General features: G+C 47.0%; 1 protein-coding gene across 1 annotated transcript; it reads right to left on the reverse strand.

Moving 5' to 3' along the window:
* Positions 1-6,106: 6,106 nt before the first annotated feature.
* Positions 6,107-38,943, reverse strand: ENDOD1 (endonuclease domain containing 1). The gene is made up of 2 exons (XM_043898001.1): positions 38,497-38,943; positions 6,107-10,279 (listed from the first exon to the last, which is right to left on the reverse strand). Exons 1-2 carry the CDS (start codon positions 38,794-38,796, stop codon positions 9,077-9,079), a joined length of 1,503 nt encoding a protein of 500 aa, XP_043753936.1. The 5' UTR covers positions 38,797-38,943; the 3' UTR covers positions 6,107-9,076.
* Positions 38,944-60,948: the final 22,005 nt, after the last annotated feature.

Here is a 60,948-nt window from a genome sequence, read left to right on the forward strand (position 1 = left end):
GGAAGAGAGTCAAGGGGAGAGATTTCTGGCAATACTGCAGGCTGCTGGGGGGAGGGAGGTGTTATTTGGGAACAATGAGTGTTATATTTCTTTTTTTTAATTAATTTATTTATTTTAATTGGAGGCTAATTTCTTAAGTGCTCTTGGGTTGCTTGCCACCTAATGGTTCTCCTGCTCGTCAATTTTGCAAGTCTGGGAAGAACTGATGACAAGAATAACAATTGTGACGGTGATAACAGTGACAATGTTAATGATGTTTTGCCATCGTTCCCATAATGTCCCAGGAGATTTCCCTGACTTTGGGGGAAGCCTCAAGGAGTAGAGAGAAATGGCTAGAGCTTAATCTCTGTGAGGCACTGATGTGAAAGTGCTTCTTGAAGAGCAATTTGACAAGATCCTAAAGACAGTCCTGTGATAGCATCCAGAAAAGGTGCAGTGACTCACAGGAAGCGAACTTGGGTCTCCTGGGGACCACATGCATCCTCTCCTTTGAGCAGCCTGCTCATTCCTCACTCCTGGAACTTTCACCTCCCTGGAAGCTTCCTTCTGGATGTCGAGAACAGGATACACCTGGATATGCCTCGTCCACAAATAGGTTGGGGAATCCGAGACTGGAGACAACCTTCGGAATCATAAACCCAGGAGTGGCCGTCTGCTGTTGTCCGGGACAGTGACTCAGGGGCAGACCCAGACTGACCTCCCGTTGGCAGGCTGCCAGGGGAGGTCTGGGTGCTTATATCATTCCTCAGAGGCTCCCCTGGGACTTTTCACTCTATGACACCCATTTCTTGTTCAGCTCTTACTGTTTATGACTCATATGCATTTTCTTTTTATTACTTTAGGGACTCGGCTGATTCATACCAGGAGGAAAGCAAACTGGCTTGAGGTGAGTTCAGAGTCAGAATGAAGATGCGCTGCATTGAGTTTAAGGACGCAGGACTTGGGACTTCCCTGGTGGCCCAGTGGCTAAGACTTCAGCTTCCAATGCAAGGGGCGTGAGTTTGATCCCTGGTGGGGGAGCAAAGAGCCCACATAATCTGTGGCCAAAAAACAGAAGTAATGTTAGACTTTTAAAATGGTCCACATCAAACAACAACAAAAAAAGTGTCGGACTTCACTGGAATTGACATGCGTACAACACTAGGCATAAAATAGGTGACCAGTCAGAACCTACTGTGGAGCACTGGGAACTGTAGTCAGTGCTCTGTGGCGAGCTAAATGGGAAGGAAATCTGAGAAAGAGGGGATATATGTAAACATAGAGTTGATTCACTTTGCTGTACAGTAGAATGACACAACATTTTAAAGCAACTACATGCCAACAAAAAGTAATTAAAAAAATAAAAAGGACGTCTGTATCTTGGAAAAAAAGAAAGAACACAGGACTTAAGGACAGACAAGAGGCAGAATTCTGAGGCCCTGAAGTTAAGAGCCTTTTCAGGGCATGGTGTTCAACACTTACTGTCAAACTCAAGCTTTGGCTAAGCCATTTACACTTTCTGGATAACTGCTTTAATTTTCATTAATATCTATTCACCTTTAAAAAAAAAAAACTATGTACTGATTTTTAAGATAAAAGAACCAACTCTGGAGACTTCTATAATAATACATCTTTCTATTTCTATAATACTTAATAGTTTACAAAGCATATTATCTCACTTGATCTTTTTTTTGTGGGGTTGGGGGTGGGGGTTCTTGCTACGCAACTTGTGTTTATCTTAGTTCCCAGGGATTTAACCCAGGCCCTCGGCAGTGAAATTGCAGAGTCCTAACCGCCAGGCCACCAGAGAATTCCCCTCATTTGATTCTTACATAAACTGTTTGAGGTTTGTATTTTTATTTTCCACCTTTCACAGATAAGGAATTAAAGTTCACAGAGATTTGGAGACTTTCCCTAAAGTGTCGTAGGTAGACTAAAAATCGAACCCAGGTATGCAGAATCCAGAGTGCAGGTTTACAAACAAATAAAACAAAACCCTCACGCGCTATACCATAACTCTCGGAAGAAGCACTGTAGTGTTTCAGGGAAATTTGACCTTGAACTCCTTTTTGCTCTTTCAAAGATGATTGAAATCCTGAAGGCTCTTGTAAGGACAAGCCCTTTCCTGTAACACAGAGTCTTCAGGATGGTTCTAAATAGTGATGTTCCAAATCAGAGTAGCATTGATCCATACAGTCCTGGATGGAACTTCTCTTTGCCCCCACAAAGTTAAAAACAAAAACAAAAACCTCCACTTTTTAAAACTGCTTATTGGTCCACCTTAGCAAGTGCGCCCTTCTCTATTTGAAACATAAAGAAATACTCCCCAAGGGACTCAACTCCTGCTGTCAAAGGCTAAATGACTGTGGATATACCTGTCAATACTCTGGTGAGTGCAGTGTTCAGGAAGATCAGATGAATTGCTCCAGATGAAAGTACTCTGCAAACTCTAGGGTTCTATGTGGGTGAGTTTCCCACCTTCAGATGAAAAGAAAGCCAATAAACTTGTTCAGATGGGCAAGGAGTGTCCAAACTTATACTTGTATTTAGGAAGAACTTATAGACATATATGAGAATCTTAACGAGAACTGGCTTGAAATACCTCTAGGTATCACCTTGCCTACAAATTATACCCCCATCACAAATTATTTTCTTTATTCTCAATAATGCTTTTTATTAAGCACCAGGGCTTCCCTGGTGGCTCAGCTGGTAAAGAATCTGCCTGCAGTGTGGGAGACCTGGGTTCAATCCCTGGGTTGGGACAATCCCCTGGAGAAGGGGAAAGGCTACCCACTCCAGTATTCTGGCCTGGAGAATTCCATGGACTGTATAGTCTATGAGGTTGCCAAAGAATTGGACACAACTGAGTGAATTAAGCATGAATTATATTTTCTATACTTTTTATTTCTCATAGCTATGCTTTATTCTGTACACATTTCCACTGTACATCACACATTCTCCTCTTGCTTTCACGGTAAACAAATGTACAGCAGTCCTCTGGCTCTGGTTTTACAGGTCTTCCCTGGAGAAGGGTGTCAGGCCAGTTAGACACATATAACTCTGGGCCAGGCTGGTCCCACTGCCCAGGAGCCTTCAGGTCATGTGTAAGTGCCCAGGAGGCTTGACCCCTGCAGATGCAGCAGCCTGAGCAAATGTCCAGAGGAAGGGGCTCTGGCTGGAAAAGTGATCTCTCTGGGGAGGTAACTAGATCAAGATAAAAAGAGGCAGAACTTGTCCTGAAAGGTCAAATCTTAGAAACCAGGAAGGTACCTAATCAGTGCTTCAGTTACAGTGGTAGGCAGAGGGATGAACAGATGCTGGACAAAGTGGTCAAGAAGTGGGACTTGCCAATGAAAAGGGTTGTTTAAGAGCTAAGTCCACGAGCTCTGGGCATCCACCAGCATGACTAATTTTAATGTTTGAATCAGAGTGATCCACTAAGAGGGTCAAGTTAGGACACGGAAGATACGTAGACCTCTTACAATTTCTTAGTTATTCATCAAAATTATCCCTTGGTTCGTCTGATTAGTATGGATTCTTCTTTATAAAAATAATCTCTTATTTTTAAAAGGTGTGTGATCTTCAGTGATAGCAGGCGGTTGTATAGCCTACTCAAGCCTCCAAAGTCCAAATGTGTTGTCAAGCATCCACTTTGGATGGGATGCGATCACCCGAGTATGGCACTTCAGCTGACAGGCCAGGCCTCTTGGAGGTTGTTCCTGGTTCGTGTGAGTTGGTGGGGAGGATGGGCTGCTCATTCTAGGGTAAGATCTAAGGATTAACTGAGGGTATCCAGTGATCCTACCTAATCAATACTCCAGAATCAATTAATCTTTGGGGACAAATGCATAATGCTTTAACTCACAAGAGGCTGACTATAAATAAGGTTGACTATTTACAGGGAAGGTCATCATCCTTTTCAGCCTTAATGTGTACACACTCTGGTTAACTCTCTTCGAAGTAACAGGGTTCCTGAGAAACTGAATCTGTTATAAAACTATGGACTTAGGAAGGAAGGGTCTGGAGGGGATATACTTCTCTAGTCCAGAGACCAGAGATGCTCACGCCTCCCTTCCTGAGCACACGCACTGTCATGTCCGACTCTCCGACCCCAGGGACTTCAGCCTGCCAGGCTCCTCTGTCCGTGGGATTCTCCAGGCAACAACACTGGAGTGGGTTGCTGTGCCTGCCTCCAGGGGGATCTTCCTGACCGAGGGATCGAACCCTCATCTCTTCTGTCTCCTGCATTGTCAAGCAGATTCCTTACTACTGAGCAACCTGAGGATCGCTTTCTTAATAGGTGCTAAAAACAAGTGAGTTCTTGTTCTCAGAATCCCCTTTCTAGACTCTAGACCTCGCCAGTCTCTGCAGATACACTGACACCACCAATGAGGCTCTGGATTCCTTCCTTCTCATTCCCGACCTCAACTCCCAGGCTGTACTTTAACCCTCCGCTTCCCAGCTCTGATCCAGAAACGTCCTGATGTCTAAAGCAACTTCGTCATTTCACTCAAGATGTAGAGATATTGTGACCAACAATAGCATTAACATTTACTGGGCACTCACCATGCGACAGACATGGGGATGATGCTTCATCGTCATTAACTCATTGAATTCTCATAACAATTCTCTGAGGTAGGTAGTGATAACTAGCCCCATTGTATAGACAAGGAAGCTGAGGCTTTGGGGAACTTCCCCAGGATCCCGTGGTTGTTAAGCAGTGAAGCCTGGACCGGAGCCTCAGTCATTCTGACTCCAGGGTCTGGGCTTACATTAGGCAACACGCCCTCCAGGAGTGACCTTGATCCTCTGCCGAGAGCCTCTGATTATGAACACCGACTGGATGGCACACATTCAATGAAGACAAGTGGTCTCAGTGCTTTCTGGTTTGAAATTTAGGCTTAAAAATAATATTTTATTTAAAATGGATTACCAATAAGGACGCACTGTGTAGCACAGGGAACTCTGCTCAATGTTATGTGACAGCCCGCGTGGGAGGGGAGTTTAGGGGAGAATGGGTACGTGTGTATATATGGCTGAGTCCCTTTGCTGTCCTTCTGGAACTATCACAATATTGTTATATATACATAACTTATTTACTCATTTATTTTCAGCTGTGCTGGGTCCTCTTTGCTGTGAGGGCTCTTCTCTAGCTGTGGCAGCAGGAGCTCCCCACTAGTGGTGGTGTGCGGGCTTCTCATCACGGGGGTTCAGTAGGGCGAGCGCTTCAGTAGCTGAGCTCATGGGCTCAGCAGTTGCGGTTCCCGGGCTCTAGAGCGCAGGCTCGGGAGTTGTGGTGGAAAGGATTTGTCGCTCCGTGGCAGGTGGGAGTTTCCCAGATCAGGGGTCAAACTCACATCTCCTGCATTGGCAGGCGGACTCTTTACCACTGAGCCACCAGGCAAGCCCCCTATCACAACACTGTTAATGAGCTATACTCCAAATTAAAAAAAAAAATAGGTTTGAAATGTAATTACTAGAAATCAAGCCATGATCTGGGAGAATATACTTAGAGAGAGAAACAATGAGAATCCTGAGAACCCATTTATGAAGGCCAAGGAGTCCACACTATGTGGCTCCTAGTGTAACATTTTGAAAACTCGGTGTGTGACAAGTTTAGGTGAAATGCTGAAAAAGACACCAAATCACACATAAGACCCTGCCCACACTGAGAAGGCAGTCAAGAGCTACTGCCATCCCCACCCTAGCACTGGGTGCCCACTGAAGGCCACAGAAGACCACCTCCCTCCAAAGACTGTGTTGTTTCTCACACTGGGGGGCAGGGGGGTCCTAGTGAATAAAAAATTTAGAGTGTTCCTGTAACTTCCTATGTGATTCAGAATCAGTGAAGCAGGAGGTTGCTGGGTGCTTCAAATATTTCATGTCCCAAATAGCTTTTCAGAGACATAACATGGAAAAGAAGTTCCAGGGCCTATTTCACTGACCTAACCTCTCTGTTTTCTCATGTATGATTAAAAAATTTAAAAAAAAAAATCCAGATGGGAGTGGAAATGGTTTGAGTTAATGTCAATCAAGAAGAAAATGGAAAAAAAATAAAAATCAAAGACAACCCCCCAAACCTCATTCCAGGATTCTCCCCCTCTATATATTTTCCAGAAGAGCTGACGAGTTGTCAACAATTATTTTATTGAGCATTGCAAGGTGCACAGCATTGTACATAGCTTGAAAATGTCAAATTGAGTCATCACACCCTTTATCAAGGCTTCCCCAACGTCCATGTTTTGTGGGTTTTCCTGCTGTGCTCCAGGGATGCTAGTACCATTGCAGGCTTACCACGATGTGGTCCATGGATCAGCTGCACCACGTCCTCCCCACTAGATATCTGAACTCCTCAAAGATGGGATGCACGTATTGTCAATCTCTGCAACTTTGATGTTCAAATACACACTGGATGGATGAATGACCAGCGTTTCACACTAGTTCCTTCTCCAGATCCCTTCATCTGCATTCAGGGGCAAGTCCTGATGCTGAGTGAGAAGCGAACACCCAAAAGGCACAGTGGAACAGAGGAGTGTCCGAAGGCCTGGCTGATCCAGACTAGAAAATCAGCTCCACAATGATGAAGAGCTGGCTGACCTCTCCAAGGGCCCAAGAACATAGCAGAGCCACAGAAAAATCTTCAAGCCAGAGATGGAGCTCATCAACTCAAAATCCCACCCCAAAGGCCAAAGGGGCTCACTGGGACGGACCAGCGGTCTGGCCACCTGCCGGAGCCGGTGAACCAGAAGCACAAAGGCCAGCAGTCCAGAGTGGAGGCTCTCAGCCACCTACTAACCTTGGGGATTAGCTTTCCCTTTATCATCCCTTTCCAGATTTCAAAAAAGGCCACACCATAATAAATAAATAAGACACTAAACAACTAGAACTGAAAAGGAAGACATTTTCGAATGGTTCTCGAGAAAAGTTCAGATGCCCTGCTCCTTGCATGGTGCCAAGAGGCTCAAGCTGCCATAGATGGCCCCCATGGGCCTTTCGGGATGCAGATAGGTACTCTGAGGGGACATAGTTCCTCGGGAGGCAGAAAGCATACTGGTGAGCATGGACAGCTAGTTGCTTCATCACATGGGCCAAACCCATTTAATTCATCAGAGTCCAGTTTGTTCAATGGATGATGGAGAAAACCCGGCCCTAGACCAGGGAGGCACAGATCTGACATCTGAGGTGTGAAGGGACCCGAGCAGAAGACCTTGGCTCCTGGTAGACCTAGGGTCAACCATCATTAGCATCAGGTGTCAGCTTCCTCATCAGAGGCGGCTTTGGTCAGGCCGAGCTTATCTCCGGTCAGACCATCTCTCTGGTCCCCTCTGAAATTCCTTTTCTTTCATCTGGCAGGATTCTACCTGACCCATCAGTACCAAAGCAAACCCTTCTCCTCCATGGCTCCTCACACTACTGAAATGAAGGAAAGCCTGACTGCAGATTTTTACGGTCACCAACAGAAGTGTTGGTAAAATACTGCTTTAGAGTCTTAGATAATCTAGTGCACTGCTTGCTATGACAGTTTCATGGTCTGGTGTCCTACTACCCTGCCTCACGTAACAAACTGATCAGGATGGCAGCTTGCTGGCTGCCCTGCTACTTTGGGTCCAACTCCATTATTTTTCTGCAAAAAGTAACTCTCATCACAATCACATTTCTTGGGCATCAACTTGATGCCAACAGTTCACCCATCCTTCTCTCCTTGCTGCCTTTCTGGACCCCAGGTCTCTGCACTGAACTTTCAGATGCACGGTGGCCTGCACCCCCAAATCAGTAGCTTACACTGGGTCCTATTCTACCTCACACGAACTCTTTAGAACACTCAGAAAAATCCAGGTGACTCCCTCTGAGCTCTGGAAGGCAGAGCAAAGTTTGAGAACTTCAGCTTCCTCCTGTTATCATTTTTCAGTGCAAGGATTAACATGACAAGTGCTTGATCAAAAAATTGGAGATTAGCTCCCATAAATTACTTGCTTTAATGGGATAGTTATGTTTTTTAGCATCAAACACACTATAAAAATAATTTCCTGAGATAATGATTCTTAATCAAGATTATATACATATAAACTTAGATATATATGTCTATGGATTTTGTTTTCCAAGATGGCCAGAAAAGTTATAATTTTCTGACTATTTTTTATACCTTTATACCAAAACCACCATTTAAGGACAGAAGTCAGAGCATTTTACTGTATTGGGTACTTGCTGGAAGTATAAGAAAGACTGATCTAGTATTTTGCAGAATATGAACTTCTGTATTAGCTTAACATGTAGGTCTTTGAGCTCCATCTTCTCAGCCAGAGATTTAATATATGTCAAGTTAATCCAAGCTTAGCTAAGGATATCCTCAGACCTATGGCACCTATTCAGAGCAGAGGTCTGATCTTTGCACTCCCTTTTTTATACCTGGGTAGCATTCAAGGGGCAAACAATCTTAGTCCTTGCATTCAGAATTTGTTATGCCATATTTGCATATAATGTTTACCATTAACTCAAAGGAAAAATGCAGCAAAATTCAACTTTGGAGAAACAAAACAACCTTATAGATCCTCAGGAGTCATGGAAAGCTAAGGGATATAACAGATTCTATATCCTAAGAGAGCTATTTCAACAAGGAAATGGTCTGCACCTCACCAAGTCAAGCTGAGTTGGGCAGAAAGAGAAGCAAAATGATAACAAATTGGCCAGGAATACTTATATCAGTTTTGTCTTGAGTCTCAGAGAGTAATAGCAGGAATAAATTCCTTTCTACTTTTCTCAGAAACAGTTGGGTTTAAAGTGGTCCTCCTCCAGATTCTCCTTCTGTTATTTTTACTGATCACAAATGAACACCAGCATCTCTCACATGGTCTCCTGTATCAGAGTGACTGACTGAAGTGGACGGCTTGGAAGTTCACCCACATCTGAGCAGGCAACCTACACATAATCCCACCCTGAACATGTCTCTTGGGTCAAGTTGAAACAGGCAGACACCCCCACCAAAGGCCAAAATATAACTGACGTGAACAGAAACCCATAGTATAGACAAAATATTCCAGCTTTCTCTATTAAAAAAAAATCAAATTCACTGGGACCGGGCACTCATTATTTTTTTTTCCTATAACTCCCCAGGATTGTCAAAAGTAATCTTATAGCCAACCCGCTTGCAGACAGTAAAAATGACCTGAAATAGACCACCCATGGTGCCAAAAGCCGTGTCAAAGAGCAGAGAGAGGATGCCACCAAGGCCCATGGCAATGTCCCTGCAGACGATTGGAACTGCGCCTATGGTGTACACGGGGAACGTGGCCACGTCCACAAGCACCCGGACAGGGACCCCCACGACGCGGCAGACCACCTTCAGCAGGCAGCAGAGGATCCGGAGCACAGCCCTGGTGATCCTGACCGTGACTTTGAGGACCTTCCAGGGAATGCTGCCCAGCTCCTCCCCGATGGTCAAGAAGTAGGTGATGGTGGCTGACCCCAGGCGATAAAGGCAACTTTCTAGACCGTTAATCACCTGCTTCGTGACATACCACAGGACATACACAGTGTACTTCAGGATCCCGAAGGCAAGGTAATAAATTAACTGGCAGAGCTTGATGAGTGGGGTAGCGACAAAGCCCAGGAGTCTTCCCAGAAGGCTACTCCCTTCCCCAGATGTCTCGGGAGGTGGCAGGGCGGACCTGGCGCCCCTCATGCCAGAGAGGGTCCCCGAGCCCCTCTCAGAGTCCAGCCTCCGCTCCTCATCCTGGACTTGGTTAACCACCTCCAGGATTTTTTTCATCTTCTCCGTGTCTTGGTCGGTCTCCCCACAGTTGTTCTGGAACAGCTGAAGGGGGAACGGAAGCAGCTTCTCCAGGTCCCTCAGCATCACATCCTCGATGACCTCCCGGTCACCGGTGTGCTTGACAAAGCCCATGGCCCAGCCTCCCGCAGGGACTGCGCAGCAGGCCGCCAGCCAGACGAACTCCGGGATGCTCACTCTGTCTTTGACCTTGAGGTCCGAGGGCACGGCGCCCGTGATGATGTAGAGATCATCCCCGCTGCCACACTGCGGGGTCAGAGCTCGCTCCATCAGGCTGTTGAGGTTCACGTACCACCTTTCCTGGAAGGACGGGGTCATCGGAGCCGCGTTTGTGAGTGTGAAGGTGGCCGAGTGGGGGTCACTGCTGAGGGAGAAGGGGTAGAGCTGCCCGGTTCGGTAATCAGAACCCAGGAAATCTGCATTCAAGGCTTGGTTGCTCCCCAGTTTGTTCACAGACCTGACGGCCTCGGCCTCATCCGTCACCTCCTCCAGGCTGCTGTTGGGGTCATCAATCTGAAAGGAGAGAGGGAGGTTGAAATGCGTCCCTGTTCACAGCAGACCAGGGACCCTCGGACCGTTCTGCCCAGACTCTAGTGAAGTCCCGACTAGACACACAGTTCCAACACTTTGGTTTGGAAGCACATTCTCACTTCGTCCTAATACCCCACGACCCTAGTGTCTGAAAGCATCTTTCAAGCCAGCTATATCCTCTTCCACTCTCTGTATATTCCACTCCTGTCCTATAGTAATGACCTATCACACACTCACACAAATTAAGAACACCACTTTTCAATCTGCTGTGGGTTTATAAATGTCATACCCTTTTCCAGGAATGTTTTCCCATGAGATTCAAACTGACTGTAAAAACGAAAGCAAGGGGAAAAGCAAATCTCAGCAGGCCCGTAAAAATCAGAACTGGAATTCAGATAATCAGCCACCAAAGTGAGCTGCAATTTAAAGAACGTAGTCTTAAGTGGATTTTGCATATTTTGGGATATACAAAGAGCAATCAACTCTAATCAGAGAATTTAAATCAAATAGAGGGACATGTATAGATTATTGTCAGTTATATTAGATACTTCCCAGGCCAAGATAAAATTAGACCAGCTGCTCTTCAAACTTCATCTCCTCATAATATTTGCAATTATTAACAATGCATTTTCTGTGTAGGCCAATTGTTGAATATCAATAATGACATATATATCTATATCTATCCCTCTTAGTTCTGCTCTTATTCATTTTAAATTCAGCAGTATAATATATATTTCACTTTGCCAATCTAAATAGGTGAAAACAAAGAGCTCAGGATTGGCCCAAAACTGTTTTTAGCTCCCAAATTACACTATAAATTCCTTGACACCATGGACCCTGTACATAGGACCCAGTCAAGGACTGACACATACTAGAATCTCAACTTATTGTTTTTTAGTCACTAAGCCATGTACAACTCTTTGTGACCCATGGACTATAGTCTGCCTGGCTCTGTCCATGGGATTTTCCAGGCAAGAATATTGGAATAAGTTTTCACTTCCTTTTCCAGGGGATCTTCCCAACCCAGGAATCAAACCCATGAGTCCTGCACTGGCAGGCGGATTCTTTACTACTTGAGACTCTCTGAGATCAGTATTAACTGATCACTGCAGTATTTATAATAGCAGGAAGTTGAGCCAACCTACATTTTCAAAAACTGGGAACAGTTAAATAAATGGTGTTATATCCATCAAGGAAATATCTCAAAGCCATTAAAAAGCACTTGTAATGATAGGGAAATATGTGCTATAATTTTGAAAGGAAAAGGCAGATTGTAAAATTAAATGATAATAATTTTTTAAGCCTAAAAATGAGCAAGAAAAAAGTTTGAAACACATGAAAATGTCCACTATGGCTGATCGACTCCCAAGGATACAAGTGATACATTTTTTTCCCTTGTTTTCTTGTTTCTCTTGGTGCAACTGTTACCTACATCAACCCACAAATTATTTATATGTTACTTTCAAAAGGACAAAAAGCAATGAATTAAAATAAGTAAATCTTACTAATTGATTCCCTCGAGTTGGTGCCACTTGCTAAACCCAAGAGGGTCAAGGCCATGTGGACTGCTGTACCTCACGTGGGGAGGGCAACCCACTCTGCATTTCTCCAGCTCTGCAACAGCAAATGCAGGCATGCTCATGCACGCATGTGTAGCATTAGTGAGGGCAACGGATGAGCAAGGTGGTGAAAGCAGGAGTAGTCATGAAAGCTAATGGAGTATTCCACAGCCTCACCTTTTAAGGTCGTGCCGTCCCTGCCCCCAGACTTCAAATTAGAAATGATCCTGGATGGTCCCCACTCCCACCACACCCCTACAGGACAGAGATAAAAAGCTCATCCATTTTGCAAAGCTGCCCTTGCTCTCCTATAGCCAGAAGATACAACCCATGGAAATATCTGCCTCATTTCTGAATCATGAGATCAAGATACCACAGAGCCAAGATTGTAGGGTCTTGGGTGGAAGGCCAGGAATTTTAGGGTGCCTGCTTATTCTCCCTGCTTACTAGGGTACTGTTTCTGCATTTAGCCTGGTGTAGCTTCTTTATCCCATCTAGAGGAAGCCTGGAGCTGGGTTTTTTTTTTACTGGTGGCCATGTGACAGAGCATAGGGCAACACACTGGTTCATCTTCTGTCCAAGAGCCACCCAGGGATGAAATAATGCCTCCAAGGACAGAGGGCAGGCTGGAACACAGAGAAGAGAGATTCTTAGATAAAGAAGGGGAAGGAACCAAAAAGGGCCAGGCAGGAAAAGAAAAGGGGAGGGACCCAGAGGGATCGGGTAGAGAGGGAGGTGGGAGGGGGGATCGGGATGGGGAATACATGTAAATCCATGGCTGATTCATGTCAATGTATGACAAAACCCACTACAATAAAAAAATAAATAAATAAAATAAAATAAATTTAAAAAAAAAGAAAAGGGGAGGGATAAAAGAGAGGGGGAAGTAAAGAAGAGAGTGAGATTGGGGCGGTGTGGGGGGAGGGGGCGGTGGGCAGTGTGAGCAGACGTGGAAGAGACAACCTACAACATCGTGCTCTTAGACAGAAATCAGGATTGTGGGTTGATTTACTCCCAAACTTCAGATCATGGTCTCCCGTGGCTAAGGTCAGAGGACACTAAGCTGGTTGCTTCCTCGTCCTCTCAGGCCACTTGAGTTCAGTGGGCTCCAGATATCTGCAATAATGGAGTCTCTTCTGCCCACAGCTTGCAGGTCCATGGGAGTGGGCCAGGATGAACTGAGGCGACTGCCGAGCACGTCTTCCTTTCCCTGGCCTTCTTCAGAACCCCACATCCATGGTCACTGTATTGTTATGAACCCCAAATTGGCCCCATGGTTTGATGACAAGGTAGAATATAGTGTTTGAAATCAAGGTGGAATGTCTGCATCTGGTACCTATATAGTAATACACAGGAGGTCAAGGACGAATTTTTCTTAACTACCAATTAAATGATTTCAATATAATGTTACAGAAGGTCTTTTTTTTCTACCTGATTTTACAGGTGGGGAAACTAAAACACAGAAAGGTGAATTTTTCCAAAGTCATCCAATAATTAGCAGGACAGAATCTGAACTGAGGTCAGTCATTTTATTCCTAAGGCACACATTCCTTATGATTAAGCCATGCTTCCCCATTTAACGGACACTGCTCTACCAGTGTTCTATACTAGAGAATAGAAAACCTAACAAAAAGAGAAATCACAGTCCCCTTTTCTCTCTGTGACGTGGAATAAATGAAATTCCTAAATCCACAGGGAGAAAAGCCGATGTCTGAGCGCCCTGGCGCTGCAGTCCCCAGAAAGAAGGGAGAGCGGAAAGGAGAGGGTGAACGGGCACGCGTGCAGACCGGCCCTCATGCTTCCTTTCTGCTTTGCCCAGAGCACATGGAGGCAGAACCTCCAGCCTCACAAGCCAAGGAAGGTGGCCGCTCAGGCAGCAGCAACTGGCCAGAGGAGTTTCCAGCTTGCACCCTTGCGCTTAGTCGCTCAGTCGTGTCTGACTCTTGTGACTCCATATACTGTAGCCTGCCAGGCTCCTCTGTCCGTGGGATTCTCCAGGCAGGAATACTGGAGGGGGTTGCCATTTCCTTCTCCAGGGGATCTTCCTGACCCAGGGATCAAACCCACAACTCTTGCATTGCAGTCAGACTCTTTACCGACTGAGCTATGAGGGAAGCATACTACTACCCTTAGAAACTGGGCAGCTGGCTGGTCTCCCAGAGACGCTGGTTCTATTAGCACCTTACTTGGCTACTTGCTTTTTTTCTCTACACCAGCAGCTGTAACAGAGAACAGTGAGCACAGTAAAACTCCACTGAGAAAAACTGCCAGGCATTCTAGGATTGTCTTGCCTGGTCACAGTTCAGTACAGTGTTGTATATAATGTACATAAATCAGTGTGGATGCTACCAGTCAAAATTAAAACAGAAAATAAATAACAGATTTCTCAAGGCTTATCTAACCTAGTCTTATGAGGGAAGTTGCTAAGTTGTACCTGACTCTTTGCAATCCCATGGACTATAGCCTACCAGGCTCCTCCATCCATGGAATTTTCCAAGCAAGAGTACTGGAGTGGGTTGCCATTCCCTCCTCCAGAGGATCTTCCCGATCCAGGGATCGAAGCCAGGTCTCCCACATTGCAGGCAGATGCTTTACGTCTGAGCCACCGGGCAACACAGCGTTAAATCTCTGACCAAAATACCAAAGAATGTTATATGAGAGCATATACTGATCTTCAATGAACTCTCTGTTCTCTCCTCTGAGGATCCAATCACATCAAAGCCTCTCTTTCTATCCTCTCTATCTTTTTTGTGACTTATGTTCTTTTTCATAGTGTTGTGCATTAGTCATTCTGTCATGTCCAACTCTCTGAGACCCCATGTACTGTAGCCCTCCTCCATCTATGGACGCCTCCAGGCAAAAATACTGGAGTGGGTAGCCATTCCCTTCTCCAGAGGATCTTCCCAACCAGGGATTGAAGCCAGGTCTCTTGCATTGCAGCCGGATTCTTTACCATCTGAGCCATTTATATCTTATTAACTCTCTATATTGCATTCCAGGTGAGTCCCTAGATCTGTCTTCCAAATCACTAAGTCTCTCCTTAGCTATGTTTAGTTTACTACCTACTTTGTTGAGGTTTTTTTCTTTTTTCTTTTTGTTTCTCATTTCAGTGACTCTTCTTTCTTTCCCAGCCTTTCTATTTGGTTCTATTGAAAATTCTGTTGTTTTTCCTACTCTTGAGAAATTCTTTTTTTAAAATCTTCCCGTAGTTTAGAAATTCTTAAATTCCCTTTAAGATCTGTTGTCTATTTTATTCTGCTTTTCAGTTTACTTTGTTGCTCCTATTGGTTGACTTTGGGGTGGTATGTATACTTAAGTGCTCTGCAATTTTTGCCCATGAGTTTGTCTTCATAAAAGGTCCATGATGGTCTGTTGAAAAAAAAAAGACAAAAATGGAAACAAAAACAACTCTAATAGGACTGCATTTGCAGTTGCCTCTGCTGGAGCTCTAAAGAGTTCATTGATTCTGGACTAGCTTCTGAGTTATTTTCACAGGCTAGGGTTTCCACGTGGAGAAAGCAGTGCAAATTTGGACCCATACAAAGGAAAAATGACAGCTTCAAGCTTACTTCTGGAGGTTGACTGTTTCCACTAATGACATGGTGTAGGCAGCTACTTCCTATAATAACTTGCAGGTGGCTTTCCTGCCTGGTTCACCGAAGCTGCGACAGTTTGCTAGCCCCGAGCTTTACCTGGAGAGCTTAGCTCCAGACCCACGTCATGAATAGGTTATGCAACCGTGACTTCTGTCCACAGGCAGTTTAGAGCCCTAGCCCCTAGCTTCCATGTGTCCTCCCACACACAGCTGTGGCTATTGATTTCTTATATATTTCTGGCACCTGAAAATTCCTTCTTACTTTTTTGCTGAAATATGAATTTAATTTAAATATATAGATAATATTTTTAAAATTCAATATTTCTATGTGATTGCAGTGGAAGGAGAGGAGCCGCACAGCTGCCCAGGAACTTTGTCTAAGGTTATAAAGTTTCTGCTAAAGCATGCCTTGTTTACTTTTATAACTCACTATAGATTTATCATCTCCAAATGTACTTATTTTGCTTAAATCTCCTTTTTTTCTATTTAGGCCACCTCCTGTTTGGTGTAAGTAGAACAGTACCTTCCAAGACCTTTCTCTGATGTGTCAAGAACTCACTTTACAGGCTGAAGTCTCTCACTAAGAATAAGACACAAGGACTCCCAGCCCTTTGCCAAAACACACCAGCCAGCTTACAACCTGTTTGGTTTTTATTTATTTTTTTACTAATTCTTTTGCTTTATCTATTAGCTATAATTCTCTCATCTCTTCGTGTAGATATTTCTCTTATTCAAATTCATTTCCATTGATTTTGTATTTGCAATTTTTGGTTTTTATTTATTTTTTTACTAATTCTTTTGCTTTATCTATTAGCTATAATTCTCACATCTCTTCGTGTAGGTATTTCTGTCTTATTCAAATTCATTTCCATTGATTTTGTATTTGCAATTTGGAGTCATTAAAAATGGATATTCCATTATGAAATCACTCTACCATCTCATCATAAAACGTATTAAATCCCAGGGCCTTATAACAGTCTGCTAACTGACCTCCACTGGGAGAAACGTCCATCACGATTTCTACTTCCTGTCTTAAAACCTCTTTTTAAACTTATGACAAAACTTTGTTTTGATCTCAAGATGATACAGTTCTAACGTCATTTGTTAAAGAATCATCTGAAAGTTTAAATAGAACCAGTTAAAATAGCTCCCCCCATCATCAAGCTTACTAAACTCTACAGAACAACCATTATGTCTTAGTAGGCTCTCCCTTTCTGAAGAAACAGCCAAGTGTGTGTGTAACTAAAATATCTGACTCGTGTATGGAAAACTGTACTGAAAACAATAAGAATATTTAAAAGTCGAATGCATTGAGACACTGTCACATAAAGGGCAGGTGTTTTTTGTTTTTTTCCAGGCTCTCTGCAGACATAGTTTAATGAGCTGGTTACTGCAATTACACTAAATTACCAACAACACTGCTCCCTAAAGACAAAAATACAGCTATGATGTAAGAGGTAATTTCAGATTACAGTTTTTGGGTTGCCCTTGCCCTTTTGCAAGCACCACTAATCTTTCTCTTTGGTTTCTCAGCAGACTCTCTGGGTGAAGGGACAGGTACAAAGCTTTCTGTGTAATCTCCCTCCCTGTTGACGGGTCCTCCTGGGCTGCCAGTGTAACTTGATACAGTTCCTGGGTTTAATGGAAAATCTTTTTTTTTTCCTAATTGCAACTTGTTAGGTAAGTTTTAGAAGAATGAGCACTCCCCATCCACCAGCATCTTGCCCCATAAATAAGTTTATAATAAATTCCTTTTCTAATTTAATACCAAGAAAAAAACCTGTTTCTCTCAATGAGTTGGTCTGTTTATGTTAGCAGACAGCCAGAGCTACTTAAACCCATGGGATTTTCTTCCCCCTCCTTTGGAATTAAATAAAAGGAGACTTTCAATTTTCCTGCTAATATGCATGGAAGAAAAATAGACTAAGAGAAAACTGAGAAGGATAATTGGAGGGGAAATAGGCATCCATTCAACAATATGTACTGAGCCTATTTAGGTGTGAGCGCTACTGTAGGAGAAAGCAAGAGAAATGATAATAAGAACAACAACCAGCAACACTTACTGAGTACTACATGGCAGGCACTGTTCTAAGAATTTCACATGTACTAAATCAGTAAGTAGCTCCACTAAGTACTCACTCATCTAAACCCACAAAAACTAGGTACTATTATCATTTTTTGACAGGTGGAGAAACTGAGGCACATCAAGATTAAGTAGCATAGTCAAGGTCACACAGTTGGTGAGTGGTAATGTCACAGCGTGAACTCAAGAAGACCAGTCCCACAGCTGCTGCTCTGAATCCCTGCTTCACATGCCTCCAAATGGCATCAAGAGACTCACCATCTACTTAGGGAAGCAAGACACAGACACACACAAAACTAAATAGGAAACCAAGGAAAAACCACGATGTACTGCAAATAAAGTTAAGTACCAAATACATGTTTTGAAGAAAAAGAGCAATCAGATTCCAAAGGAAGGAAGGACACCATAAACAGTCAGAGAAGATAAGATATCTTTAGCTTTTGGAGAAAACAAAAGCTGAGGCAGGGTTAGAAGGATATGCAAGGTTTTGATAAACTTAGAGAAACACAAAGGTCAGTAGGGCTTAAGGAGACATCTGCACAAAGGCTTGAGAGATGGGGAGTGAGAGAAAATGGGACTCTGGGTAAGGAAAAGTTTTAATTGGGAGGGATAGCAGGGGACCAGATTATAAATGATCTGCTATACAGATAACTCGTCATAGAATAATCACAACTAAAGCTCACCGAGTGCTCTCTAGGTAGTGGGCACCATGGAAGGGTGTTACAGGACATGCCTTCTTTAATCCTAATCCCTACGTCCTCCTCTGCAGAAAGCATAACGTAGGCTCAGTCACTGAGTAGCGTGTGGATGTCACGCTGTCGGTGAGGGAGGCTGAGTTTGCAAACCCACGTGGTCTGACTTCAGCGACCATAAAGCACTCCAGCTCCACTCTGCTCTCTGGGTCCTTTCAATGCTGCGTTTCCGAGTCTGGACTTGATCTGTACACAGTGGACATTCCCTGAGGCCAGAGCATCATTAGGAACGTGTCATTCCAGGGAAATAGACACCTGCCCACACTGGGCAGGAAAGCCTGGACCATGAGGGAGCTGAGGGAATGGAAAGGAAAGGACATGTGCGTAACTCGGGAAGGAAGGTGCCCCAGGATGTGGAGGTGGACCCGGCAGGGTCCCTGGAAGGTGAAAGATGACGTCCAACTCTGGAGCCCAGGCCACCTGAAAATGAGGTGCAATGGAGGAAAAGTGAACAGGCTGACCTCTAAAAGGGACCAGACTGACAGGCAGAAACATTTCATAGCAGCTGGAGATACAGGACTGGAGCTCGGGCACTAAAGCAAGGCTGGCCAGAGAGGGATAACATCAATAAAGGCTCATCCTGGTGCACATGCATTCTGGGGTCGGGGCACTGTGGCATGACTCACGAAAGATTCGCAGGAGACTGCACGTAACTCTGTGGTTTCCTGTGGACAGCGAGAAGTGAACCAACGGATGCTTCTATTTTAACAGCTGTGCATTCATGTTTAATTTCTCCTGGGAAGATATAACCAGTAATTCCTACACACAACTTCATGGATATGATTATTTAGGATAAGACTAAATTTGTTTTCCAATGACTTGATTTAAAGTCAATGTAAAGACCAAATCTCAAGTAAATAGCAGGACAAGTGGGACTCTGGTGAAGCAGGGGTGCAAATGACTATCATTTAGAAAACACCGCAGTGCAGCAACCCACTCAGTTCAGTTCAGTCGCTCAGTCGTGTCCGACTCTGCGACCCCATGAACCGCAGCACGCCAGGCCTCCCTGTCCATCACCAACTCCCAGAGTCCACCCAAACCCATGTCCATTGAGTTGGTGATGCCATCCAACCATCTCATCCTCTATCGTCCCCTTCTCCTCCGGCCTCAATCTTTTCCAGCATCAGGGTCTTTTCAAATGGGTCAGCAACCCACTGACTCTCCATAAAACCCTACCAGGTAACTAGTATCATCATCTCCACTTTACACACAGGAAAACTAAAACTCGGGTAAGGGGCAGGAACAAGGCCACTCAATTTGTCAATGGCACAGCCAAGGCCATGCCCGGCATTATCAGATTCAAAAGCTCCTAGCCCCACCGCAGCAGCAGCCCAGCCTCTAGGTGAGCAAGGGAGGAACTAGAGGATGGGGTGGGGGGTGGGCAGGAGGGGCAACTGGGAAACTGCTGGAGCCGCGGGAGAATCAATTGTCCAGTATCACGTCGAAGTCAAGGGAGGACAGACCTTTGGCGAGAGGAGGATCAGAGGAAAAGGAAGCCTGGAGACAAGGGCCGAGGGCTATGATGATGAGAGAGCCATTCATGAGGCTTCAGAGGGCACTTTCCCCAGCGGGCTCAGGAAGGGAGACAGGTGGTGGGCGTGACTGGGTTTGGGCAAGAAGAGGCTGCAGACAGACCTGCATTTGAGCAGGCTTCCCTGGTGGCTCAGAGGGTACAGTGCAGGAGACCTGGGTTCAATCCCTGGGTCGGGAAGTTCCCCTGGAGGAGGGAACGGCAACCCACTCCAGTCCTCTTGCCTGGAGAATCCCATGGATGGAGGAGCCTGGTGGGTCACAGTCCATGGAGTCGCAAAGAGTCAGACATGACTGAGTGACTTCACTTTATAATAAAGGCAGAGGAGGAACACGGCCTCGGCAGGAGAAGCAGAGAAGCAGGGCCCACAGGGGTGAGCAAAGATGCTCCACCAGACCCCCACAAGCCCCCAAGGAAGAAGGGGCCCTGGGAGGGTGGGACAGCCTAGGTCTCTGGACATGCAGCATTGGGGAGCATCTCAGGGGGACAATGAGCATCTCAGGGAAGTGATGGGCTAGAGGGGAGGGCATCCCTGAGCAGGGCCCCTGTCCCAGAGGGCTCCCGAGCTGCGAAATCCAGACAAGCCTCAGGGCCCAGGGCCACCTGTGCAGATTCGTCACTGGGGAAGGTCTTTCCTGAGAGGTGGAGCCGCTTGCGGAGATAGGGCGCGCTCTGCGGGACCCAGACGGGAAGCTCCGGCTCTTGTCGGCGTCCAGGCGGGCAGGGCCAAGGGCCGCAGGTGACCGCCTACGGCACCTCCGCTGGGAGGGCAAAAGCAGGAGCAGAGAGGAGCGGGGTGGGCTCGGGGACGGGGCAGCTGGCAAGGGGAGGGGGCTGGCCGGAGTACAGACATGGCTGAGGGGTGCGGGAGAGGAGGGAACCCGGTGCTGGGCAGGCCGACCCCAAAGGCAATGTGGGGAAGGGTCGGCGCAGGACACCGGGGAGACAGTTTCAACAGGCTGAAAGAATGATCTCCCATGAGAGCCACAGTAACCTTCAGAAGCGCATAGGATGTCCTTGCAGACCAGGAAAGAGGGGCTCCGGGGAGAACGGACAGGCCTCTATCGCTGCTGCAGGATTTCTCCCTGGGAAAGCTGGTGGTGGAGAAGGATGATCAAAAGGGTGCTGGAGCTCCGCCCTGATTCGCCCTAGGAAGGGTGGAGTCTCCTTCCCCGGCACAGTCTTAGTCTCCATAAGCACGCGCTGATAACGATTCACACCAGACCCTGTGGTCGCAAGCAACCTTGCCAACTCCTATCTAACTGTGGCCACGGGGACAGGATGTTTCCTCTGGGGGTTGGTCTGTTTTTCAACCACAGTCAAGTCCATGGATGAGTTGACAGCGGGGAACTGTGATGCATAAACAAATTAAAGAAACCCGGTCACCCCATGGCCCATCAGCACTTGGGTGGGAGGGCCCCCTCGCAAGGAACCGAGACGGGCAGCTGACCATCGGAACATCAGATAACCTTATCAGAGCTGGAGCTGGAGGCTGCGGGCCAGCCCCCCGCACGCTCCCAGCGTCAGAATGAACTAGATCTGAGGACTCACCACGGAAAACACCCAGCTATCAGAAAAGCTGTGTGTCAAAAAAGAAGTGAAGGCCAGCGGGGCCACAAGAGGCAAGGAAGGACTTTTGAGGAGAAATAAACCGCCAGGCCTTTCAGCTCTCAGCAAAGGCATGAACAGAGCTCTGACCCACCCACTGCAGGAAAAAAAGAAATAAATCCTCCCTGCTTGGCACCAAAAATCTTCCTTATCCTCTTGGGAGTAGAAACAGCTTTAGAAGAATCAGAAGGATGCTTTTTTGTTTTTTCTTTTAGGGGATGAGAAATGCAGGGATTTTTGTTTCCTGAACAGCCTTCCTGCCCTGAGTCACCCTTCCTCCAGGCTGCCCCCACTCCCCCCGCCTCCGGGAGGAGCTGCCCGGGTACCGGGCACTCGGTAGGCGCCTGGCCGGCATCTGCAACACCGGAGCCGTGCAGATGCAAAGACACGCGACCGAGGCGTTCTCCCCTCCTCGGTCAGAAGACGGCGGGACAGGAGAGGGGAGGAAACGATGGCGCCCTTCCGAGTGAGACCTTCCTTTGTCTTCAACATCCGAACAAATGCAAATGAAAGGGGAGGGGTGAAAAACTGATCCAATCTCGAATTTGCCCTTTGACTCAGGGAACTCAAACGGGGGGCTCTGTAATAATCTAGAGGGGTGGGAAACGGTGGAAGTCGGAAGAGAGATTCAAGAGGGAGGGGACCTAGGTGCACTTGTGGTGAATTCATGTTGATGTGTGACAGAGATCAAACCAATATTGTGATCAACAATCAAGTAAAACTAAATAAATATTTTTTTTTAAAAAGGAAAGATAAAGTGAAAGAAAAAAAGAGAAAGTGAAAGAAAAAGAAAAAAGACCCAATCCTAAACTGGCATTGGGTGAGGGCAAGGGAGGCCTTGAGGGCAGACAAACTCCCGTGGGACATCTCCCGCCACTTCCCCAGGAGCCTGAGACAGTCCCCGGCGCCTTTAAGGCCTCTCTGGACCTGTGATACCCTCTCGGATTACAACACTCCTGGTCCTATTCCTCCTTACTCACTGAAGCCAGTTTTCCACTCTACTGTTGCTTTCTCTTCCAGAGCAATTATTTTTAGCATTTGACTATGTGCTACAGAATTCAGAAAAGTCAGTTAAATTGAGACCTTGCTGTTTCTAATTTTTTCCCCCTTCTGTGTGCAGACAAGATCAGAGGTTCTTAGAATCACCTGTGTATACTCAGTTGTGTTTGACTCCTTTCAGCCCCATGGACTGTAGCCCACCAGGTTCCTCTGCCCATGGGACTTCCCAGGCAAGAAGACTGGAGTGGGCTACCATTTCCTTCTGTGTCTCCAGAGGATCTTCCTGACCCCGAGATGGAACCTATGGCTCCGGTATTGGCAAGCAGATTCTTTACCACTAACGCCGCCTGGAAGCTTCAAAAAGCTTGATTGGGGGTGGTGCTTGGAGATCAGTTCAGGATTTTTTCTTTAAAAGTTCTCCAGGTGATTCTAAATGGAGAACCCCTGTGCTAGATCACTATCAGATTCATCTTTGGTCTTTAGTGGAAATAAGCCCCTCCCCGGGCAGCTTCCACAGGAAATTAGTGATGTTCCCTTAAATCAATACTTCTCAAAATTCAGTCTGTTTTAGGAGCAACTTAATCTTGTTAAAAATGCAGATTCCTGTGCTCCACACCGGAGATGCTTTCAGAAGGCCTCTGGTGGTTTCAAGAGTGCATTTTTAACCACCACCCCCAGCAATGCTCATGCCAGGGCGGGGGTCCATGGACAACTCTGAAGCACAAACGCTGATGGGGTCAGCTCCGGTGGTGGCCCTGCTGGGCTTGAATTTTTCACAGCCTATTAATACTCTGTGAGAGGTGTCATCCTCAAATTGCAAGAGCTGGGATGGTAAAGCCCAGAAAGAGAATAAAGCACTACAGGGCCATTCGGATCCTCCACTCATCAGGGCAGCTAATGTTCTGATCACAAAACGGGTACTCATAGATTTCCCACCTTACGTGTTAAGCGAGAAGCCTCTCTTTGCCATCTGTACTTTTTGGATCATATCTCAGTACTCTTTCTAACATCTTCAATAGAATCCTCTACTTGCAGGCCAAGTGACAAACTGGCACAGTCATGGCCACCCTCCCCCCGCCAATGCCTCCAATGCCTTCTGTCAAACCTTCTCATTCATCAACCAGAAAAGCACAATCTCGTCTCCCAGCTGAGTCAGTTACCTGGTTACTATGGAAACGCTGCCCTGCTTACCTCTGTGCTGCGGCCCATGTCAGCACTGGCTGGGGTGCCTTCACCAATCCTCTCTGCTACTTATGTCCTATCTGGGGGCCCAGGCCTGGCTCTAACCTCACAGCTCCCGTGTGGGGTGCTCTTCTTTGGCCTCCCAGATCCATTCTCCACCCTCTTCCATGCCCTGCTCTGTGTCCCAGGGGCCTGATTTCCAGGGACCACACCATCTGAGCTCTCCTGCCCTCTGGCTTCAGACTGGAGCAGCCAACGGGAGGAGAGAAGACACCCGATTTATCCCCTCGCTCCCTCCAAACTTCGGGAGATGGTGAAGGACAGGGAAGCCTGGCTTGCTGCAGTCCACGGGGATGCAAGGAGCGGGACACGACTGAGCGACTGAACAACCACGTCCCCAGCTGGCTGTTGCAGTTCTGACTCCGGCTGAGTTTCTCTGCGGTCACAGCTCTTACCAGGCTCCCTGCAGGCCCCGCAGGCCTGGGATGGTGAAAGCTTCCTACAATAGCCAGGCCCTGGGTACTTGAGCATCTTATTGACTTCCTTGCATGCACATCTGCATGCTTAGTTGCTCAGTTGTGTCTTCCTCTGTGATCCACAGACTGCAGCCCTCCAGGCTCCTCTGTCCAGGGGATCTCCCAGGCAAGAATACTGGTGTGTGTAGCCACTGCCTTCTCCAGGGGATCTTCATGACCCAGGGATTGAACCCGGGTCTCCTGAATTGGAGGCAGATTCTTTACCATCTGAGCCGCCAGGGAACCACCAGCCTGTTGACTCCCTTAATTCTCTGTAGTTTCTTCATTCAATTCTTACAGTTAAACTACTTTGGAAGTTCCGTCTGTTTCCTTCTCAGACCCTGGCTGATACAGCCTCAGTAAGATCTTTCCCAAGACCCCAACTCACCCAGTCCTGGGAGATCACACCCACCTCAAGGTCTTCTGTAGCATGAATCACACACATGGTTGGTACACAGGCCAGGCTGCGTTGAGTACTGAGGGTCCCTGGAGTAGTCTAATCTGGCTGCCCACCCTACACTCTCCCAGGCAACCACTACCTCTGCCAACCGTGTCAGCCAATGCGCCACACTCAACTCTTACCTCTAACTTAACCTAGTACTTCTGACCCTGTCCCTAAAGGGGCAGTGTTTCTCATCACATGACCTCTCCCACCCACCTCCTTCCCAGGCATAACTAAACGACAGCCAGTCTGGCGGGCAGCCTACCAGATGGCTCTCTCGGATTCTCCATCCAAGAAGCCCAGAGCCTGACATTGTCAGGGTGGGGAGGTTGCTAGATGGCCTTCAGGCCTGGCAGCCAGGCTGACCCATGGGAAATGGAAGAGCTGGTTAAGAGCGAAAAGACAGAGGAGGGTGGGAGAGAGATCTGGAAGGCTCTGTGGGACTGCTGTCTTTCCAGAAGTTTCCCTGTTCCGGATCCTTTAAGGCCTATGTGTACCTCTCTTCCTGTGCCTGTGAATTTACCAGTGATTTCTTACAACCATCCTGCCCTTCCCCCGCACAAGCTTGGGTACGTTTATGATTCATGCAGCAACAAGCCTGAAACCCCGGGAGTCCTACTCTTATGGGAACCCAGGAGATTTGAGGCAGGGACCTTGCAGACCAGGAACTTTCTAGATACCCGGATTAAATCTTGGGCACAAAGGAAGAGACATTCCTTGGTTGCAGAAGTCTGGGAACGGATAAGAGGGGCACCCCGGGGACTGAGAGAAGGCACTCCTACTACATTCCTCAGCAGAGGAGAGCATCAGTGGGCAGGGGAACCCAGACGACAGAGTGGGAGCGACTGAACCCAGAGGAAAAGCTGAGACCAGCCATGGGCAAGGCGGCAATGAAGCAGGGCAGAGGGAGAAAGGGCATTTCAGCAGGAACACTGAGACGTGTTACTGAAACGTCTGACCTCAGGGTCAGACCTAAGGGGATGGGAACCCCCATCGTGGTTGTCTCCAAGGAAGGCATGGTCTGGGAAGCAAAGGCTCCTTATTCATCCCACATGCTTAACATACGTGTATTGAGTATGCAGACACAATGCAGTCATCCTGAACCTCGCAAACTCATCCACAGGGTGGGAGTCTTAGGCACTCAGCCGTGTCCGACTCTGCAACCTCATAACCTGCCAGGCTCCTCTGTCCATGGAATTCTCCAGCCAAGAACACTGCAGTGGGTTGCCATTTCCTTCTCCAGGGGATCTTCCCCACGCAGGGATCGAACCCAGGTCTCCTGCATTGCAGGCAGATCTTTTTACTGACTGAGCTACCAGGGAAGCTTTCATCCATAGGGTAGGGGTGATTTATGAGTTCTGGGCCACAGATGGAGACCTGAGCTCTGTGAGATTCAGTCACCCAGTCAGTAACTAACAGAGTGAGTTGTTGTTGTTAAGCTGTGTTGCTAAGTCATGTCCGACTCTTTGCCACGCCCTGGATGGCAGCAGGCCAGGCCTCCCTGTCCCCCCATCTCCTGGACTTTGCCCAAGTTCATATCCATTGAGTTTGTGATGCTGGGACAGAGCTGGGACTCAGCCCAAATCATCTCACTACAAAACCCATCTTCTGAATGACTCCATATGCCCAGTCCTTGCCCCTTCCAGTGGGGCATTTCTTGTGTCTGATCCACCGTCTTCACTAGGTAAAAAGACACCTGAGGGCAGGGACTAAGTCTTGTCCCAGGCCCATGTCATGGACTCCTATTTCTGGGCTTAGACCCCAAAACTCAATAAATGGTTGTGACACTAACGATAATAAAGATACTACTAGAGGAATCAATCAGCAGCCTGATGTCTGGGGACTCTTCCATCAGAGAAGCTAACATTCTTCCCCTGCTGCCCAGGAGTGAAGAGATGAAGGTACAGATAATAAACAGGGTGAGCCTATTTCTGCCACTGAAAGAAAGTGAAAGTAAAGTCGGTCAGTCGTGTCTGATTCTTTGTGACCTCATGGACTGTAGCCTACCAGGTTCCTCCGTCCATGGGATTTTCTAGGCAAGAATACTGGAGTGGGTTGTCATTTCCTTCTCCAAGCGATATTCCCGACCTGGGTCTCCCGAATTGTCCATATAAACCCCAATTTATTCACAGAAAACAAACTGAAGATAATCTTTCATCTGTGATTAGCTGTGACCACATTTATGATGCAAATGAGTGACAGGAAACTCCCAGGCTCTGACTGGCCTGGGACAGGAATGGAGGAGCAGAAGGCCATCCAATACTGACAGCAGAAAAGCAAGAACAGCGACAAGCCGGGTCAATGAGCTCCCTGGGTGCAGAATTGCAGTCTGCAAGGTCCCACTGTCAACTCAATAATGTGTCACCTTCATCTGAAAACTAGGGAAGGCTCACAGCCAGTCTCCACGCAAGACTGTAACTAACTATGAGATGGCCAAGCTCCAAAGCTAACAGGCAAAGTGCTATCTTTATCTTCAAGTTCATGAGGGAGGGGGACCTGACAGCCCTTGGGTCCTTTGCATCAACATCACAGCTCTCACATCAGTTCAGTCCAGTCGCTCAGTCATGTCTGACTCTTTGTGACCCTATGGACTGCAGCACACCAGGCCTCCCTGTCCTTCACCAACTCCCAGAGTTCACCCAAACTCATGTCTATTGAGTCAGTGATGCCATCCAACCATCTCATCCTCTGTCGTCCCCTTCTCTTCCTGCCCTCAATCTTTCCCAGCATCAGGGTCTTTTCAAATGAGTCAGCTCTTCACATCAGGTGGCCAAAGTACCAGAGTTCAGCTTCAACATTAGTCCTTCCAATGAACACCCAGGACTGATCTCCTTTAGGATAGACTGGCTGGATCTCTTTGTAGTCCAGGGGACTCTCAAGAGTTTTCTCCAACACCACACTTCAAAAGCATCAATTCTTTGGCACTCAGCCTTCTTTATAGTCCAACTCTCACATCCACACATGATCACTGGAAAAACCATAGCTTGGACTAGACAGACATTTGTTGGTAAAGTAATGTCTCTGCTTTTTAATATGCTGTCTAGGTTGGTCATAACTTTTCTTCCAAGGAGCAAGCGTCTTTTAATTTCAAGGCTGCAGTCACCATCTGCAGTGATTTTGGAGCCCCAAAAAATAAAGTCTCTCACTGTTTCTATTGTTTCCCCATCTATTTACCATGAAGTGATGGGACCAGATGCCATGATCTTAGCTTTCTGAATGTTGAGTTTTAAGCCAGCTTTTTCACTCTCCTCTGTCACTCATCAAGAGGTTCTTTAGTTCTTCTTCACTTTCTGCCCTAAGGGTGGTGTCATCTGCATATCTGAGGTTATTGATATTTCTCCTGGTAATCTTGATTCCAGCTTGTGCTTCATCCAGCCCAGCATTTCTCACGATGTACTCTGCATATAAGTTAAATAAGCAGGGTGACAATACACAGCCTTGACATACACCTTTCCTGATTTGGAACCAGTTTGTTGTTCCACGTCCAGTTCTAACTGTTGCTTCTTGACCTGCATACAGATTTCACAGGAGACAGGTCAGGTGGTCTGGTATTCCCATCTCTTTAAGAATTTTTCATAGTTTGTTGTGATCCACACAGTCAAAGGCTTTGGCATAGTCAATAAGGCAGAAATAGATGTTTTTTCTGGAACTCTCTTGCTTTTTCGATGATCCAGCAGATGTTGGCAATTTGATCTCTGGTTCCTCTGCCTTTTCTAAAACCAGCTTGAACAGCTGGAAGTTCACAGTTCACGTACTGTTGAAATCTGGCTTGGAGAATTTTGAGCATTACTTTACTAGCGTGTGAGACGAGAGCAATTTTGTGGTAGTTTCAGCATTCTTTGGGATTGGAATGAAAACAGACCTTTTCTAGTCCTGTGGCCACTGCTGAGTTTTCTAAATTTGTTGCCATATTGAGTGCAGCACTTTCACAGCATCATCTTTTAGAATTTGAAGTAGCTCAACTGGGATCCCATCACCTCCACTAGTTTTGTTTGCAGTGATGCCCCTAAGGCCCACTTGGCTTCGCATTCTAGGATGCCTGGCTCTAGATCTCATATCAGGAAATGATTTATTTGCATCCAACCTCAATCCTTCTCGAGCTGTTGAAGCTTAAGACCTCTTGTCTTTAGCACAAAAGGCAGCATCTGCTTCTCCATGTTTTGTCACCAACAGCCTCTGAGGTTAGTAAATCCGCCCCCAGACAAATCACTTCCCTTTCTTTATCTCTCCTCCAGGCTTTTGCGAATGTGCTTTTCTTCCAGCTCCTCTAAAGGTAAGACTATTTGGCAGCAGTGATGGAACACAAGGTTGGAAATGAGATGCCATCAGCTCTGTCACTTACTGGCCTTGTGACTTCGGGCAGCCCAGGGTCAACCCAGGCCCACTCTCTTCTTAATGTAGAGGAGGATGACACCTCCTCTACTCAGGAGGGCAAAGAGGTCGTTATTTCAGGCCACCTGTCAGTTATACATAATTTTAAAGTTGTGAAAGAAAAAGGTGATGAAATAGACTTTGCATTTCAAGTCCTCAGGCCTTCTAAATATTTATTACATGAAAGTGCTTCATGAGACAAACTGTTTATGCCTCTGTGCAAATTTGCTCATCAAAAGTCCCTTCCCTCTCCCACTCCACGGGGGTGCTGATTGTTTGAGAGGCTAGTTAGACATGGCTTCACAGAATCCAAAAGGATGCTAATGCTTGACCAGAAGAAAGGATATGAGTGCGCACAGGTCTCTCTGTATGTGATAGAAATTTCTGGAATGTTACACACACACACTCATACTCACACCCATACACACAAACTGTGAAGACTGGCTATCTGTTAGAAGTGGGATCTTTTTCTTTATATACTTCCAAAATGCTCAGAAATCTTTTTTGTTAACCATAAGCACATGATTACTTTTATCATCCTAAAAAGGCCTAAATATAAAGAACCACCACTACCACCACATTAAAAAAGTTCACGGAAATTGACTGTAGGTCTCAATCTAGGGCTGCCATGCCCTAAGAGGAATAAGACTGCACAACTTTCATATTTCACTGCCAACGCTCAACCCGTACCTGCTGAGTGCTCAATATTCAACAACATTTACTAATAAGCACACACTCAGGGCTGGCATCGCGCTAGACCAGAAGCTGGCCAGCCGCAGCCTGTGCACCAGATCCAGCCCACCACCTGTTTCATAAATAAAGTTTTCTTGGAACACAGCCACGCTTACTCATTTATGCATTGTCTGTGGCTGCTTTGTGCTATAATACCCGAGCTGAATACTTGCTACAGAGACCAAATGGCCCCACAGTCTAAACTATTTACTCTGTGGCCCTTTCCAGAAAAGGTTGCCAGCCTCTGTGTTAGTTAGGATGGTGAGTGTGACAGGCCCGTATCCTGCATGCATGGGACTCGGGGTCTAGTCAGGGGGACTCAGTCATACAAATAAATGTACATTTGCACCATGCTAGCAAAAAAAGGTGTCTTGGTGCCTTTAGAGAGTATTATTGGCAGCTGATGGCTTCCCTGGTGGCTCAGATGGTAAAGAATCTGCCTGCAATGCAGATCTGGGTTCGATCCCTGGGTTGGGAAGATTCCCCTGGAGAAGGAAATGGCAACCCCCTCCAGTATTCTTGCCTAGAGAATTCCATGGACAGAGGAGCCTGGCAGGCTAGCATCCATGGGGTCACAAAGAGTTGGACATGACTGAGTGACTAGCATCTCACTGGCAGCTGATGTAGTTGGGAATGTCATGGAAGACAAAAAAGTCCAGCAGATACAAAGACCCTATGATGCGAGAGAACACAGAAATTAAAAACAACAACAAAAACAAAACAGGAAGAAGCCAAAGTGGACAGAGGTTAAGGCCTGGCAATGTGTGACAGCCGATAAGGCTGGGAGGGGACTGGGAGGCCAACCACACAGGACTCTGGAGACCCCGATAAGGACTGTATCTGACGAGAAATGGGGAGCCCTTGAAGGGTTTCCAGTGGGGTCACTGGAGACAGGATGAATGTTTTGAAAGACTTTGACTTCCAGGTGGAGGAAGGCTAAAGGAGACCCAGGCAGGATGGGTCAGCCAGTTGGGCAGCTGTTTTGCAGAGGCCTGGATAAAAATGGTGGCATCTTGAACCCCAGGGTACAGATGGTGGGGCTTAGAGGGGTGAAGTCTGTCTAGTGAGGCACAGAAGCAAGGCCATCAACCATTCCAAACGGTCCCACCTGGCCATGAAGGAGGCATCTGAGGTCACCACGGGTTCCATGGTTTCAGATACAACAGACATATTCAAGAATGAGAAGAGATCTTTCTATGGTTCATAAGCCCAGCTTTCCTTTCTCTGTGCTTCCTGTGTGTTCTGAGACTGTGGTGGATGCCCAGTCTTTCAGATACATAAATAGCGGCCATTTCCTCACATGATCCCTGTTCCATCATGCCTCCTGGTCAATTCAATCACCCCTAAAATGAAGGTGCAAGTCAACTGGAACATGTAATTTATGTCTTCAAGCCCTAGTTCAGTTATCTATTTCCTGTGAAAAAGAAGTACTCATTTTTCAATTTTGATTAAAAATATAAAATGCCCTCCTGTGAATGAGCCATACGTCTGTCAGGCACTGGGTCAATAAAAGCATGACTGGAATACTAAATGGTGCTTCTATTTTGGGTTCACTTGATGAGTTGGTTTCTTTCTTATGTCTCCTTCCTTTCAATGGCCAAATAGCATATGTGTCAGGTTCTGTGGAACCAACAGGCTACAGGACCACTCAAAAGATATGATATGCAACATGAAGGAAAAGACACTGTTGACCAAACAGGAATTCTGGGAGCAAGACCAGATCACTGGCAATGAATACTACTGGCAAGTGGGAGTATTTATCTTCTCATAGTTCCACTTGTAGAGTTGTCAGTTTGAAAGGAAGAGGAATCTGAAACCCAACAAATAAAATCTTTATTCCTCAAGACAAGCTCCATTCAATCACCATGAATTGTAACTGAGATTTCCAGAACAGTGTGTTAGAAGCCCAGCCAGACATCATCCAAAGAACTGGATTAATTCAGTAAAATGAAAATAACACATCAGTCCGTTAAAAATCTGGAGAGAAAATACTGACATTGTCACTGGAAAGCAGCATGACAGAGCAAAAAGAGAGCTAAGAGCTTTGGAGTGAGGCAGCATAAGCAGCTGGCAGAGATAACCTTGGATAAGCTATTTAATGCTTCTGAACGTCAGTTTCCTAAACCACGAACCATGGATTATAAGACCTAGAGTTGTTCTATGAATGAGATAATTTGTGAAGATCCTTGCACACAGTAAGGGATTAATAAATGATAGTTCCTTTCCCTAAACTGCTCAAATTTAAGTCTGGACTGAAAGAATGGTGTACAGATCCATCACACTAGATAATTCCAGGACAAAGAGTCACTCAAATGTTCTGCCAGTCCAGGGCAAGTACCCTAACTTGCTCCTGAGAGCGACCACGAATCCAATGGAGACACTCAATTCAAATATGAAGAAAAAGGCAGCAAGGGGGAGAATGTGTGACTCCTGTTTTTACTACCTGCTAAGGAGAAATTGTGAGCAGATGACTGTGGAAGCTGCCCTGTGAGTCAGGCGCTGCCGGTCTCCTCGGGCTCGGCACAGGAGCCTGGAATGCAGTTGCTCACTGTTTGCTTCACGACAATCCATCTCCTGGTTGCTCAGGACAGGGCAGGTGCAGGCAGCTCTGGCCCCTGCTTTGTTCTGGTTTTTCCAATCACCTATACCCGTCCGCCCATCCATCCATCTTCCATCCACTGTCTCTCACCATATATCTTCTGAGCATCCATCATGTGACTGTGGGACACAGACCAAGCATTTGAGAAGATACACAGATGGATGTTTTAGGACAGACAAGCAGGGTTGCAGGAGTTACCTATCTAATCCATCATTCCATTCGTGTGTGTGTGCGTGTCTGTCTAACACCTGTTAAAGGAAGACCTTACCAGTGTACACATTACTATTAAGACCTCACCATATTACAGGTTCTATGCTACACGCTTATATGTGTTATCTTGTTTGTCACAACTACTTTATGAGGTCAACATTGTTATTATCTTTCATGAACAGATCAGAAAAATAGAACTGGAAGAATTTGATTACACAGCTTGTAAATGGCAAAGCAGGGATCCGAAGTCAGGTTTTGTAATGAGGAAGAAAGAATCAGAAATGTCCCATTTGCTGAGCCCCTTACCCTGAGATGTCAGTGTATGATATCTTCTTTGTATCTGTTCTCTGACACAATAAAAAGAGGGCTGGTGTTAGAATGAATGAAACAGTGCGTCTAACAGCTTCAGAAGATACAAGCAAGAAGGTACTGATGGAGATGAAAGATTAAAGACTTAACTGAGGTTCTAGCCGTGACAACTGTTCACGTATATTTACTAAGATCTGAAACATGACTTCACTGTGCCCTTTAGGAAAATACTTTTGCCATTGACCAAAATATCTGCTTTACTCTGGAGTCACTGACACCTAAACAACATTCACATAGCCAGATACGTGCCCCCACTTGTCCTGTGACTGTGGAGAAAGAGAAATGGGGTAGAAATTAAGATTCCCATATGAAAGATATACTGCCGGCTCAAGTCAATAAAGAATCTACCTGCAATGCAGGAGATCCAGGTTCGATCCCTGGGTTGGGAAGATCCCCTAGAGAAGGGTATGGCTCCCCACTTCGGTATTCTTGTCTGGACAACCCCACGGACAGAGAAGCCTGGCGGGCTATAGTCCACAGGGTCGCAAAGAGTCAGACACAACTGAGCAACCACACTTTCCCTTTTCATGAAAGGTGAGAATTAAAGTCCTAAGACCACTAATGCAGTGGAACCATGGGAGGTCAAAAATCTCCACAGTAAAACGAAAGAGCTCCAGACTAGGAGCAACTAGTCATGAGTTCCAATCCAAGCTATGTGACCTTGGGCACGACAATTAATTAATCCCTCTGAGCCAGTTGCCTCATAGCTACAATGAAGAGAATAAGATCTACCTCACAGTAATTTTGTAAGACTAAATAAGTTTAGGCAGACTATAAAGCCAGTTCCTTCCAACAGTCACATGTGTAAAATGACAAAGCCTTGGGGACTTCCCTGGTGGCCCAGTGGTCATTCTGTGCTCCCACTGCAGGGGCATGGGTTCGATCCCTAGTTAGGGAACTAATATCCCACATGTCGCATGTCCAAAAAAAAATTTTTTTTAAAGAAAATGACAGGATCTTATACGTTGACTTCTAGTGTAAATTGACAAAATCCTTTGCAAAGACATCACTCGTATGTTATCCAAAAATTCTTCCATTAAATGGAAATAAGTTGAGTGACTAAAAGGTCAAGGTTCCCTGTACTAAACCAGAACCCAGTCCTCAGTTCTGACAGCAAACCCTTCAGACCATTTCCATCCTGCTAACAGGGACACACGCTATCCCATCTCTTTCTTGCCTTCTCCCCATTCTCAATTTTAAGGTGACCATGTTCCACATAAAACCCACAACACCCCTCTGTCTTCTCTGCTTCCTTTTGAAGTTCTCATTGTGTCCCTCAGAAGCCCCCTCAAATGTGGGGACCTGTTATATGACAGTGGTGGTCGTGGTGGTTTAGTCGCTAAGGTGTGTCCCACTCCTTGTGACCCCATGGACTGTAGTCCTCCAGGCTCCCCTCTGTACATGGGATTTCCCAGGCAAGAATACTGGAGTGGGTTGCCATTTCCTTCTCCAGTTACATGACGCTAAAGAGAGCTAAATCATTTGAGGTAGTTCCAAACACCAGAGCTAGAACTGGTGGGGTGGATTTAGAGGAAGGTTCCAGCTCTGCATATGGAATATGCTTGGAACAGTGGCGGCTGGCCAGCTGGGAGGCGAGCTTCTAAAGCAGGCAGCTCTCCACCAAGAAAGCTCAAGCAGAATATCTCACCTCCTGCTGCTGGATTGAACCACTGAACATCATATGATTTTATCCAGAACTTACTGAGTGCTTTCCAATGTCCTAGGCCTTAGAAAGGCAAGTATGAGTAAAATGTGGCCCTCAGCTCTCAAAAGCTCACACTGGAGAGACAAACTCATGAGCAGGTAGTTATAAAGCAGTGTGTGTGTGTGTGTGTGTGTGTGTACACACACACGCAGGTGCATGCACATGTAAGCCCTCAGGCATGTCCAACTCTTTGCAGCCTTAAGGACTGTAGCCTTCCAGGTTCCTCTGTCCATGGAATTTTCTAGGCAAGAATACTGAGTGGATTGCCACTTCCTTCTCCAGGGGATCTTCCCAACCCAGGGATCAAACCTATGTCTCCTACATTAGCAGGTGAATTATTTCCCACTGAGCCACATGGGAAAGTGAAAATGAAAGTCGTTCAGTCGTGTCCACCTCTTTGCGACCCCGTGGACTACACAGTCCATGGAATTCTCCAGGCCAGAATACTGGAGTGGCTAGCCTTTCCCTTCTCCAGGGGGTCTTCCCAACCCAGGGATTGAACTCAGGTCTCCTGCACTGCAGGTGATTCTTTACCAGCTGAGCCACGAGGGAAGCCCAAGCCACCTGGGAAGCCCTTTATAAAACAATGTGGTAAGTACAAAAATAGAGAAATTACAGGGAATGCTGCGGGAATGCTAACTCAGGAGGTGGCCCTCACTCAGGTGGGCTGTTCTTTCTGGAGGAGGTGACACCTGGACAGTCTTAAAGGATGGAGTAGGGGAAGCAGTGAAGGGCGAGATGGGGGCAGTGTAGGACGGGTGTTCAGGGTGAAAGGACTGAGCGTGAGCAAAGGAACAACCGTGACCCAGGCAGCTGGATAATGCTAGAACAGTCTACGGGGGTGGGAGGCAGGCTGGAGCCGCAGACAGGAGCCTGGGAAAGGGGACCTTGTAACCCGCATTGTGCAGCGTGAACTTTGTCTTGGAGGCACTGGGCAGCCAACACCTTAAGGGTTCTAAGTACACAGGTGACTAAGTTTCCATCTCCTTGGATTTAGGAAGTTTTCTCTTCTTTTCCCAAAGGGAGACTGCAGGCCAGCTTTGAGAACCACTGACTTGAACTCAGGAGCCCCAGGGTCAGAACAGCCCTGCCTGACTCACCACCGAAGGCAAACACCCAGTTCCTTAGGTCCCTGCCTCTTCCTCTTCTGTCTCCTGGGCCTCTCGGTAATGCTGACCTCACAAAAAAGTGATGTGGGCACCAGGTGACTCAGCGTTACAGAGGGCTTGGAAGTGGCCGAAGTCCACGCTGAACCCTGAGCATCTTTCTGCAGCAGGCGTGCTGGCGGGGAGGCAGGTTTGCTGCAGTGAGCTCCAGGGCCCGCCAGCCTTGTGATCTGGCAGCTTCTCCCCCCTCTCACCTTCCTTGCCTTCCACTTAATACCCACTGGCTCCTGGCTGACTCGGCCAGACACCAAGGAGGGAAGGGACGGCCAGCACAAGCCCGCCTTGCAGACGAAAGCATCCTTCTGCCTGGGCTCAGCCACCGGACCACTGCCAGCTCCCCAGGAGGGACCCCCGGCCTCCTGGGCTTTTCTGAACCGCTGCACCTCCTAGCTCTCGAGCTGCCCCCTCCTCAACCCAGGGCTCCCCTGACGGCTCAGCAGGTAAAGAATCTGCCTGCCAATGCAGGAGACACGGGTCCCATCCCTGGGTCACGCAGATTTCCCTGGAGAAGGGAATGGCAACCCACTCCAGTATTCCTGCCTGGGAAATCCCAAGGACAGAGGAGCCTAACGGGCTCCAGTTCAAGGAGCTGCTAAGAGTCAGACACAACTTTGTGACTAAACAACAACAACCACCTCCCACCCCACCGGCTCCTTCCCCATCCTATTTTACCCCCCAGACCTATTCCTCACTTCTCAGGGCCCAGAGTCTCCACTGCCTCCCCGAAAATCCTGTCCCTCTCTTCTCTCCTGAATGAGTCATGCTCCTTCGGGCTCCTTCAGTAAGTGCCTAAATGCTCCCCACCCCTCCCACTTCCTTGATCACTCCATTCCCAGCCCCGCCCTTCCACCACTCCCCTTCAGTCTGAGCAGGAGTTGACCATCATCTACCTCCTGGTACTGGTTCAGCTGCTCCGACCATTCCCTCCACACGAATCCCTGAATCAGCCACATACGTCCCACTAAGCATATTCCCTCTGCTGGGAATGTCCTCATCCCTGTCCCCTTCTGAACATCCTTCCGGGCACAGCACAAATGTCACCCTGACCCAAAGGCTCTCTCCTCTCACCTCCAAGACTGATTAAATCTAGTAGGACTTTGTTTACCTTTTTAAACAGAGGGTGTTTGGCTTATGTTACAATAACAGCTAGGGCTGATGTATCAGGCACTCCTCAGAGAACCTTGTATAAAGTAACTCATTTAATTCTCAGAATCATCCTGTTATTACCTCTAAGTCAACCTGCCCAAGTTTACAGTGATCCAGTGGGAGAAAGATTCTTTACTGTCTTAGTCATCAGGGAAGCCCCAGTGTATGCCTAAGCGTATCTAATTTACCAAGGCTTTTTCACAAGCCTGAGCTCATCAGCTGGATGTGGAGAAGGTAAAGAGGACAGAGGTGCAGATGGCCTGAGATCTGGTCAAGGTCTTAGAGCTAGAAATAGCTGAGTGAGATGATAGAAATTACAACCCAGGGCTCTGAATAAAACAACAGAAAGTCAGTCCCCTGCTCATGGTGTGGTCCTGGGCAGCTGTGGCCATCAAGACGGGGTAGGCTGATGTAAATCAACTATACATCAATGAAAACATTGGGGGAAAAAAATAAGAAGAATATCAAAGTCAGCCAGTTTTTTAAAAGGAAAAAAAAAGCGGGGGGGGGGGGGGCAGAGCTGCATGTTCAGCTGCCCCCTCCCCCTATGGATGAAGTGCCCTTGGTTGTCAGGCAGGGGAGCCTGACCCAAACTTCTAGACAGAAGCTGGCTGAGCTGACTAGGGCAGAGTGTGTTAAGGCAGGTTCAGCAGGACCTCTGGGGACCTCTCGGAATGTTTGGTCACTCTCACCAGACAGAACCCAAACCCCCTGAGAGACCACATGATTTTCCAAGCGGTCTGATAATATATCAATAGATATTAAGAAAGAGTCAGGAAAAACCGGTTTGTCCCTCCCATTAGCTGGGGGCAGTCAATGATTCCCTACTACTTGTACCTATCCCATCCCATTTCTAAAACATCTGTATCTTTATTTCATTGACCTAAGCTCAGGGGGTGAAGAATCCGCCTGCAATGCAGGTGGCACAGGTGACGCGGGTTCAATCCCTGGGTCGGGATCGACCCTGGTGAAGGAAATGACAACCCACTCCAGTATTCTTGCCTGGGAAAATTCCATGGACAGAGGAGCCTGGCGGGCTACCGTCCATGGGGTCGCAGAGTCGGGCACGACCGAGTGCATGGCACAACCCAACACAACTTCAGATTTACTCAATGCCTTGTGCAGAAGGGACGGCTTTTGCAGCTCAGGTGGCTTCCACAGAAGAAAGGCTTTTCCCTAGTAGGAAGACCGACCGCATCTTTCCACAAGTTTGGCGGCCTCTCTGAGCCTTCATCTACCCACCCATCCTGCAGAATCGTGGCAACAGCTTGTGAGCTCCCAGCCCCCGCGTCCTGCAGATCCGACTGATCTCCTGGGTCACCGTCTCACGCTCCTCACAATTCAGGAAATGAATGAGACACTGCAGATGTCTACGCTGTAACCGCCTACTGGGAACCTCGGACCCTCGTAGCTTCATCTCAGGCTCGCAGATGGCCGAGCTCCGGCCCGGGGTGTTGACCCGGGTCTAGGCAGGCTGTAATTCCGGGGGCGCGGCGGGGAAGGTCGGAAACCCGGGTCTCCGAACTCCGGCATCGAAGCCCGGGGCCGCCGTTCCCCTCCCGACCGCTCGCGGGGGGCTGCCAAGCGCCCTGCGAGGCCAGCCCGGCGACGGGGCTCGGGAAGCGCCTGGCTTACCTGCGGCTCCACCAGCCCGCGCGGCTCCGCGCCCAGGGGCGCCGGGCGCGCGGCGCGGAAGGCCGAGTACACGGGGATGCGGTGCTGGGTGCTGTACAAGGTGGCGAAGCGCTCGGCGCCCTCGGATCGCTGACAGATCCTCACGTGGGCAGCGGCCGCCGGCCCCGCGGGCGGGGTCCCGGCGTAGAAGAAGCGGTCGCATTCGCCGAAGCCGGCCTCCTCCTGGCGCACCAGCCGGGCCTCCAGCAGCCCGGCCAGGGCGAGGAGGCCGCCCAGCGCCAGGCAGCGCTCGGGGCCCATGGCGCGTCTGCGGGCCGGGCGGGCGGAGCGCGAGGCCGCTCAGCTTGGCAGCCGGGAAGTCGGAAGCCGGGCGCGGCGCGGGTGGGGCGCTCTTGGCCGGCCGGGCTGGGCGGCCCCGGCGGCGGGGGCGGGCCCGCGTTCCGAGGCCGCGCCCACCTCGCGCCGGCCCCTCCGAAGACGCCCGCGCCCGTCCGCCCGGGGCTGGGCGCGCGGCTGCAGGGATGCCGGCCGCGTCCCCCCGGGGTGCCCCGCACCTGGCACCGCCTGGGCTCCGCCGTCCGAGTTCCCAGGTTCGGGGACGCGCGCTGCCCAGGCGGAAAGGGCTGAACCAGGTCGGCTTTATCCGGGAGCACCGTCCCCGGGGCGCGAGCCTAGAAGCCTCCGGTGACAGCGCGCCCCAGGGATCCTCAAGGATGACAAGAGGCGGCGTGAGATGCCCACAGCAACTGTGGCTCTTTGGGGCGGATGGGCAGAGACCCCCCCCCTGTGAAATCCGATACAAATCAGTCTCCCCCCTTCCCAATGGAAGTCTTAGCATCCGCCTGCACATGGACATAACTCCGTTGAAGTTTTAGCAGGTCAGAAGCGGGGACACCCAAGTTAAGAAATCCTGTTGAAGGAAATTCCTAAACTAGGTAGACTGTTCAGCTCTGTGGTTTACTTGGAATCAAAACCAAAACCAAGAAAGGAACGAGACCGGCCGATCTCACTGGTTGGTAGGTCGGTTGGTTCATTATTCTCTCCCGAGTGTCTGTGTGCCAAGCTGGGTTCGGTGACAGCGTACAGTGGTAAACAAGAATAGGATCCCTGCGGTCCGCATGACGAAACCTAGTGGGAAAGCTTGTCCTTAATCAAAGAAGCAGTCTATTAAAGGAATAATGGAACACGGAGCGTGGAGCTGTGAGAAACTCCCTGGAGGAGGCAGGGTCTGTTTGCGTGAAGAGTGTTGTCTGAAGTGAGACCAAGGGGATGTTAGCAATGAGGCAAAAGATGAAAGTACCCTGTACTACGGGGCTCTCCCAGCAGAAAGGATATGTTGGAGGGATTTAAGGAGGGTGGGTGTGGGTAGAGAACTGTGAACTAGAAGACTGTGAGAAATAGGATTAAAGGAGGCAGGGGACATAGCAATCAGAGTGTCATAGGCTGGAGGCTGTCAAACATTTTCTGCCAGGATCCATATTGAGAAAAAAAAAAAAAAGCTGGGACTTCCCTGGTGGCTCAGATGGTAAAGAATGTCCTTCCAGGGCGGGAGACCTGGGCTTCAATCCCTGGGTCAGGAAGATCCCCTGGAGGAGGGCATGGTAACCCGCTCCAGTATTCTTGGCTGGAGAATCCCCATGGACAGAAGAGCCTGGCGGGCTACAGTCCCTGGGGTCACAAAGAGTCGGACGTGACTGAGTAACTTAGCACACAGATGAGAGATGGCAGCTGGGACTGGGCTGGTTCTCGAGACAGAGTCAGAATGCCTACCAGGGCGCCTCCACTCACATATTATGTTTAATCTTAGTTCCTAAGTGTGACACAGGGGAACTGGACCAGAGTGTTCTGACACTTGCCTATGATGGCTCAGTTTGTGAGTGCAGAGACAGGTTTGGTCCAGGCCCGTTTGCTTCCTAAGCCTGGCCTTTCCTCTAAGTCACAGTACATTGGTAACACGAGCCTGTAAAATAGGAGACAGGTTGTCAAGAGGACACATTTTGGAGCTTCTTAAGCTGTTGTTCTTAACAAATCCCTTATGGGCTTCAATATCTGAAAATGTTAACTAGGTTTGGTCCCTGACATGAAACCTAAACTTGTTTCTTACTTTAAAAAAAAAAAAAAAAACCTTTAATGTGATGTCACAGAAATGGCTAGACTTGAAATCCCCTTTGATATGGAGTAATAGGCTTCATGGGATTTTTTAATATTTATATTATTATATAGGATTATTCATGTTCCCCAATGGCAGTTTGTGTTGTCAACTCTAAACACAATTAAACAACTAGAAATCGGTCCCTCTCCTCTCTGTGTTCCCTGTACATGCTCACTATGCTACTTATCACATTAGACCAGCTCTCCCCAACCTTTTGGCACCAGGGACCGATTTTGTGGAAGACAATTTTTCCATGGGTTTGGGGCATTAGTTTCAGGATGATTCAAGTGCATTATGCTTATTGTGCATGCATGCAGGCCTACGAAGTCACTTCAGTCGTGTGCGACTCTTTGTGACCCTATGGACCGTAGTCCATTAGGCCCCTCTGTCCATGGGGTTCTCCAGGGAAGAATACTGGATTGGGTTGCCATGCCCTCCCCTAGGGGATCTTCCCTACCCAGGGATCGAACCCGCATCTCTTCTATCTCCTGCATTGGCAGGCGGGTTCTATTATCATTACATCAGTCCCACCTCTGATCATCAGGGATTAGATCCCAGAGGCTGGGGACCCTGGATGTTAGGGTATTAATCAGTCTGTCTTCTCTACTAGTCAGGTACTCCTGGGGACAGGCTTGTCCCTTCTTAGTCTCTGGGTCTCACTGGCTACCAGAGAGTCTGGAATAATAGATGTAATATGTGATTTTGTTGTATTTGAATAAATGCAGAATATAAAAATAAATTCTCAGTTTTATGACTAAGGCATTTATATGACCTTAATTCACTGTTTCTCAAACTTTCTTGATTCTTCCCCCCACCCCCCCCCCCCAAGCATAACTATCTCTGCCACTACTCCTCCACACCCTACAGCAGATTCTAGTTTTCCTCCAGGCCCCAGTCAGGAACCAACACACATATACACAGAATATTTGCATATCCCACAGCTGGGGTAATTCTGTCTACTTTAGTATCTTTTAGTTTTATAGTATGAACAAGAGAGCTTCTTTTTGTTTGCCTGCTTTCCAAAGATAGAGTATGCTATGATATTGAGTTTACTTTTGCAAATTACAAATGTCCACATGCCAAGATTCTGGAACATACTACATGGTGGGAGTACCTTGGTCTAATAAAAGTTTTTGCTGACAGCACATTCCAGGGGAAGAGTGTCTTTCACAGTATCTTTATGAGTGATAATTCACTCTCTCCACCGAGGTCTGTTTTCTTTACCACTGACTCTTCTCACCGGGGTGAGGTTTCACAGCAGATCGTCTTAGACCTCAGCACTGACACCAGTGCCAATCCAGCATCTGTCAATGCGTGTTAGTTGCTCAGTCGTGTCCGACTCTATAACTCCATGGACTGTAGCCCTCCAGGCTCTTTTGTCCATGGGATTCTCCAGGCAAGAATACTGGAGTGGGTTGCCATACCCTCCTCCAAGGGATCTTCCCAACCCAGGGATCAAACCCGGGTCTCCTGCATTGCAGGCAGGTTCTTCACCATGTCAGTCACCAGGGAAGCCCTGTCAATAGCCTCCAGAAAGGCCCAAAGAGGAAGAGTAATGGTTGATGTGGAATAAAATAACATTCTACTTGGACTTCAGTGGTTCGGTTGATTCTGTTCCAGGCTGTCTGAAAACATAGACCCTTCTCCAACTTTGCAGCCTGTACCACCTCACCTCTCATACCCAGTTATTAATCTCTTCACCTCCTCCAATTCATTCTGCAGCTGGAGTGGCTTCCTAAAAATAGACCTGCTGGTGTTATCCCACTCTCACAGCCCATCACTCACTCTCCAGCTGCCTTGGGGTGAAGCCTGACTCCCTACCTGACAGCTGAGACCACTGAGATCTGCCCCTCGGTCTCACTTCTGACAGGTGCCACCTGGCCCCTGTGCTCTGAGCAGTGCTATTCAGCTTCTTGCAGTTCCTGCAGCAGAGTTCCTCTCTCTAATCCCTGAGACTCTGCATCATAAAATACTTCCCTTGGCCTGGAATTCTCCCCTTATATTCCCATCCCTTCATCTCTTTCATCTAGCGCTTTTTTTTTTTAACACAATCCAGCTAAACATTAGTTCCTCCAGTCACCCGTCTTTCTAACAAGTGTGTCCTCACCCCTTGCCCTCCTCCTGCGCTATGCCCAGTTACAGGCCTTTTCTGATTGTGCCTTTCCTCTTTTCGGCCACACCATACAGCTTGCAGGATCTTAGTTCCCAATCAGGGACTGAACCCTGCAGTGGAAGCTCAGAGTCCTAACCCCTGGGCCACCAGGAAATTCCCTGATTATGCCTCTTAAACCTAGTTTTTCCCCCTGTATCTAACTACCACCTCCCCACTCAGACATAAATACAGTGCCTGCTATACAGTGGGTATTCAATACAATGAGTGAGTAAATGAAAGAGGAAAAATCCCTCATGAAATTCCATTTGGAGTCTCGTGGCTCTAATTCATTCATTCATTTTCAAACTGTTTTTAAAATATCTGCCATGAAGATGAATGGATAAGGAAGTTGTGGTACATATACACAATGGAATATTACTCAGCTATAAAAAGGAACACATTTGAGTCAGTTCTAATGAGGTAGATGAACCTATTAGAGCCAGTTATACAGAATAAAGTAAGTCAGAAAGAGAAAGACAAACACACCGTATATGAACACATACTTATGGAATCTAGAAAGAAGGCACTGACTATCCTAAGTGCAAGGCAGCAAAGCAAACACAGATGTAAAGAAGACACAGGCTTCTGGACTCACTAGGAGAAGGAGAGGGTGGGATGATTTGAGAGAATAGCACTGAAACATTTATACTGCCATATGTAAAATAGATGAGGAGTGTGAGTATGATCTAGGACGCAGGGTGTGCAAAGCTGGTGCTCTGTGACAACCTGGAGGGATAGGGCAGAGAGGGAGCTGGGAGGAGGGCTCAGGATGGAGGAGACACGTGTCTACTTATGGCCAGTTCATACTGGTGTATGGTAAAAGCCATCACAATACTGTAAAGTAATTATCCTCCAAGTAAAATGATTAATTTTTTAAAAATCTACCTTGAGAGCTGGCTAGATGTCGAGAATTCATGGAGGATCAAAGTTAGACTTGGTCCCTGCTCTCATGCCAGCTTCTTGAAGGGCTCCATGGGTAACCAGAGCAGAAGGCAGAAGGTAACTGATGCTCTGCTTTAGACAGGGAAGGCAGTGCTGGGGCTTTCACGCCACTAATGAGTTCTGTAATGTAGACTTCACGCTGGGTCAGCTCTAGTCCAGGGCAAGACTGACACAGATCTTTGCACCACAGAACTCAAAGTAGGTAGGGAAGACAGACAAAGAGACAGACAGACAAGCAATTACAATAAAGTGTGAGAGGTGCTCTTTAAGGGAGCTGTGTGCTATGAGGGCAGAGAAGGGTCACTGAAACTAATCTGGGAGAAGAACCTCCATAAAGACAGTAGCAACGAGGTAAAATCACACTTGAAGATATGTGTTGAAGCCGTGGCTCGTAAATTAGAATATAACTAAATTTCTGGGTCTCTGAAGCTACTTCTTCACCTCTCTTCTCTGCTGATTGTCCAACACGTGTATGAAACTGACAAGAAATAAGAAAATTAATCCCACTTGGATTACAAGGAGAGGTGAGGAGGCTGAGGAGTAGCTCCTATTTGGGTGAGAATGCTTGAGTTATTTTCCTAATCATCACTAAACGTAAGAAAGCATGCCCCGCTCAACCCTCAAGTTGAGAGTCAGAAGGACTCTGAGTCAAAAGTGGTGAACACCCAAGCCAGTCAGAGGCTGAGTCATGCTCTCCTGAAACTGTGGGCAGAACAGTCTTCTTTCTAGCAAAGTTAAACCTTGGATGAGGTCTAGAAATAACACTAGAAACCTTATGGAAGAAGCCATGTGTCCACATGCATACTCTTACCCCATGAGCCTGCAGTAAAAAAAGACACATGGTTCATAGAACTCTGAGCACTTCCAGATTGCTCAGCCATCTTTTGGATACTGGAATAGAAGATTAGAGATACCAAGGGAAAATTTCATGCAAAGATGAGCTCAATAAAGGACAGAAATGGTATGGGTCATTTCTGAACCTATAGCAGAAACGGTATGGAAGATATTAAGAAGAGGTGGCAAGAATACACAGAAGAACTGTACAAAAAAGATCTTCACGACCCAGATCATCACAATGGTGTGATCACTCACCTAGAGCCAGACATCCTGTAATGTGAAGTCAAGTGGGCCTTAGAAAGCATCAGTACAAACAAAGCTAGTGGAGGTGATGGAATTCCAGTTGAGCTATTTCAAATCCTGAAAGATGATGCTGTGAAAGTGCTGCACTCAATATGCCAACAAATTTGGAAAACTCAGCAGTGGCCACAGGACTGGAAAAGGTCAGTTTTCATTCCAATCCCAAAGAAAGGCAACGCCAAAGAATGCTCAAACTACCGCATAATTGCACTCACTTCACACACTAGTAAAGTAATGCTCAAAATTCTCCAAGCCAAGCTTCAGCAATACATGAACTGTGAACTTTCAGATGTTCAAGCTGGTTTTAGAAAAGGCAGAGGAACCAAAGATCAAAGTGCCAACATCCGCTGTATCATCGAAAAAGCAAGAGAGTTCCAGAAAAACATCTGTTTCTGCTTTATTGACTATGTCAAAGCCTTTGACTGTGTGGACCACAACAAACTCTGGAAAATTCTGAAAGAGATGGGAATACCAGACTACCTGACCTGCCTCTTGAGAAACCTGTATGCAGGTCAAGAAGCAACAGTTAGAACTGGACATGGAACAACTGACTGGTTCCAAATAGGAAAAGGAGTACGTCAAGGCTATATATTGTCACCCTGCTTATTTAACTTATATGCAGAGTACATCATGTGAAACGCTGGACTGGAAGAAGCACAAGCTGGAATCAAGATTGCTGGGAGAAATATCAATAACCTCAGATATGCAGATGACACCACCCTTATGGCAGAAAGTGAAGAGGAACTAAAAAACCTCTTGATGAAAGTGAAAGAGGAGAGTGAAAAAGTTGGCTCAAAGCTCAACATTCAGAAAACTAAGATCATGTCACACGGTCCCATCACTTCATGGGAAATAGACGGGGAAACAGTGGAAACAGTGTCAGACTTTATTTTTGTGGGCTCCAAAATCACTGCAGATGGTGATTGCAGCCATGAAATTAAAAGACACTTACTCCTTGGAAGGAAAGTTATGACCAACCTAGACAGCATATTAAAAAGCAGAGACATTACTTTGCCAACAAAGTCTGGTCAAGGCTATGGTTTTTCCAGTAGTCATGTATGGATGTGAGAGTTGGACTGTGAAGAAAGCTGAGCACTGAAGAATTGATGCTTTTGAACTGTGGTGTTGGAGAAGACTCTTGAGAGTCCCTTGGACTGCAAGGAGATCCAACCAGTCCATCCTAAAGGAGATCAGTCCTGGGTGTTCATTGGAAGGACTGATGCTGAAGCTGAAATTCCAATACTTTGGCCACCTCATGCGAAGAGTTGACTCATTGGAAAAGACCCTGATGCTGGGAGAGATTGAGGGCAGGAGGAGAAGGGTATGACGGAGGATGAGATGGCTGGATGGCATCACTGACTTGATGGACATGGGTTTGAGTAAACTCCGAGAGTTAGTGATGGACAGGGAGGCCTGGCATGCTGCGATTCATGGGGTCGCAAAGAGTTGGACACTACTGAGCAACTGAACTGAACTGATAAACAGTTTAACTGCAGGATTCAACTTGATAATCCAATTTTCCAAATCAAGATAGCACCCTTAGAGCACAGAGCTTTCTAGCACAACTCTCCTGAGATCAAAAAATGCTTGATTGACTGGCCTTGACCATGTTTCAGGAAGACTTCCCCAGCACTAGCTCTGGGATTACTATGGGCAGAAAAGGCTCATTAGGACAATGCCTGCGAGTGTGTGAGTCTGTGTAGCAGGTAAGACAGTCAGTCAGACGCAATCCCCACCTCACTGTGCAACAGTAATTCCCTAAGGGTTCAGGCATCTAACTAAAAATCTTGGGGGAAAAAACCATATCCAGTAAATATTAAAAAAAAAAAAATACAACACAAGATAAGGGAGAGTTGGATTGGGAGTTTGGGATTAGCAGATGCTAACTTTATACATAGAATGGATCAACAACAAGGTCCTATAGTTCCCTATAGCACAGGGAAATATATTCAACCTCCTGGGATAAACCATGATAGAAAAGAACACAAAAAAGAATATATATATAACTGGATCACTTTGCTACATAACAGAAACTAGCACAACATTGTAAACCAACTATACTTCAATAAAATAAATTGAAACCACAACACAAATTTTCTTTCCATAAAAAGATGAGGGAGGAGGAAAGAAAGTCTCAGGGGTCCATGCTAAGCCCAGGAGGTGCATGGTAGATAAACGCCCTCCTCTGATCTGTCCTAAAAGGTGTTATTGAGAACAATTGGAAAGAAGCAAGAACATCATCACTGGCTACATTCAAATGAACTATCTACTGTCTCCCTGGAGTTGCTATTAATATTTGTTGCCCCTGGCTCTTCATTCTGTTCATCAATGGTGACTTGATGACGTGTCATTTTAACCACATGAAGATATGACCTCTGGATGCTTTATGCCCCCTGCCCGTTTCCCCCCAGAGCTCTGCCTGCAGTTCTCGTGGTATCTGGACTGTGGTCCTAATTCCTGGGACTCTCACAGACCTGTCCCCTCACACGGTACGATCCTCTCGTCCCTTGCAGCAAATCCTGCTCTTAAAGTCTCTGAGCATTTGAGGGTTTGTCTTTGCCTCATGAATGTGCTCCACACACACCCTGGGCCCAACAATGCGGGCGTCTGTTGCAGATCTAATATTAGCAGCCAACACAAGTCACATCATCTTGTATAAAGAGAATATTGAGGGAGAAACAGTCACTGGCAGAGGAACAGCAGCATCGAACAAGGGGACCCTGTCACACGCTGGGGCTGCCTCTCACTCGGGGAGGGCGGAGCAGGGAGGGAAAAGATTGGGGGCGTAAGCCCACGTTTGTTTCCTTCTGTTCTGCTGTCCGAGGGGAATACAACAACCACACACAACTCCTCCCATATCGGGCCCAGGTCAGGCAGAGAGGTCCCTTGCACCCCTAGATGATACACACAGGTCTCAGAGGGTGAGCGTCAGATGGCCACGCTCGGGCCTATGGAAGGTGTGACTTCAGCCACGTGCGTGCCCAGCCGCTCAGTCATGTCTGACTCTTTGCGACCCCATGGACTGTAGCCCACCAAGGTGCCTCCGTCCATGGGATTCTCCAGGCAAGAACACTGGAGTGGGTTGCCATGCCCTCCTCCAGAGGAGCTTTCCCACCCAGGGATCGAACCCGCATCTCCTGCAGTGCAGGTGGATTCTTTACCCACTGAGCCACCTGGGAAGCCAGGCTTCAGCAAGGGGGCCACCAAACTAACAAGTCATCAAATTAAAAACCTTTGGCCACGTGGCCTAGGTGACTCCAAGTACCTCCCCTTTTCTACCAGCTTCAAAGGTACAGCAAGATCATTTGGATTAGTCACCAGGGCTTGTGGAATCTTCATGACCCAAATGAAGTGCTTGGAACAGGAGGGAACTCTGAGCTCTGGAAATGTTTTTATGTGGCCATCAACACTTTCAAGTCAACATGTAAATTTTTTTCATAAAATTGTAAGTTTTTAGCTCCTCTGGAAAATTCCAAAAATGACAACTCCATGCCCTTCATTTCCACAAAGCAATAGTAGACTGGCCCCCAGGAGTCCTTGGCCTTACAATGGGGCATGAGCCACCCTCCTGAAAGCAAAAGCCACTTAGATAACCAGCCTGAGCCTGGTGGGAATGGGACTTTTCCACCAGGCATCAAGGGACTCAGAGGAAAGGTCAGCATCCTCTGGCCGCTTAGGCAGGAGTGGCCGAAGGAAGGAGATAAACCCTGTTTCAAGGAAATGCAAATTCCCACCACCAAAAAGGCAAGCCCCAGGCACACAGGGTTGAGAGAGAGAGAGAGACTGCCAACCAGCCCTGCCTGGACAAACGGTGACCCACAACCAGAGAAACAGAAACACGGGCCAAGAAGCCTTCTCAGAGCCTTGTCACATGGCCTTAGCTGTAATGAAGACTGGGAATGGCAGAGGCGGGAAAGAATGTGTCCCTCCGTGCCGCTCCATCCTTCCACTGGGCTTGACAAGAAGGAAAATAAAGCTGAATTCTCACAGGCACTTGCTGAAGAAACTAAACTCCCATCAACCCTTGCAGCCTAACTCCCCATGGACCAAAAGCTAGATGGGTGGGTGTCAATCATGACTGCGCATCAGTCTTAACATTAGTACTTCAGCCAAGGGAACTGGAATTTTGGGGGTGGTAGGAGAGGGGAGGAGGATCTAGGCATCCGTATGTTCTAGATGTGATTCCAGGGGGTGGAGGACCAGTGGAGCGGTGCTCCTCCACACCGTCTGTGCCCCTCTCTCACCTGGGATCTAGTCAAAAGTGAAGATTCTGAGTTGTAGGTCTGTGCCGAAGTCTGAGCTCTTGCACTTCACCCAGGTCCAAGGAGACGTCTGTGCAGAGGATCCTGGTCACTCTTTGAGTCACAAAAAGCTACAATCTTTCCCAAGAGGCACTTGAACAGATGTTTCGCATCATTAATTACTAGAGAAAGGCAAATCAAATCTATAACAAGATATCATCTTACACCCGTCAGAATAGCTATCATCAAAACGTCCACAAACAGTAAATGCTGGAGAGGCTGTGGAGAAAAGGGAACCCTCCTACACTGTTAGTGGGAATGTAAATTGGTACCACCACTGTGGAGAACAGTATGAAGGTTCCTTAAAAAACGAAAAATAGAGCTACCATATGATCATGCAGTCCCACTCCTGGGCATATATCCAGGGAAAAAACATGGTCCGAAAGGACACATGCACTCCAATGTTCATTGCAGTGCCATTTACAATAGCCAAGACATGGGAGCACCCTAAATGTCCATCAACAGAGGCATGAATAAAGATATGGTACATATACACAACGGAATATTACTCAGCAGTCAAAAAGAATGAAATAATGCCATTTGCAGCAACATGAATGGACCTAGAGAGTGTCATACTGAGTAAAGTAAGTCAGACAGAGAAACAGAAACATCTTATGACAGCCTTATATGTGGAATCGAAAAAGACATGATATAAACAAACTTCTTTACAAAACAGAAATAGACTCACAGATTTACAGAAGGAACCAAGGGGGAAGGAGTGGGAGAGGGTTTGGGATTGACATATACACACTGCTGTATTTAAAATGAATAACTAACATCAATTTTTAAAAAGCAAAAAAGAAAAATCTAATATACGTAGCCATCAAAGACCTACTGTTTATCATAGAGACCTCTGCTCAATATTATGTAACAACCTAAATGGGAAATGTAACAACCTAAATGGGAAAAGAATTTGGAAAAGGATAGATACATGTGTATATATACATACCTGAATCACTTTGGTGTGCACCTGAAACTAACAGTGTTGTAAATCACCTGTACTCTAATATAAACAGTGTTTTTTAAAAAGGGACTTCCCTGGTGGTCCAATAGCTAAGACTGCACTCCCAGTGCAGAGGACCTGGGTTCAATCCCTGGTTAAGGAACTAGATCCCACATGTTGCAACTAAGAGCAAAGATCCTGCATGCTGCAACTAGGATCTGGTGCAGCCAAATAAATAAACAAATACTTTAAAAGAAGAAGAAGCAGCAACTACAGGCTTTCCCTTTGTCATTCTCCTTTCAAGCACTTCAGCAGGGACAACCCCAGGTCTGTTACCTCTAAGTCCAAAAGTAGTAACTGTAATGAATAATGCAATTAAAGTAATGTAAAGCAAGTAATAATAATAGTATCAGTAATAGCTAGGTTTTGTTGCATGCCTCTCACCACTGTGCTAAAATCACACTTTTTATTTTATTTTAGTTTTCTTTTTTTAAATATAAATTTATTTATATTAATTGGAAGCTAATTACAATATTGTAGTGGTTTTGCCATACATTGACATGGATCCACCACAGGTGTACATGTGTTCCCCATCCTGAACCCCCCTCCACTGCTTCCCCATCCCATCCCTCAGGGTCATCCCAGTGCACCAGCCCTGAGCACCCTGTCTCATGCAACAAACCTGGACTGGTGACTCATTTCACATATGATAAAATCACACTTTTAAAAAAATATCCTTTCTAATTTTCTCTCTTACAAATAACATCAATAGTAAAAGTTCTGTGCATAAAAAAAAAATATCCAACCAGATGTGAAATAATAGCTTGTTTTCACTTCAGACTGGTTACCACTCCAAGTTTCTTATTTATATTGAGTCGGTTGAGCTTCCACAACCACGCTGTTGTCGTGAGTACTGTTGTTGTCATGCCCAGGGGCAGCTCACCGAGGTCACGTGGTTAATGAGCGCCAGGCGGGCGTGTGACACAGGTGTGTGCTGGCCCCCGCTGGCTCCCCCTGGAGCTGGGGCGTCTGAGTGCTGAGTCACTTGCCAGTCACCCTAGCAAAAGGCATCACTGGGCTTCCAAACGCATCCTGCTGACTCCCACAGACTGAGCTGTTGGAAGGAAAGTGAACGATGTATAAAACCTGGAAGTCGGGATTGTTGGCACGTTGTAGACTCTCATGACATGGTAATCATGTTTCCTGTCTCTGGACTCCTTGTTTCCCCCTTACTCCTAGAATAAGCAGTGTGAACTATAGACAAGTTGTTAGGCAGTGTCTTTGCCCATTTGGGCTGCTATCATAAAACACTAAAAGCTGGGGGGCTTGAACAGTACTTTTTTTGGTAGTTCTGGAGGCAGGAAGTTCAACACCAGGGTATCAGCACTATCAAGTCCTTGGTTAGGGCTCTCTTCCTAGTTTATAAACAGCCACCTTCTGGCCGCATTCTCTGGCCGCATTCTCTACATTCTTCTGGCTGCATACGTGGGGAAGAGAGTAATCATCTCTTTTTTTGAAGGGCATTAATCTCATTCATGAAGGCTCCACCCTCATGACCTAATTACTTCCCAAAGGCCCCGCCTGCAAATCCATAATTGGAGATTATGGTGTCAGCATACAAATTTTAGGAGGACATATTCGGTCCATTGGAGAAGAAAATCCCAACCCATTCCAGCGCTCTTGCCTGGAGAATCCCATGGACATAGGAGCCTGGCAGGCAACAGTCCTCAGGGTCACAGCTGAGTGACTAAGCGCAGCACAACAAGGGGGAGAGATGGTGGGAAGACAGAGGAGAACACGGGAAATGGAGTTTAGATGACCCAGCTCCCTAAAGGAGCCAACGAATGTCAGCGTCATGGGTGGAGGAAGGGAAGAATTTGACAAAAGCCACACGCGTTTCCTAGAGAGAAGCAGCCAGTGAGGACATTCAAAGCCCAGCCCCAACCTCCTGCAGACTTGGCAGGAAAGAAATGCCTGAGCAGCCATCATACTCCCAAAAAGGTGACCGGTGTCCACTTGTCAGATGTGATCGAGAAAAGTGATCAAAAGGCCTGCCGTGAGCCACAGAATGGACTGAAACAGCTCTGAGAGCCTCCTTGGGCTTTGGCCCTGAACTTGAGGCGGACTGTTTCCAGTAAGAGATACATTTCTTCAGGGGTTCTAAAACCTGCAGTTTGGGGAAGAACCTGGCTATGACTATGGTTGCTGGGAAGAAACTGTGGCATGGTGAAGCTGCCTAGTTGCTTTGCTTGTCTGTCTCCAGGCAGATCACAAACTTCATGTTTCTTTAGTACTTAGTACCAGCCTGACACAATGAGGGAGCTTAACAACATTTGTTGAGTCAGTGAATGAACGTCTTATATGGGAAATGAGAAATAGAGGTTATTCTTTGGCTCTGTAAGTTATTTCAACCCACAGCTTAGAACTGGATGCCTTATTTTAAAAGACAATTAACATGAAGGCAATAATGCTATAACAGGAACTATTCATTTATTTTAGCTGTTTCTTATGATGCGAATTCTTTTGTTTCTATTAGTGGTTCCAGGTCATTCACCTAATTGACAATATTCATTGAGTCCTCTCTATACAGAGACAACCAAGAGAGATAATTACCAATTGTACTAATCTGGTTCACTCCATGAGCTAACCACAAGTCAGCAAAGTACTCAGGGTCCCGGAGGGTCATGGTGATAAGTATAGTCAAGGTGATAAACCTTGAAAGGTTTATCACAAGAGAGGTGAAATTAGGACACCTGGTTACTAAGGAATGTCTCAGGAGAAAGACACTTAAGCAGTAAGCCCTTGACATTCACAGGGAGTGGACTCTGAGCACTTTCTTTGTTCTCAATCCCAGCACTTTCCTAAAATTGATCCTTTCCTGAAGCCAGGATTTCTCATGCCTGGCCATGAACTCTGAATCTACTACTGCCTGTTCAACTCTTACCCCTGATCTCTCACCCGATAGCTGTTTTTCCAGAGAATTTCTTCTGAGGCCTCCTGAGGAGCTTCTTTCATAGTCCTAACCTTCATATTATCCATGCATGGACCTCAGCACAGTTCTAAAACACTGACCACACGCCATTGATTTGGGGTCTCTCATAAACAGCCCAAATGGCTGCTGCCAACTCAGTGAATGTCAGAGACCTGCTGGGTTTGCTCGCGTCCCATCGCGTTCTCTGTGGGTCAGACACAGGCCACGTCGGCTGATACAGCAGGAAAGCAGGACAACCAGACCTCCGGCTTCCAGGATTCGCATCTGGGAGGAAAAACAGAGCAGTGTTCAGAGACGGGTGTAAATGGCGAGTGCTTCCAGAGGCTCTGGGCCCCCAAACGCCTCCCGCCCCAGCTCACCTAAAACACCAATGGCCCCAGTCCCTCAGTGGCAGGAGTTTTCATGAACTGAGTTAAGACGCTTTGTTTTCCCACCAACCAGACCCCTGTCTCAGCCCCCACTGCCTCTCTCACAGCCGCTCTGCTAACCTGGGAGCACCTAAGAGTGCCCGCACCTAGGGTATCTGCACGTGTCATCCCTCGGACTGGAATGATGCCCCCTCCTGTGTCCACAGGCTGCACTCAAAAACCACCCCTTCACGAGCCCGTGGTCCCCAGTACAGCCGCCCTGTCACTCCCTAACTCTGCTTCATTGTTCTCTCATAGTTCTTATGACTGCTTGACTCTCTATGTCTCTCTTTATAAGGAGAATAGAGGCTCCGGGAGAACTGGAATGTTGCCTTTCTCACAGTGTGTCTCCAACTCCAAGAACACTGCCCGGCACACAGTTAGTGCTCAGCAAAGCACATGCTGAATGAATGAAGGAGTGAATGGGCCCTGAAAGACAAAGACTCCACGTGAATCCTTTGAGAAGAGGCACCGAGAGATTGGACAGGGAAAAGATGCTCCCTGAGGTCTACAAGCCTGCATGTAGCCCTCTTTAGCTCTCCCTAAGATAGTATATTAAAAAGCAGAGACATTACTTTGCCAACAAAGGTCCATCTAGTCAAGGCTATGGTTTTTCCAGGGATCATGTATGGATGTAAGAGTTGGACTGTGAAGAAAGCTGAGTGCCGAAAAACTGATGCTTTTGAACTGTGGTGTTGGAGAAGACTCTTGAGAGTCCCTTGGACTGCAAGGAGATCCAACCAGTCCGTCCTACAGGAGATCAGTCCTGGGTGTTCATTGGAAGGATTGATGCTGAAGCTGCAGCTCCAATACTTTGGCCACCTGATGCGAAGAGTTGACTCATTGGAAAAGACCCTGATGCTGGAAGGGATTGGGGGCAGGAGGAGAAGGGGACGACAGAGGATGAGATGGCTGGATGGCATCACCGACTCAATGAACATGAGTTTGAGTAAACTCCGGGAGTTGGTGATGGACAGGGAGGCCTGGCGTGCTGAGATTCATGGGGTCGCAAAGAGTCGGACACGACTGAGCGACTGAACTGAACTGAACTGAAGAGGCAGAAAGTGAAAGTCGTCAGTCGTGTCCAACTCTTTGCAACCCCGTGGATCATACAGTCCACGGAATTCTCCAGGCCAGAATACTGGAGTGGGTAGCCTTTGCCTTCTCCAGGGGATCTTCCCAACCCAGGGATCAAACCCAGGTCTCCTGCATTGCAGGCAGATTCCTTACCAACTGAGCTATCAGGGAAGCCCTCTAGTAGGCAGAGGGGCCTGACAATTAGGGCTCAAGGATGCTGAATGCCAGGGACCAGATCCAGAAACCCAGCCACACAAATACTACTTTTTAGTAGGGTGGCACCTCCAACACGTTCCCCATGCATAGCAGGGCTCAGCTCTGCCATCCTCTGTCCTCCCTGGAACTGCTAATCCCCATAACACCCACCACTCTCTGAGGACCAGTGAGAAGGGTCTCACTATTACCCTGTAGTCTGTGCAGGTCAGTGACAAGGAGCTGGTGAGACCATTTCAGTGTGAGAGGCTGGTGAGCAGAGAGCAATGGGAAAGGGCTGTTCCTCACCAGGGTCTGTTTAGTTCAGATCAGTGTCCTTTCCACTTACCTCTGAAGCCAATTCCTAGCAACGGTTTGCAGTTTCCTGTTTAACGTGGTGGAAGTTAACACAAACCCTGGGGGAAAAGGCAACTTCAAAAACCACATAAGGCCACAGTCTCATGACATAAATATCAAGGTGAAGTTACTTCTAAATATCTGAAAAGGACTCCTTACACACACAGACACTGAACTGGTACAACAGCCAATCTCTATGAACAATTCAGCATAGCCAGATAGTCAGACAAATTCATGACTGAAGCTTTTTATAAACCTTAGAGTCCCAAGAACTGACACTGACCTCTATAAGTTACATTTAAGTATAGGTTCTAATGTCTGTCTTAGTTTTGGCTTCTAAGTAACAATGATACTAGCTAATATTTACTTAGCATGAATTATGTTTGTCCTGGTCCAAACCTGTTACATGCAAACTTTAGCACAGGTGCAGTGTGGTTAAGGGCTCTTTTTGCCTAAACTGAGAAGTGGAGAGCCAGCAAAAAGACCTGATTTGTCGAAAGATTACCCAACAATCAGTGTAGGAGTCTGAAAAAAGGCTGGCTCCTCTGGCTGTTGACTGACTGTGAAACCTTGACCTTGCCTTGGGACCACAACAAAGACAAACATGACAAGGGGTGGAAATCGCAAATATAAACATGTGACCTTTTGTCCAAATATGTGGTAGATCATGAAAGAAAAAAAAAAAGTTTTCTATTGGTAACAATCATTTTTAATTGTGGCTCAGCTGGTTAAGAATCCACCTGCAATGCAGGAGACCTGGGTTCAATCCCTGGGTTGGGAAGATCCCCTGGAGAAGGGAAAGGCTACTCACTCCAGTATTCTGGCCTGGAGAATTCCATGGACTGTATAGTCCATGGGGTTGCAAAGAGTCAGACACAGCTGGGTGACTTTCACTTTCACAAAACTAAATATAGTCTTACCATACAATCCAGCAATTGTCCTCTTTGATATTTACTCAGATGAGTTGAAACTTATATTCACACCAAAACCTGCATACAAATGTTTGTAGCAGTTTTATTCATAACTGCAAAAAAAGAAGGAAAAAAACAACTTGGAAGCAACTAGGAGAGTATACTATGGTACATCATGCAATGGAATATTATTCAGCAATAAAAAGAAAACCACAAAGGCATGGAGGAAACTTAAAAGCACATGACTAACTGAAAGAAGCCATTCAGAAAAGGCTACACACTGTAGGATTCCAGCTAATGACATTCTGGAAAAAAACAAACTATGGTGATGTAAAAGAGAGAAGGGAGAGATGGAGAGGCAGAACACAGAGGATTTTTAGGTAATGAAACTATTCTGTATGGTACTCTAAGCATAGATACTATACATGTCATTATACAATTGTCAGATCCACAGAATAGACACCACCAAGAATTGAATCATAAATTAACCTAGGACTCTGGGTGATAATGAGGTGTCAACACAGCTTTCTCAGTTGTAACAAATGTTTCTCTCCCGTGTGGATGCTGGTGGAGGGGCCTGGGGAAGAGCATGTGGAAATTCTCTGTAGTTTCCGCTAATTTTGCTGTGAACGACTCTGAAAAATGAAGTCTATTAATTAAATGAAAAGCAGTAGGTAAGCCTTTGTGGATGGTGAGGAAAACAACAGTAGAACTGAGCATCCGAGAAAGAATATGAGCATATGTCCTTAGCCTCGGGCTTGCTTGAGATCGGGAGAGTGTGCGAGGATACACAAGCCTCCATGTCCATCACGTTCACATGTGCCAGTATCTTCACAAACTCTTGCGCTGTAATTTGGCTTCAGAGAAAATCAATGATTTCTTGTTGAAGGTCCCACAACTACAGAGTGGCAAAGTGCCAGTCTGAATGCCCTTCTGCTGGCTCTAGTCCAGCTCTCCCCTCTAAGTAACTGCTGGGGAGGTCAAAGCAGTGACTACAGAAAGGTTTGCTTTACTAAATCCGTTATGTTTCAGAATCAACTTTGCACATATGCATACAGAGCAAGTCATCGATGGACGGAGTCTGAAGATAGAGGGAACGCACGAAACACCACCAACAGCGTCATGTTTATTGACTTCACCATTAAAGGAAAAGAAGAGGCTGCAGGGGAGGTGACAGGGAAATGATGAACAGAGAACCATTATTACTCTCCAGAGTAACAGCTTTTCTGGAATTTCCCATACCAAGGACACAGATTCCTAAAGGACAGAGTCAGGCTTTCTCGGGAGTCACCCTCTCTGCCTCGGTGAGGAAGGAAGAAAGGCTTCAGCAGCTCTGGAAATGAGCTAGGGGAGGTGGCCACGCAGCCTGGTGACAAGGCAGGGCTCCCCAAATCTCCTTGCTTCTCCACAGTGCATTTCTGATACCCCACCCACCTCTCTCATCTCTTCATGGACACACGCATCTTATTCTCGTACCACCAGGTCTGGCTGGAAAGGAAGACAAAATCTCCCATCTCCCTACTTCCTTGCTGCTCCAAGAAAACAAAGTCTTTATCCCTTATTGCTGCTGGAAAACAAAAAGCACTCTTCCCCCCACCCCAATCCCTACGCCACCTCCAGCCCGACCAGGCACTTTCAGTTCAGTTCAGTTCAGTCACTCAGTCATATTCGACTCTTGGTGACCCTATGGACTGCAGCACGCCAGGCCTCCCTGTCCATCACCAACTCCCAGAGTTTACTCAAACTCATGTCCATCGAGTCAGTGATGCCATCAAACCGTCTCATCCTCTTTCGTCCCCTTCTCTTCCCACCTACAATCTTTCCCAGCATCAGGGTCTTTTCCAATGAGTCAGCTCTTCCCATCAGGTGGCCAAAGTTTTGGACTTTCAGCTTCAGCATCAGTCCTCCCAATGAACACTCAGGACTGATTTCCTTTAGGATGGACTGGTTGGATCTCCTTGCAGTTCAAGGGACTCTCAAGAGTCTTCTCCAACATCACAGTTCAAAAGCAGCAATTCTTTAGTGCTCAGCTTTCTTTATAGTCCAACTCTCACATCCATACATGACTACTGGAAAAACCATAGCCTTGACTAGACGGACCTTTGTTGGCAAAGTTATGTCTCTGCTTTTTAATATGCTGTCTAGGTTGGTCATAACTTTCCTTCCAAGGAGTAAGCGTCTTTTAATTTTATGGGCCCAGTGACTATCTGCAGTGATTTTGGAGCCCAGAAAAATAAAGGTTGCCACTGTTTCCACTGTTTCCCCATCAGGCGTTTTCAGTACCTTACAAAGTTCTGTTGTACAAAGTTCTGTTAACGTTACAAGCATAACATCAGACTCCCTTCCCAGCTGGTCTCCATTTGACAGGTCTCCATTTGACTTTCCCCTCAATCTTCAGTCTCTTAAGGGTGCTCGCCTGAAATCACCCTTATTCTGACCCAGATTTCCCCCAAAGGTCATGCAAAGTCCCATTCCTAGGCCGCTTTGCCGTAATCGACCCAGCGCGGGGTGGCGAAGTTGATGGCCTCGGCGCAGTTGAAGCCGTGGTTGAAGCCCGAGTGGTAGCCGTAGGGGAAGGTGACCATGAACTCGCCCGCCTCCTGCGTGACCCGACCGAACGGGATGCCGTTGTCCCGGAGCACCGTGGGCGAGATGAGCGCCGCCTTGTGCCGCAGGAAGGCCTCGCAGCCCCGCGAGCTGCCCCCGGGAAGAGCTCGCCGGCCAGGCGTTCCAGGCGCCGGCCGTGCTCCGGCGGCACCGCGTACCAGGTCTTGGGCTCCCCGAAGTGCAGGAAGTTGATGCTGTAAAGGTCCATGTCCTCCGTGTGCCAGGCGAAGGCGGTCTTCCACATGCCGAAGTACAGGTAGGGGGTGTTGACCCCCTCGATGACCGCCCCGCACGCCCGCTCCAGCAGCTCCCCAGCGCTGGTTCTCATAGAAGGACTCAGCAGTTTTAAAACCATAACGGAGTCATACGTGTGTGTTTCTTCGAATGTTTTCCCTCCAAAATTTCAAAATCCACCTCTGCCCGAGTCTGATGCTTTCAGCTCTTTCCTAAACCAGGCGATGCTCGCTCACTGCCAGCCAGGGCTTTGCTTTTCTCTCATTTAGGAGACGCACCTCCCTCCCTCTCACCCCCTGCTGGACGGAGGGGCAATTACAATTCATATTTTTCCCTTTCTTCCCCGGTGTAAGCAATATATATGTGAAGTACTTTTTCTCCCTCCCCCCGCCCCCCCCACCACGACTGGACGATATGTCGTTATTTGAAAACTTCGATTCTAGATGTCATGTTCCTCACATGCTATGGTTTTAAATTAATAAGCCTCAAACTTCCAAATCCTAAGTTCTATTCTGCGTATATTCTGACTCATTTGAAAAGACCCTGATGCTGGGAAAGACTGAAGACGGGAGGAGAAGGGGATGACAGAGGATGAGATGGTTGGATGGCATCACCGACTCAATGGACATGAGTTTGAGCAAACTCTGGGAGATGGTGATGGACAGGGAGGCCTGGGGTGCTGCAGTCCATGGGGTTGCAAACAGTTGGACATGACTGAGCGACTGAACTGAACTGAACTGATTCTGCATATAGCTGAAGTTGCTAGAGACCCATGTGAATCATTGTAGAAAACATAAGCATTAAGTACTACAACAGTTGTTTTGCTGAGTCACTAAGTTGTGTCCAACTCTTTGGGGACCTCAAGGACTATAGCCCAGCAGGCTCCTCTGTCCATGGGATTTCCCAGGGAAGAATACTGGCGTGGGTTGCCATTTCCTTCTCCAGCGAGTCTTCCCAACCCAGGGATGAAACCCTCCTCTCCTGTATTGGCAGGCAGATTCTTTACTGCTCAGCCACCAGGGAAACCCTACTACAACCGTAAAACCTCCTAATATGTCACTCACCACCAATAGTTCTCCCCTGAAATCTAAGCAACTAAAATTATAAAAATATCTCCCAGCTTTCCAGTTCATTCAGGAACTGAGTCCTAGAGTCAGCAGTTTCTCTCACAAAGGAAACAGGATTTAAAAAAAAAAAAATAGTGAAGTTTTATATTATGGTTATGATTGAGGGAATTATTTCATTCAGTCAGCTCTGATATAATTCCATTGTCAGCAGACCAATCACAGACTCAACACTATTCTTTTTATGCTCAGTTCAGTTCAGTTCAGTCGCTTAGTCGTGTCCAACTCTTTGCGACCCCGTGAACCACAGCACGCCAGGTCTCCCTGTTCATCACCAACTCCCGGAGTTTACTAAAACTCATGTCCATTGAGTCGGTGATGCCATCCAACCATCTCATCCTCTGTCATCCTCTTCTTCTCCCACCTTCAATCTTTCCCAGCATCAGGGTCTTTTCCAATGAGTCAGCTCTTCCCATCAGGTGGCCAGAGTTTTGGAGTTTCAGCTTCAACATCAGTCCTTCCAATGAACACTCAGGACTGATCTCCTTTAGGATGGACTGGTTGGATCTCCTTGCAGTCCAAGGGACTCTCAAGAGTCTTCTCCAATACAGTTCAAAAGCACCAATTCTTCGGTGCTCAGCTTTCATTATAATCCAACTCTCACATCCACACATGACTACTGGAAAAACCATAGCCTTGACTAGGTGGATCTTGGTTGGCAAAGTTATGTCTCTGCTTTTTAATATGCTGTCTAGGTTGGTCATAGCTTTCCTTCCAAGGAGTAAGCGTCTTAATTTCATGGGTACAGTCACCATCTGCAGTAATTTTGGAGCCCCCAAAATAAAGTCTGCCACCGTTTCCGCTGTTTCCCCATTTATTTGCCCAGAAGTGATGGGACCAGATGCCATGATCTTAGTTTTCTGAATGTTGAGTTTTAAGCCAGCTTTTTCACTCTCTTCTTTCACTTTCATCAAGAGGATCTTT

The sequence above is a fragment of the Cervus elaphus genome, chromosome 1 (assembly GCF_910594005.1).
Source record: "Cervus elaphus chromosome 1, mCerEla1.1, whole genome shotgun sequence".
NCBI lineage: Eukaryota > Metazoa > Chordata > Mammalia > Artiodactyla > Cervidae > Cervus > Cervus elaphus.

What these genes read in the sequence shown, in the direction of transcription:
- ENDOD1 (XM_043898001.1), bottom strand. Translation starts at nt 38,796, where the DNA reads ATGGGCCCCGAGCGCTGCCTGGCGCTGGGCGGCCTCCTCGCCCTGGCC. An exon ending in GCGGGCTGGTGGAGCCGCAG is followed by an intron (nt 10,280 to 38,496) that starts GTAAGCCAGGCG and finishes CTCTCCTTTCAG; the next exon opens with ATTGATGACCCCAACAGCAG.